Source organism: Monomorium pharaonis, chromosome 10 (genome assembly GCF_013373865.1).
Source record: "Monomorium pharaonis isolate MP-MQ-018 chromosome 10, ASM1337386v2, whole genome shotgun sequence".
In the NCBI taxonomy this organism is placed as follows: domain Eukaryota; kingdom Metazoa; phylum Arthropoda; class Insecta; order Hymenoptera; family Formicidae; genus Monomorium; species Monomorium pharaonis.
In genome coordinates, this window is record NC_050476.1 from 15,311,326 (window position 1) to 15,383,414 (window position 72,089).

General features: G+C 38.2%; 3 protein-coding genes across 4 annotated transcripts; 1 reads left to right on the forward strand and 2 right to left on the reverse strand.

Moving 5' to 3' along the window:
• Positions 1–2,934: 2,934 nt before the first annotated feature.
• On the reverse strand, positions 2,935–3,916 carry LOC105840940. Its single transcript, XM_012688032.2, has 2 exons — positions 3,767–3,916; positions 2,935–3,702 (listed from the first exon to the last, which is right to left on the reverse strand). Exons 1-2 carry the CDS (start codon positions 3,914–3,916, stop codon positions 2,935–2,937), a joined length of 918 nt encoding a protein of 305 aa, XP_012543486.2.
• Positions 3,917–22,253: 18,337 nt separating this feature from the next.
• On the forward strand, positions 22,254–24,411 carry LOC118647731. 2 transcript variants are annotated; one of them, XR_004964906.1, is made up of 2 exons: positions 22,254–23,452; positions 23,664–24,410. XR_004964906.1 is itself a non-coding variant. In XM_036293169.1 (2 exons), the coding sequence occupies exons 1-2, from the start codon at positions 23,443–23,445 to the stop codon at positions 24,212–24,214; spliced, it is 561 nt and encodes a 186-aa protein (XP_036149062.1). In that variant the 5' UTR covers positions 23,174–23,442; the 3' UTR covers positions 24,215–24,411. The 2 variants fall into 2 exon arrangements, 1 of the variants encoding a protein (XP_036149062.1); XM_036293169.1 differs by having other exon boundaries at positions 23,174–23,452; positions 23,664–24,411.
• A 34,001-nt stretch (positions 24,412–58,412) lies between these two features.
• On the reverse strand, positions 58,413–59,840 carry LOC118647663 (protein I'm not dead yet-like). Its single transcript, XM_036292947.1, has 2 exons — positions 59,739–59,840; positions 58,413–59,567 (listed from the first exon to the last, which is right to left on the reverse strand). Exons 1-2 carry the CDS (start codon positions 59,830–59,832, stop codon positions 59,254–59,256), a joined length of 408 nt encoding a protein of 135 aa, XP_036148840.1. The 5' UTR covers positions 59,833–59,840; the 3' UTR covers positions 58,413–59,253.
• Positions 59,841–72,089: the final 12,249 nt, after the last annotated feature.

Below are 72,089 nucleotides of genomic sequence, written 5' to 3' on the forward strand. Positions count from 1 at the left end.
GGGTCCTGCTGAAAATTCACTCATTATTTCTGGCGTCCCAGCTGCAATGGCAATTTCTTCCTCGGCATGTGTTCGCAATGCGTTCGTGGCCCTTGGCATTTCGGATTTATCTTGTTATATCCTGGATGTCAGGCCTGTTCGTGGTTCGCAGCGGGAAACGGCGAGTGAGCATCCCTTGCCGGCTAATACTACTAACTCGCATATAATAACTCTGTCCTCTCGTGCCGTTCGTGATATAGTTATATCTAAAAAGCGAGCACGGCGTGTGCTTGTGCAGAGGGAGGTATGTGGTAATGATTCGGATCGCAACGTATATGTAAATGAGCTACTCCATAAAGAGATATATGAATTACTGAAACTGACTAAGCGTGTCGCCAAGGACAGATCATACAAGTATGTCTGGGTGCGTGGAGGTTGCATTAATGTAAAACACTCTGACGGCAAGCCTGTTATGCAAGTTAATTCTAAAGCTGATCTTGACAGGCTTGTTTGACATTCCGTTGATCCCTCAACTTCTGTCCTGTTGAATGTCTCGGGTTCAAGAACTGTTCAATTTCATGTGGCTCAATTCAATGCGAACTCCTTGCTTGGACACATTGATCTTATTAGACTAAAATTCAATTCTAATTATCACCATATAATTTCTGTATCTGAGACTTGGCTTCACGCGGGTGTTTCTGACGACCTTGTAGCTTTAAACGACTACTTTTTAATTTGTAACGATCGCATTGGACGAAAAGGTGGAGGTGTTGCCTGCTATATTCACAGCTCACTACGGGTTACGGTTATTGCAACTTTTCAGGGATCTGACATCGATGCTCCTGAGTATCTTATTATGGAGCTACGCTTGCCGAACAGTGAGACTGTACTATTCGCGTCTGTCTATAGGAGACCCATTCGTCAAGTCGCTTGCAATTTCCACATGCACGGCCTTCGTAGCCATACACACGAAAAGGCATCCGTATGCCTTGACTCGCGATCGATTCCGTGATTTCCTTTCTTTAATGAAAAGTGGTCCGAAGAAGTCAACACCGGTGTGTAGAAACGCGGGCGTCTTGTTTACTCGGGCTTCCGGCAGATCTGCCATTTGTCCGTGCAGTAACTTCGGACGATGTCGAATGCAATTGACACATTTTCGCACGATCTGTCGGACTTGGTCCTTTCCGTTGAAAAGCTAAAAGCGAGCTCGCAACGCGTAAAGTGTGCTTTGGATACCGGCGTGATACGTTCGTTCGTGTATTTCCTTTATAATGAGATCCGTGACTCGATTGTTGGATGGAAGTAAAATCGGATGTTTCGTACCGAAGGCGACTTTGCATTTCGTAACCGCCCCGCAACGCGTAGCAATCCGCGTTCGTCGATGAAGGCATTCAGTTCGTCAAATCTGGTGCTCTTTCGATAGGGCACTGTGATCTCGCCCGTTTTAGTCTCTCGCGACGTCGTGAGTCGTTTAATTTCGACCGAAAAATTCTCGCGCTGAATTATTCTCAAAATACGTAACTCCGCTTCGTTTCGTTCTTTAACGTTAAACAATTTTCCCGAATTCCCCGCCCCTTTATATTTAGCAGGGAGCCATCGTAGACCGCGCGCCACTCCGTTAATTAACGTGTTATATGATGACGAGCATCGATCGAACTCGCTGTACGTCGTTGCACTCGACTTGAGACAGACGTCCGGTTCGGAATCCAATGAGTCAGGAATGTTAATTTCTAGATTCGCGGGCCAGTCGGTTTCGGGTAATGATAGCCACGAAGGGCCATGGAACCACGTTTGATTCTTAACGAAATCATTTGGAAGTTGTCCTCTGGACAACGCGTCCGCGGGATTATCTTTCGACCCGACGTGTTTCCATTCTGCCGACGGTTTGAATTTCGGCTACGCGATTTGCTTCAAATACCTTTAAGTTCTGAGGATGCTTTTTGATCCAATGCAATACGATGGAGGAGTCAGACCAGAAGATTACTCTGTCGAATTCAAGACCGAAATTGGCGCAGGCTTCCTTGTATAGTCGAACGAGGGTTAATGCTCCGCAGAGCTCGAGACGAGAAATAGTTGAATTCTTTAAGGGCGCGACTCGCGACTTTGCACACACTAAGCAAGTTTTCACTTGTCGTGAGTTAGAGGAACGGATGTACAAGCAAGCTCCATAACCCCTTTGACTCGCGTCGCAGAAGCTGTGGAGTTCGATTTGAGTCAGGTTATCCATCAGCAATCCTCGGTCCACGGCTAAATCGCGGATACTTCCCAACTGAGTGGCGAATGACAACCAGGCCGTGTGCAATTTCTAAGGCGCTGACTCGTTCCATTCTAATCAATCTAACCAACATTTTTGCATTATGATTTTCGCGTATAATACTACCGGGCCGAGCAGACCGAGAGGATCAAATATCTTTGCAATTTCGGATAAGATGTTGCGTTTCGTTACCCTTGTGGACAAATCGAGTGGTTTCACGGTAAAAACCAATTTGTCTCGATTTGAATTTCACACGACACCTAATGTTTTTCATATACGGCGTTTTCAATACGGCGTTTCGATCGCGCAATCTAAGTTTAAAATCTTCTCGCTCATATTGTCGAGCGCGTGTTTGTGATTAGAAGCCCATTGTCGGATGTTAAACCCGCCCCGTTGTAAAAGCACGATGATTTCGTCGCGAATTTTGAGTACTTCATCTAGAGAATGCGCGCCGGTCAACAAATTGTCTACGTATAAATCGCGTTTCAAAACGTCGCGTGCCCGAGTGTACTTCGATCCTTCGTCGTCGGCGAGTTGTTGGATAGTTCGTATCGCGAGGAACGGCGCGGACGTAACGCCGAACGTTATCGTGTTGAGCTCTTAAGTTCGAATACCGTTTTCCGTTTCCCAGAAGATTCTCTGAAATTTTCGATTGTCCGGATGTATGAGTATTTGACGATACATTTTTTCGATGTCGGCCGTTACGACGTACTTATGCACGCGAAATCGCAATAAATGATCGAGAAGTTTATCATTGGCCCGACTAGCAACACGTCGTTAAGTGAAATGCCGCGATTGGTTTTCGCGGAGGCGTCGAATACGGTGCGAATCTTTGTGGTATTGCTTGATGCTTTAATAACCGCATGATGCGGTAAGAAATATCCGTCCTCCGGTTCACTCTTGATTAAAGACATGTGACCGAGTGTTATATATTCGTTCATGACTCTACTGTACTCCGCGTTGACGCGAGAATCTGCCCTGAGCCGTTTCTGAAGTGAATAGAAACGTCGAAGAGCTTGCGAATATCCTAGATCCGTGTTGTTCGTTCGGAAAGGCAGTCTCACGATATAACGCCCGTTCGCGTCACGAGTTGTATTCTTCACGTAATGCGCTTCGCACCTTTCATCGTCTGAAAGTTTATCAGACTTATCTCCTACGTTTTCTATTGTCCAAAATTTTTCTAACTGCGCGGATAACTCTGCTAGTGTGCAACAAGTCCGTTGACTCTTATTATTATCGCGAATACCCCTCGCAATTACCCATCCTAGCCGCGTTTTTTGCAAGATTAAATCGCTGTTGTTTTGCAATGGATTAATTTGTCCGACGCATAGCATCGAGAGTGTGGCTCCGGCGCCAATTAAAATGTCGACCGGACGCCGCATATGAAATTGCGGATCGGCCAGCTGAATGTTCGCCGGAAGCTGAACTAACTCGCGCGGAAACATTCGATCCGGTATCGAATTCGCGATCTTCGGAATGGTCAAAAACGTAAGGCTTCGCTCGTAATTGCCTTGTAATGACTTGAAAACTGACTTCGACTTGAAGTCGAGACATCATACTCATTTTGTCAATTGCGCCCACCGGAATTGCACACGCCCGCATAGGCAATCGTAAAAGGCTTGCGAGCCTTTCCGTGATGAAGTGTGCTGTTGAGCACGTGTCCAGCAACGCTTGCGCGGCCATCATCCTGCCCCCCGCGTCGCGAACCATTACCACTGCGCTCATCATGAGTTGAGAGTTTGGCAACGACGACACGGTATTTAGCGAGATACATTCTAGTCATGTTTGTTGGGTGTTTTCTGCCTTGGCGTTCGATGAAATTGGTTTCGAATCAGCATTCGTTGTAGGTTTTACGTCATTAGTCGCGTTTGAGGATTTTTTCTGCGAATGTAAAAGCGAATGGTGGAATTTTGGGCAAAACTTGCAATGCGTGCCGTTGCACGTGCCCTCGTGCGCGCGAAGACAATTTCGGCAAAGTTTGTTTTGTCGCGTAAAATCCCATCGTTGTTGTACAATTAATTTCCAGAACGCGGCGCATTTGTAGAGGGGATAATCTCCCTTGCATTTCACGCACGCACCCGATGTATTGAGAACAAGTGCGCGTGTACCCGACCCGACGCGCCGCGCCTTTGTTGTCGACGGCTGCAAATCGGCGCGACGTTTGCCACTCGTTTCCTCTCTACGCGCGTTATCATGTTCTAATGTACATAGTCGGAAAGTGGTCTCGTCGAAGAATTTGTAAAGTCGTTTCAAATCCGGTAATTCATCAAGGGCTAACGTGTCTTCCCATTTATTCCTAATTCCGACCGGCAACGATCTTTCTAGTACCCTGATAATTATTCGTTCGTCAATCCGTACTTGAAGTGTTTCTAACATTCTCAAATGTTGCCGCACGTTGTCAATTAATTTGGAAAGTTCCGTGGAAGTTGCTTTAGGCAACGGCTTGACGTCGAGAATCGCGTCAATGTGTGTCGACACCAACACACGTTTTCTTTTGTACGATTCGACAAGTAATTCCCATTTGGGCTGGTTTGTAATTAGCCGCGTCCGCGTCGTACATCAAAATTTTATTTAACGCGCTCACCTGTAGTGTGTCCCTTAAATAGAGAAATTTAACGAGGTCATCAATATCCGAGCGTGTGTCAGTTATTGTTAAAAACGTATTTTTAAATGAAAGCCATTTATCATAGCTTCTGTCAAATTTGGGAAGTTCGGCGACGGGCAGTTTCAAAAGCTTCTGCTTTTCTAGAAACGTCGATTGCCCCATGACCGGTTGAACCGACTCGTCAGCATTCGGTATGCCTTGGATGCGAGAGGCAATATCGTAATACGCGTCTTGTATTAGCGTGATTCTTCCGACGAGTTCGTTCTCCTCATCTAATTCGATCAATTTTTCATGCAAATTTTCGTATTCGTGAAAAAGAGTGGTGACTCGCTTTAGTCTTAATTTTGCATTAATTTTATTATATTTCCCGTCATTAAATCCGTTCTCTAAATTTGTTAACTGAGTCTCCACGGACTTAATTTTTCTCGCGATAAACGCAATTCTCCTTTTCGTCGCCGCGTCCATGTCGAGTCAAATGCCAAACCCTTACGCGCAAGAGAGAGAAAAATCGAGCCTCCTTTGAAGAAGGAAAGCGAAAGAAGAAAAGAAAACAAAGAAAACTAAGTCCCGGCTCAAAAGTCCTACGTTCGCAATTGTTTTGTTGTCGTTAGGTCGATGCGTGGTGCGCGCCCGAACAAGTAAAAACCGGTCGCGCGGTGGAAGGAAGTGTATGCGGCGCGTAGAAGAATGACGCAACGGTCGCGCGCAAGCTAGAACATGCTCGAACAGACAAAGATGAGTCGCACGTGGCGCGCGAAAAACGATGCAATGGCCGCGTAGACGAGAGATCGTAGAAATTATTATATTTTGTGACGTGGCGCGTCCGGTCGCGCTCGTCACAAGGGCGTAAGTCCGACCGAGGGGGTCGATCTGGGGCTCCTCCTCGCCGAGCCGAGGGGGACGCGACTTTGTTTTTTTTATTTTCTTTTTTTTGTTTTCGTGGTACCGTATTAGGATATTTAAGATTTAAGGCGCCGAGTGAGGGCTCATTTTTTATTGTACAAAGAACGGAGGAGGAGCAGCCGTCGGGGGAATAGTATCGCGAGCAAGCGACAGTAGGCGAGGTGCCCCGCCAAGAGTTTCCCTGCCGAGCCGTGCGTCGAGCTCCGCTGCTTGTTACCGCCCTAAGCCGCAAAGGATACCGTTGCCGCAAGTAAACCGTGGCAGCCAGGATACCGCATGGCGACATAAAAGATTCTTGGGAGGAATCACGCCGAGGGCACGCCACCGGGCTGCAGACCGGGGGAGCGACCGTCAAACTGTCAACCGCCCGCCACCCAGATCGGTTCGGCCACGGCATGGCCAGCCGGGCCAACCGAAAACGGCAGAGCTAGAACACTCTCATCGGCGGAAGTCGTCACGCGCGGACCACGAGGCATTTGGAGAGGCGATGCGGCGCGGCATGGGATCGAGGCGTGCGGATCGACCGAAAATCGAAGCACGCGCATGCGCGGCGGCTCGAGCCGGCCGGCGCGGGACCGGGGCTTCTCACTGTTCGGCAAGCCGTGTCAGCATACGTGTCGACTAGGACGAGCCCCAGGATACCGCCATAGTTACCGCTACGGACTTCTGAGACTAGGACACCGTTCGCTTTGTAAGGCCATCACTCGGCAGCCATCGATACGTAAGGTTCGGATAAGGCGGTCAACCCTCGTGCGGGACCGGATACCGGATACCGTTCTAGTTGTGATATCGGTCATCCGAAATCCGATACCGTTAGTGCTACTGTTGTGTAAAGTAACTCGAAACTGAAAGTAGAGTTTTGTGGCCGCACGAGGGCTTGGACCGACCGGCCCCGAATATTTGATAACGTGAGTACGTCCCTCTCGGACTACGCCGGTGCCGACAGTCATAGTTATATTAGAATCATTGTTACCGCGAATTGTTTCCGCCATTAGTAATTTTGTCTCTGTTCGAGCGGAGAGCCTCGTCGGCCTCTCGCCTCGTATTATCAATTCTATAGTTTCCGCATTTTTGTGTCTATAATTCGTTTCCGTCTCTATCAAAGTTATATCCGTATATATCCGTGAATTAATTGTGAAGACTCTTTGAGTAAAGCTCATTGTTGCATTGTCACCGTGTTCACTATCACTACCGAAATACAATATAACTCTTTAATTGTTTAACCAGTTAAGTACCGAATCTTTCTACGACCTGCCTCGATCCGACATCTCCACACTTTTCGTCTCAAAAGAACCACGCCACTCTACCGTCTAGAGTAAAAGAGCTACCGGCACTTGTAACGCTTCCTAGTTGGTTACCGCATTATCGCTAATTACTGTGTGGCGCGAGAAGTCGCGCCTGGCGCCCTAAAATTTAGAGTATTGGGAAGTTTCCGTTTTTGCACGTTACCGCTATCGTGTCGAGAGCAATTTCGCCCGATATATTTGGGGGATACCGTATACAAGTTACCGCTATCGCTTTGAGAGCAATCTTAATCGATATTGGGGGATACCGTATGTAAGTTACCGATACCGTATCGAGAGCTTTCTCGAGGAATATTGAAGATACCGTTCTTGTAAACTATCGCACCCAACTAAGAAGGCGTTACTCGTTACCGTCTATAGAGAGATTCCCGTTTAATTGGGCGTAGCCCCCTCGGACCTGACGTTCCCGGGGGAAAGCAACGTCGCAATTTTCAGAACGATTTGACTTATCTTGTTGCGATTCGCGGAGACTGCAGGCGTCGATGACCACTGAGAGGGAGGCGTCCTGGTGCGGGAGCGACGGCGATGATATCGATGTTGAGTCGTTGAAAAGGTGATGCAACACTGCTGACGGTCGTTGTATGTGGCACGACTACACTTGTATCGTTACGTTTGAGACCGTTCTACTTCGTTGCACTAGCTCGCACCTCACAGGAGGCACCAAAATGTACAACCGCGCGTGATCGTATTCCCGCCTTTCGAATCCCCTTCGATAGGCGAGATAGTTTGAGTGGGATGATAATGTGGGAAACTTTTTAATTTAAATTAAAAGACTGTAGTTAGGGCGAACCCAAGGAGGAAAATCCGAGGCCGCAAGTGCGAGCCCGGCAAAAACCCCCTTTAGAAGTTTATTCAAAGAATTATTACACTGAGCTCAGTACACAAAAAAACGACGAAGATATTATAAATCAGAGGTGCGAGCGTTACTTTCTTTAAGGGCGCGAAATCACGTCGAGAAATTCATGGCGCGAGGATCGTAACGCAAATGAGGAAGTTCGATCCCTGGAAGTCGGATCACAAGGATCGCGACGCAAATGGGAGGCTCGGCTCCCTCGCCGGCCGGCTGTCGACACGGCCGCACGTGAAGAATATATTGAGAAAGACTCGAATCTCGCGTGAAACGTAAAAGCACGGCTACGTAGCCCAAGTCCGCACAGACACGTTTTCTTAAAAACAAATTCGATCGTCGCACTCGAATCACTATCACTAAATGCTCAAAGAAAGCTGTTGCTTGATCGATGGCTCGGAAGAGAGTGAGAACTCGTGGCCGACCGGTCCAGAAGCCCCCCGTCTCCCCGCCGCAGCGCCGCCGGTGACGCTCGGGAAAAATCGGGTGCGCTACGAAGAAAGGACTCGTTCGCGACTGATTGCCGATCGACGTCTCTTCGATCGGCAAATCCCGGGCGAGTCCGCGCTCGCTCAATGTCATTGGTTTTGGCTGTGTTCCAACGGAACAGGCGTACTTCTCAACACCTACCCGTGGACGGTGTCCATTTGGCCCTCGTTTGGCGTATTTCTGTTTTGTCCTGCTGGACTTGTCAGCTGATTTTGGAGTGTTCTCTCAGTCTTTACTCCATTGGCCGTTTCTCTCCTGCGCATGTGCCGCCTCTGTCTGCCACCTCTCTGCGTGCTCGTCTGCTGCCAGGCCCTGCTTCATCTCCGTGGTGTGCGCTTTACGTGATCCTATATCCACTGGGTGTCCTGCTTGGAATTTCATTTCTATTATCTGTGAAGTGTCATCAGACTTTGATAGTGTGTGTTTTGCCTACGATTTCCGTGTCGAACATATTGAGTGTCGCCGTGTGATGGTTGTTGTGACCCATCTGGTCTCCTACGCTCTCACTTAGTACACTTTCTATAATAGTACTGTCTTGGCATACTGACTGCTGTCAGTCTTAGTTTTGCACTTGACTGTTAGTTTGCGGGCGTCCTACGTTGGTGCTATGCCCAACTCTGTAAAGCCATATCTTTCTTACAACATAGATTCCCTGCCACCCACATGTTCTAGATGTAAGAAATCCATTGCTACCGCGTCCGTCGAATGTGAGTGCAAACGCGCATTTCACCCGGGCTGCGTCAAGTCTTATTCAAGCTCTAAGTATACGGACTCTTGTTGCAGAGCTTTATCCGCGTTCTTGAGTGCGCCTCTGACGCCGACCGTAAGCTGTTGCGCCGTCATTCGAATTGACTGGTGCAGCTGCTTCTGGCAGTTCCGGCTTGCGCATGCAAGCACAGGCTGAGTCAGCGTCGCAATCCTTGATCGGTGGCGATACTTCAACAAACAAGCTTCTGCTTCGTCTGGTCGAGCAAATGGAAGTATCGGATGCGAAAATTTCCGCTTTTATGGAAGACCAAAAGCAAACTAACGGCGACATTAATGCGAAGCTTTCCGCACTAGCGGAAGACTATAATCAAACTAATAGGGAAATCACAGTGAAACTGAATCGGTTGAATTCTATCGCAAGCAGCGTCGAGCGCAATAGTCAGCGCATTGCCTCACTAGAGCAGCAGTGCGCTACCCTCACCAGCATGGTTAATGACTTAGCAAGTAATAAGTCGTCCTCTTCTTCTGTCCCTCGGACCCATTCCGACAACATGCTTTTGGTCTCGGGTGTGCCAGCTACTTTGTTCATCACTCCTTTAGCTTGTGTTAACAACGTATTTTCGACGCTTGGAATACCCGATTTGTCCTGTTACATCTTTGATGTGAGAACAATGGCTCGGAAATCTGGTCCGGGAACGTCTCATGATCTAGGTCCACCGGACGCTAGAACTTGCTCTTACGGTGACCTTGGCTTCAGCTGCTGTTAGAGACGTTGTTATTTCTAAAAAGCGTGCGCGACGTGTCCTAACGCAGAGGAGATTTGCGGTGTCGAGTCTGAACGGAGAATTCTTGTAAATGAACTGCTGCCTAAAAATATTTACGAGCTTTTGCAACTTACCAGGCGTGTAGCTAAAGAGCGATCTTATAAATACGTTTGGGCGAGGGATGGCTGCATAAATGTGAGACGCTCAGATGGTGAACCAGACATCCAGATCTCTTTCAACGCTGGTTTGGATAAACTTGTATGACATGCTCCTTCTGTCCGCCCGTCAACCTCTGGCTCACCTCCTATCTTATCTTCAGGATTGGCTTCTTTTCGCATTGCTCAATTTAATGCTAATTCCTGCGAGGGCATATTGACTTTATCCGACTTCACTTCTATTCCACCTTCTATCACGTAATTTCAGTATCCGAGACTTGGCTACACGCGGGCATTTCTGACGATCTTGTCGCCCTTGATGATTACTTTCTGAAGACCGCGTTGGTCGAATCGGTGGCGGTGTCGCTTGCTTTGTCCACAAATCATTGAAAGCCACAGTTGTAGCTGTATCTAGAGGAGTTCATGTCAATGACCCGGAATACCTGATCATCGACATTCGGATGCCATATAACGAGTCATTACTCTTTGGCTCTGTCTATAAAAGACCTAAGGGTTTACTCCTTCATAACTTCATCGATGAGCTATCTAGGTTATCCCACCTGTGTAAGAATGTAGTTATAGATGGTGATCTGAACGGCAACCTTTCCACCAACAACTTCGAAGCTAATCATCTCCGTGAACTTATGTCAAGTCTCTCACTCCATATACTATTCTCTGAGGCCACTTACCATACTGCCACATCCGATTCGGTTCTTGATGTCCTTATTGTAGATGATCAAGACAAGGTCTCATCTTTCTCGAAGTCTGATTGTCTATTCATCGCTGGGCATAATCTTTTGAGCCTCTCGCTTGCGTTGGATTTCGTCAGTAGCCCTAAACGCACTATGTTGCGTCGCAGTTATAAAGGTATTGTAGCGGCGGATTTTTGCGATTTTCTTACCACGAATATGACTAATGCTCAGTTTCAATTCGATCTCCTGCTTAATGACACAGATGCTCAATTACCCTGTGCCTTGTTGTCCAGCATTCTCCAGGGTGCTCTTAATGCTTTTGCGCCAGCTCGAACTTTCGCAATCAGGAGGCCTCCTGCAAGATGGCTTTCCGACGATCTCAAAACTCGTCTGCGCGATTGGAATTTAATATATAAACGGGCGAAGCGTTCGAACAGTCTACTTGGTTTTGCTAGGTATCGACTCTTGCGCAATCAACTTAATACTGATATCAAACGTGCCAAAAGTGAATTTCTTTTAGGCTTACTTGAAGGTGTCACCGATCCAGCTAAACTATGGAGGGAGCTTGCGCGTCTCAGGCTTGTTAAATCCACTTTTGCATCGCCTCTCCAGTTTTTCACACCTGAGCAGTTGAATTCATATTATGCTTCAGTGTTTTGCGCTTCGCTGCTGCGTTATGAAGACTTTTGTTCCTTGCTCTTCAACTTTACTTGTCTTCGTGATCCTCCTAAGTTTGTCTTTTCTCAAGTCCTGCCTCGTACTATCCTTAAGTTCATTAAGTCGGGACCCCTTCACTCTTATGCTTCGGGAATTGATGGCATTCCTCTCTATATTTTGCGTATGGCATGGCCTCACATCTCTCAGTGGAGCGTTGCATTATTCAACCACTCTTTGAAGTCTGGGTCGTTTCCATCTAGCTGGAAATGTGCGTTTATTCGTCCACTCGCAAAGATCCGTGCTCCTTCATCTCCAGCTGATACTTGACCTATTGCCAACTTACCTGAGCTTTCCAAAATTCTGGAGAGAATAGTTGCTGAACAGATTAATGAGTATGTATGTGTGCACAATCTGGTAGATCCTTATCAGTCTGCTTATAGATCAAATCATTGTACTCAGTCTGCTCTCCTACGTATTGGCGACGACATTAAGCGAGGGATAGAGAATGGACTTATTACAATTATGAACTTATTCGATTTCAGCAAGGCATTTGACACAGTCCCTCATCTTCGCTTGCTTATGAAACTTAGGAAGCTAGGCTTTTCTGATCGTGTGCTTACTTGGTTCTTCTCGTACTTAACGGGTCGCTCGCAGACTGTGATTGATGATGTTGGCAATAGTTCTGGATGGATTTCGACGGCCTTGGGTGTCCCGCAAGGCTCAGTGTTGGGACCGCTTTTGTTCACGCTCTTTTTAAATGACATAGGAAAAGTTTTATCATTTTCCAACTACATGCTTTTTGCAGATGACCTACAAATCTATTACTCTTGTTTGCCTGCCGTCATCCTTAGAGGTATTGAATCCATCTCCGTAGATGCATGTGCCATCTCTGACTATGCCAAACAAAATGGTCTAAAGCTCAATCTCACCAAAACTAAAGCTATTATCTTTGCCAGCCAATCCCACGTCATCAATATCGACTTCACTCTCTTACCACCAGTTATTGTTGACTCGATGCCATTACCTTATGTGAATGAAGTGAAAAACTTGGGCGTTATCTTTACGTCTAACCTTTCATGGAAGAAGCATGTCCTACATGTCTCGAGGTGCGTCCATCATGTTTTATGCAAGCTTAAATTTAACAAAAACTCACTCCCGACCAAACTTCGCATCAAATTAGTTAATACTCTCATCCAGCCACACATTGATTATTGTTGCTTAGTTTATCAAGGGTTGAATAATGAATTGAACACCAAGTTGCAGAGGCTTGTTAACTGTTGCATACGTTTTATTTTTAATCTCAAGCGTGACGATCATATTACTCCGTTCAGACATAGGCTTGGCTGGCTTTCTGTCAAAAACAGAAGGTTATACTTTCTCGGATGCCAAGTTTATCGTATTCTTCAATTGCGCTCCCCTCCTTACTTACATGAACTTTTTATTCCTCTTGATCCTTTAACGAGAAGATTAGAGCGGCTTGCTTCAACATTACATTGCTTTCACATCCCCTTACATAGAACAACTACCTTTAGAAACTCATTTCAGCTTTCTGCAATCTATTTTTGGCACTCTCTTTCCGACCACATTACATCTGCACCCTCTCTGAACATCTTTAAGAACCTTCTTCAGTCTTATCTTTCAGCATCCGAGCTTACCTAACTAAGCTTATCTAACCATGCGTCCTTCGCTTCTATTCTTTTCTTTCCTTTTTACTACTGCGATATTATATTTTCTTTGCATATAATTACTACTTGTAATATGTGATGTCTATAACCTTAACTCATGTTTGATTTTCATATTTTTGATACTGCTTGCGATTTGTTATTTTTGTTAATTTTTGCGATTTGTTATTTTTTGTTATTTTTCAGGCGATTGTTGTATGCGAATTGGTTTATGCACTTCTTTGAATTTTTCTGCTGCTGGTAATAACTATCTGTTGCTATTCGTCTGTATACCTGCTTGAACATTGATTAGGATACTATTATTTGCTTAATTTAGTTAAGGTCAACACTAATCCTGTTACATCGATATTGTTATTCTTGTTACTTAACGCTATGTTATATGCCATGTTTAGTACTACGCACCGCTTATTTCTTATTTCTTTTTATAGACTACTCGCTTTATGATGTATATTGCATCACCTGCACAGTGTATCTTTGCCCTGTAGCCTCGCTTAGGCATAATAAATAAATAAATAAATAAATCAATCAATCAATCAATCTCTCTCTCTCTCTCTCTCTCTCTCTCTTTTCCACAATTATGTGGAAATCATTAAAAGAAATTATTAGAGGAGGACCAATAGGCGCAAATGTTGTAGGAAAAATAGATTTTGAAATATTAGACAATAATATAGAGTGTGATATAGCTGATAAATTTAACTTGTATTATATACAAAGTATTAAAGACATAATAAAATCTATAGATAAGAATTATACAACAAGCACAAATAAGAGAACAATTTATTGTATTGAAAAAAAGGGAGAGCTAGAAAAATTTGAATCAATTACGACAGAACAAGTAAGAAAAATCATTAGGGAATTACCAAAAAAAAAAGGTACAGAAGAAGGAATAACTAGCGATATATTAAAAACGGTGTTTTGTGTCATAGAAGAGGAATATTGTGATATAATAAATAAGTCATTGAGTGAGGGTTGTTTTTTGAAAGAGTGGAAAACATCCACGATAATTCCAATACCAAAAGTAGAGAAACCTAAGAGGGCAAGTGATTATAGGCCTATTAATATATTACCAATATATGAAAAAGTATTAGAAATAATAGTTAAAAAGCAAATTTAGGTCTACCTAGAAAGTAATAATATCATAACGGAACATCAGTCGGGCTTCAGAAAAAATTATTCGTGTGAAACAGCAATTCAAACAGTTATAGATGAATGGAAATTGATTATTAGTGAGAGACAAATAGTAGGAGTTATTTTTGTAGATCTTAAACGAGCTTTCGAGACAATTGATAGAGAAAGATTATTAGAGAAATTATACCAGTATGGTATTACAGGAACAGTTCTAGAATGGTTTAGGTCGTACTTAAAAGATAGAATGCAACAAGTTCAATTTAATGATAGATGGTCTAAGATACTGACTACGGAATACGGAGTGCCACAGGGTTCGGTATTGGGCCCATTGTCGTTTATAATATATATAAATGATATTGTTAACGTTTGCTCGGATATGTGTAATATAAAAATGTTTGCGGACGATACCTTAATATATGTAACAGGTGAGAGTAGTGCGGAAGTAGAGAGGAAATTGAATATTGCATTTAACGTAGTGGAGGACTGGATGAATATTAATAAACTGAAGATGAATTCGGGGAAAACAAAATATATGTTAGTTAGAGGGATAAGAAAAGAATTGAGAGACAATACTACTGTGAGATGTTTGGATGGAAATGAGATTGAGCGTGTAGAAATAATAAAGTACTTGGGTATAATTATTGATGATAGACTTAGATTTAGCGGTCACTGTGATTACATGCTAAAGAAAATAGGGAAGAAAATAAGTTTTTTAAATAGAATAGGGAACTTTATCTCGGCTTACACTAGATGTACGATATACAAGACAATTATAGCACCTCGCTTTAAGTATTGTGCGACGCTACTAATAGATATGGGAGATACACAGTTAAGTAGGCTCCAAAAAGCGCAAAATAGAGCTATGAGAGTCATATTGCAATGTAACAGACGTACCAAAGTTAAATGTATGCACCAAACGTTGCAATTTATGACCATAAGACAAAGGCTGTATTACAACACGTGCATATTTATTTTTAAGATTTTAAATAATATGATGCCGGAGCAATTTAGTAATAGACTTAGAATAGTAGAGGGAGAACGCGAAACTAGGCAGACAGGGGATATTGTTATTGAATTTCGAAAAACAAGAAGCGCGCAAAAAAGTTTATTTTATGAGGCTGTGTTAATGTATAACGCATTACCACCCGAAGTTAAACATTGTAATCGTTTAGAAATGTTTAAACGAATGCTAAAAGAGTTTGTTTTTAATGATGTAGCATAAAATTGTATATATATGTATTGAAAATAGCTGAGAAAGCTAATAAAAGATCAATCAATCAATCAATCAATCCCTCTCCCTCTCCCTCTCCCTCTCCCCTCTCCCCTCTCCCTCTCCCTCTCCCTCTTCCTCTCCTCTCCCTCTCCCTCTCCCTCTCTCCCTGCTCTCCCTCCCTCCTACCCCCCTCTCCACGTCTCCTTCCCTCTCCCTCTCCCTCTCCCTCTCCCTCTCTCCCTCTCCCCCCCGCCTCTCTCTCTCTCCCTCTCTCTCTCTCTCTCTCTCTCCCTCTCTCCTCTCTCTCCCTCTCGCCTCGCCTCTCCCTCCCCCCCGCTCCCTCGCTCCACTCTCCCTCTCTCCCTCTCTCCCTCTCTCTCTCTCTCTCTCTCTCTCTCTCTCTCTCTCTCTCTCTCTCTCTCTCTCTCTCTCTCTCTCTCTCTCTGGCGCATTTGAGTATAGTTAGACTTGTGTTTACTGATGCTCCGTATTTCTCGGCTTTTTTCTGCTGTTTTCTGAGGGAATCATAAAGAGGAAAGTTCATTAGCTTCAGTGATAGGATTAGTTTCGCAAGTGCCATTTGAAAGTCTTCATATGATATATTTATGTAATGTTAAAAAAGTTTATTTGCTCATATTTATGGAAAATATGGATGTAAAAAGTTGAATGATAGAAAACTACAATTTTTAGATTTAAGAATGACAATTTTGGAAACATATTGCCCAACAGAATTTAATCACAGACCAAACAAATTAACAATGCTTAGTTATTTTAAAGGAACTGAATACAGACAATTTTTGCTTTACATTGCTCCAGCTGTTTTACTGGGTGTATTATCGAATAATTATTACCAACATTTTTTTTTTCTACATTGTGTCATACGTTTCTTTAATTTCGAACATTTAAAAGAGAATGTATTTGTTTTTTGCCGCAATAGAAACTTATGTCACTATGTGTAATAAACTTAACGGGGAGCAGTTTCTTACATATAATGTACACGCACTTTTACACACAATTCCTGATGTTGCAAAATTATGTAGTTCAGATTCTTTTAGCGCATTTTTTTATGAAAATAACATGCCTGAATTTCGCAAATTTAGAAGAAAACCGCATTTTCCGTCGCAATAATTTTACAAGAGAATATGTGAGTTTAATAATAACGTTATAGAACCTGTTGGTAATGACGTTCAAATTCTTTTAACCAAAAATGATATTGAAGGTCCTCTTACTTCTGAAATTCAGGCTTATAATTGTCAGCAATTTAAAATTAAAACACTTAAAATCGGTACTATCGTATTATCTACATCATTAAGAGACAACTGTATTTTTCAAAATAAAGAAATTGGCATAATTAAAAATATTATCCAGCACAGAGGGGATACGTATATAATTATTAACAAATTTCTAACATAAAGTCCTGTTTATGACATTGGCTGTATTTCTGATTCTGTCGGTCTATATTGGTGTAAACACTTATCTAATTTACTTGACGTATTTAATTTGCAAGATGTTAAAAGTAAGGAATGTTATAGAAGGCCGAAATGGAGTGTTGAAGGAGAGGAAGAAAGTATAATTGAAAGTATAATTGAAATGAATTTATTTGTGTCTCTCTTTTAACACGGTTAGAATTACCTCGAGTTTAAATATCTATCTTATATAATCTACAATCTTTACATTTAGTTGTTTTTATTTATTTATTTATTTTTATGTAGTTATGTAGTTAGGTATGTCTCAAGGTTGGGTAGGTGAGAGAGGAGGGTGTGGGTGAAACACGGTGTGCATTCACCTCTTTAAGTGATGTGTAACTAACATAACTTTGTATTCAAATTTGTTAACGTTAGCATTTTTTAAGATAATATCAACAAAAATGGATCTAATTGATATTTTAATTCCACAATTTTCTCATAAAACTGAAATTATTGGAAAATAAAACCAATATAATAGTAATATAGTTTTGTAATATATATAAATTTTTTATTCTACATTAACATAAACATCGAAAAGGCGTCTCAGATGGAGGTGAAAACCAACTGTGGCCGGCCGGTGAAAACGCCAAAACGTTTTTACCAATATCTTCCGATAAATCTCCGCCAAAGAAAAAAATTGTTAAAACATCGCTTTCCATGGTTGCTGAAACGGAGAGACTTCGATCGCTCGTCAAAAATTTACAAAAAATCCAACCAACTAAGAACAACGTTCTTGATTCGTAAGTAATTTTTTAAAATCAATATGTACACTTATGTCAAGAAGTTATTGTAATTGATAAATAATATTCAGAATACGCTATTTATAGAAAGCAAAAGCTTCAACCATTAAAGAACGTCCGCGTTGAAGACGACAGTCAAAAATCCGTCTTACGGTTGGAAAAATTAGACAAAAAATTAAAGTGAGTAGAAAAATAAAATTATGTTTGTTTCTGCATTGGTGCAGAATAAAGTATGTATATCTCAAGTGTATATTAACTACTGGACTAATATATCAATAATAATTAGGGTTAATAAACATTCTTTTAAAACAATGGAACAGCAATAGCAGCAGCTGCTGCAACAGTAACAACAAATCATAGAGAAAAGTGATCAATTAACTGCTGTTATTACTCAAATGGTAGCAAATGTCGAAGAACTGAAGAAGATAGGGAGAAGACAAATTATATTCATGAAGGCCTCTTGCAACCCTTAGAAGGACTTTCACTAGACTCTATAAAAGAATTCGAGGTGATGGAGGAAGAAAAGAATGATGGAAATCGCGAAAGGCTTGTAAGGGAAGTATCACAAGTGTCCGACGCCAATTTAATTTTCCTTGAAATATGTTGTCAAACACACAAATCTAAGAGACACGTATTTTTTTTATGAGCGGAGTTTCATGTTTAGAGGGTGAAACACCCCTTTAAAAAAAAAAACAATTTTTTTCTTTCGGAGCGAATATCATCGGAAGTATAAAAGATAGAAAAAAATTTTTTTAATAAAAGTTGTACGGTTTCAAGAGTATTTTAAATTTGTAAAGAAAAAAAATTTTTTTTTAATTTTTTTGTTTAACAAAACATCCCCCACCATTATTTTTTTTATATTAAAAAAAAATTTTTTGCTATATTAAAGGATTTCTTTTTTCTAAATTCAACCACGTATATTACAGTTATGTTACGAAATATCTTTTTTGAGAATTAATTTCAAAGATTTCCGTATATAAACTATCCGTGCTCATATGCGCTTTGTATTATAATTTAAAAACAATTTAACAAATTGCACACACATTTTAATTGAAAACACGTGATTTATACTTATCTTGAATATACATGTAAGTCTAATAAGAGATAAAGATTAATTAAATTTGATGAAAACATATTAATTGAAAACATTTAATTCATCACGTTCTTGATATGAGGGATACGTGACTTTTAATTCATTATATATATAAAAGAAAACGTACAAAAATTATTGCTATATATATATATATATATAATAAACTAAAAGTCACGTATCCCTCTGTTATGAGTGACACACTCATAACGATAAGGTGTCAGTAACACGATGACGTAAGTCGGTCAGCTGCAGTCAGCATCGAGCGCATCGCGCGAGGTTTTGCGCAATCCGCTCGACAATTAGCGCAATGCTTCTTAGACAGCACTTGCTGTCTAAGCAATAATTTGGAATACTGACCGATTTATGCCCTCACGCAATCCTCCCCTTCTTTCAATCCAACTACCGAATTATCGGATATATAAACCGGCGAAAGAAGGTGAGGATCGGGTCAATCCAAAGTAGACAAACTAAGACTACACACGACACTCTGCTTTGCGGGATCGTGTATCGCCGAGAGAACTTATTATAAATACACAACCACGACACTCTGCCTTGCGGGGTCGTGGACAACGAGCTAATAGACGCGACACTCTGCCTTGCGGGGTCGCGATCTACCCATTGTAACTGAATACAAGAATAAAAGTGTTCAAGACAAATAACGGTGTATGTGACGAAATACCTTCCTCGCGAGATCTCTGGCAGCGATCCCAAATCGTACTCACAACGAGGGGTACAACAGTGGTGGCAGCGGTGGGATTTGCACTGCCAAAAGGAAGATCCAAGAGGAACCAAGCGTCACCGAGCAATCAGCTGTACAGGCCAGGAAGCCAGCCACGCCGGAGCGTACATAGCGCGTCAGCGATAAGAGTGAAACTCGAGACGACGCCGAGACCTACCGCGACAAGGCTCAGCTGATCGCCGCACCATGCAGCTCATCGTACTTATGTGAGTCCGACAAACATTAAATTGTTACGCGAAACAAGCGTAGGACGACATAAAATTGTAACACGAATAGAGCAAAATATCGGTTGACCCCCGGTAACTGAAATTACCGTAAAAGAAATAGCTAGGATAGCTACTGTAATTCAAAGGCATACGAATGCAAACGCACTAGCGCAACGCGACATACGCGATATTACAAAATAAGTCGTAACGCGAACTCAGCACGCACGCTTATAACTAAACGTAAATGTCCACCGAGCAAAACATGGACAATATGGACACACGTTCACCAACGGGGACAGACGTAGCGGGACGGTCGACACGCTCTCCGCCACATGCGTCACCCCGCGTAATCCGGGAAGAACCCGAAGAAGAAGCACAAGAGCTTCAAGACTCACACGAGCAAAGTGGAAATACACCGGCAACGTCACAAATAAATAGGCGACCGATATACCCCATGGAGAACATACTCCATGAGCTATTAATTGAAATTGGCGAACTTCGTTCTCAACTTGCAAATCGAAACGAAGTCCACTCTCCGCCAAGGGAAATGGCCAGGAATACGCAACGCCTTACTAGCCACGCGCGAGATCCTTCACATAGGCGATCGCTCAGAGATTTACGGCACCAGCACGGATCTCACAACTAATATTCAAGCTTAAAAGAAGCACGAAATATAATCCCCGAGATGAATAAGACTTCGAGGGATTGGGCAACTCAATATTATGAAACAATCGCAAAAGCGAGCGCAGAAGGAAAGGTCAAGAGACCTAATCCACGAACCAATGGACACAAGAAAGAGGTCCAAACTGAATCTCAGCAGAATAATCATAAACTGACTCCCCAATGCGGAAAGTGCGGGAAAACTGGCCACAATGAACGAGAATGTCGAAACAGTCGACATGCCAAACAGTTTAAATTACCGAGACCGAAAGGACGCTCTCGCGTAAATACATTAAACGCATACTGCGATTACTGCAAAAAATCCGGACATGCCCGGAACAAATGCTGGAAATTACACGGGCACCCCAAAAAAGAATGTGACCCTTGGCTCAAAGAAAGAGCCAAAGACAATAAAAAGGCTGAAGCTAAAAATAGCAAAAATAAAAATAAAGAAATTAAAAAGTCAAAATGCTCGGAATCAGCGAATAGCAACAGCGATGAGAGCTCGAGCGATGACTTGAGTTCGGCGCACACAGCCGCAGCGTATCAAGTTACGCATGTAAAGCGAGACGCACACAAAGACAGCGGACTTGACTTACAATTAGTCACGCTTCCAATACGAGATTTTCCAAATCAGGAAAAATCGACGCGTTATTCGATTCCGGAGCCACACTCTCGTTGATAAAAGTAAAAAATTTAAAAGGCGAAATCAAAATACGCCATGAAAGAATAGCTCTCGTCGGGATAACAGGCCACAAGGTCTACACAATAGGAAAAATACAGGCGACCATCGAGCTAGGCAAGCATAAGATAAAGCATCCAATGTACGTCGTAAAGGATGATTTGCCATTAGAATATGATGAGACTCTCCGCCGCGGGAGATCTAAAAAACTAGACGCGAAATGGACGGGATCCTACGTAATCACTGAGAAACACTCAGACGCAAATTATACAATAAAAAAGGGCAGGACGTCAACACGTGTACACACAAATAGACTAAAACCGTTCATAGAAGCATAATGAAAAAGAAAGAAAGTAAAACCGAAACGAGGAGAATACCTCAAAAGAAGACAGAAACAAATTTTATAATAGGGCACTCAAAATTGAACATTCTATTTTGCGCATAATTCGTCATTTAAGTCAAAAGAAAATTTTTTTTACGAAAGATTGTATATACGACATCCGACACCTTGTAATGTAATTATTGTAATTATTATTGTAATTATATATAGTTTATAAGCGTCGAAAAAACGAAAATTGTAAACAATCTGACGACGCGATATAACTATAAGCGAAAAAGCAAAAATTCAGTACCCTCATTTTCTTTTTATCAGGGGGGAGGGATGTTATGAGTGACACACTCATAACGATAAGGTGTCAGTAACACGATGACGTAAGTCGGTCAGCTGCAGTCAGCATCGAGCGCATCGCGCGAGGTTTCGCGCAATCCGCTCGACAATTAGCGCAATGCTCCTTAGACAGCACTTGCTGTCTAAGCAATAATTTGGAATACTGACCGATTTACGCCCTCACGCAATCCTCCCCTTCTTTCGATCCAACTACCGAATTATCGGATATATAAACCGGCGAAAGAAGGTGAGGATCGGGTCAATCCGAAGTAGACAAACTAAGACTACACACGACACTCTGCTTTGCGGGATCGTGTATCGCCGAGATAACTTATTATAAATACACAACCACGACACTCTGCCTTGCGGGGTCGCGATCTACCCATTGTAACTGAATACAAGAATAAAAGTGTTCAAGACAAATAACGGTGTATGTGACGAAATACCTTCCTCGCGAGATCTCTGGCAGCGATCCCAAATCGTACTCACAACGAGAGGTACAACACCTCATATCAAGAACGTGATGAATTACATGTTTCAATTAAAATGTTTTCATCAAATATAATTAATCTTTATCTCTTATTAGGCTTACGTATACACTCAAGATAAGTATAAATTGACAGTATAAATATAGTCATGTAGCAGTCTTACTTCAATCAGTGCAATCGTTTTGTAATAATCATATGTGTGCAATTTGTTAAATTGATTTTAAATTATAATACAAAGCAAAGTTTAACATCTTTACAAATGATTCTCAATCCGCTTAATGTTGTTAGACTTTTATTGGCATCTGTAAGTTCAATATATCTAACAGAAACGCCAGTAACTGAAGCAGAAATACAATTAAAAGAAGACATACAAAAATTATTGCTAGATAGCATTTTTCACTATAATGGATTGGAAGTGATGGAAGAAACCTATCTCGATTATCAAGAACCTTATAAATTACACAGTTTCGAAATAATTGAAGATGACGAAGAAGCATGGAGTGAAGATAATTTAAATTCTCATCTACAGTGTTCAAACAGTGAAGTAAATTTTGACAGTACTTATAAAAGACGAGCTGTTGAATATTGGCGGAATTTAGACGATAATAAAGAAATTAACCACAGAAAAAGGCATCGTTCTCTAAAATCAGTACAAAGTAAATTTAAAAGAGTTTCATCTGAACGTCAGTTAAGACGATGGGAAGAACAACTACAATCAACTGGAAATCGTTTGGAAAAATTATCTTATATCTCCAAATTTACACATGATAAATTTACTGCAGCTATTGAATCAGGATTTATGGTTCATGATATCGATTTAAAAAGATGGGCTTTACAAGCTCAAGAAGAAATAGGAAATGTAATTCCTATATTTAAAGCATCTCACAGCTGGATATCAAGATTCAAGAAATCCCATCGAATTGTTTCAAGAAAAGTTACGAAGTTTGTAACTAAAAGAACAGTGGAAGATTCTATTGATTTACAAAACTCAGCAAATAATTTTTTTAAAACAGTGAAACCATTTATTGAACAGTTTGGAGCAGAAAATGTTTATAATTCTGATCAAAGTGGTTTTTAATTAGAAATACATTCTGGAAGATCATTGTCTCCTAAAGGAATAAAAAAAGTAGAGCGTATCGTACAATCTGTGTCATCAACAACCCATTCATACACGATACAACCAATAATATCATGTAATGGTAATTTGCTGTCACCTTTATTTATTGTTTTGAAAGAAGCTAACGGCGAATTTGGACCGAGAGTACAAGAAACTTTATTTAAACTAACAAATGTTATTGTAAAAGCATCGAAATCTGGTAAAATGACATCAGGTAATATAAATTTTCTTTTATAAGGTTTTAGATTTTTAAATATTGATAATTAAAAAAATATATAAATTTGGATAAACAATTACATAAAATTATATAATAAAATTAATCTCTGATACATAATCAATTATCATCTTTATAAAATTTTATATTTAATTTAACAATCTAATAACAATCATAAGAAAGTTATTAAATTAATCTATATTTGTTACAGATCATTTTAAAATGTGGTTAGAAAAAGCTTATTTTCCAAACATTGGTTCTAATAGCGTTCTTCTTATCGATTCATGGACCGGACATTGTCCCAATATCATTTCGGATTTAACACCTCTAGATAAACATATTACTACTATGATTATACCGAAAGGTACTACAGGAAAAATACAACCATTAGATGTTTACGGATTTAGAATTTGGAAAAATTTTGCTAAAAGATTTTCAGATATAGTTTTATTATTGGAATGTGATATAAATTTGCATGAACGAAATAATATAATAAAATTGCAATCTTTGATACATAATCAATTGTCATCCCCGCGATATCGTAACTTATTTAAATATTCGTGGTTTAAAAGTGGTTATACGAACGAAAGACTACAGAAATTTAAAAATCCAGTAGAATTTAGTTTGGATGATACTTCAACAACATGTGATATCGAAGGTTGCCATAATGTAGCTATAGTAAAATGTTCATGGTGCAAAAAATCATTATGTTTAAAACATTTCTTCGTTGAGTATCATTATTGCAATGAGTATAATGAGTAAATGATACAATACAAAATGTATAAATTTATTGTATAAATATTTAAAAATTATTTTATTAATAAATATTTAGAAATAATTGTGATGATGTAAATCACAATCTTATTATGTAAATAAACAAAATATAAAAGCATAAGACCAAAAATAGCTTTAAGAAAATAATCACAAGATATAAAGAAATAATGTACAGAAATTAGTAAAATAAAAAAATTTACTAATTTTAAAAAAAAGTAATAAAAACCATTATAATTATTAATATTATTTATAATTTATAATTTGTGATGCTAAAATCAATTATATAGATTTCTATTATATATCTTATCAAAATTGTGTATAATCTTGTTTAGACGATAATTATTTGCGTACATGAGCACGGATAGCTTATATACGGAAATCTTTATAATTAATTTTCAAAAATGATATTTCGTAACATAACTTTAATATACATGGTTGAATTTAGAAAAAAGAAATCTTTCAATATAGCAAAAAAATTTTTTTTATTTAAAAAAAATAATGGTAGGGGATGTTTTGTTAAACAAAAAAATTAAAAAAAAATTTTTTTTCTTTACAAATTTAAAGTACTCTTAAAACCGTACAACTTTTATTTAAAAAATTTTTTTCTATCTTTTATACTTCCGATGATATCCGAAAGAATAAAATTGTTTTTTTTCAAAGGGGTGTTTCACCCTCTAAACATAAAACTCCGCTCATAAAAAAAAATACGTGTCTCTTAGATTTGTGTGTTTGACAACATATTTCAAGGAAAATCAAATTGGCGTCGGACACTTGTGATACTTCCCTTGTAAGATTTCATGAAAAAAATATTTTAAGTATAAGCTGTTTAAATATTATAATTTTAATAAATTAATTTTTTAAAGTAATTTTATTAATACTATAAATATATGTATTTAATAGATAAAAAGAAAATAATGTGATTAAAAAATAAAAAACAAAAATTCTAAAAAGAACTATTAGTAAAAGTTGAAATGTATTAAATACATAATGTTTCACTTTTATTCATTATATGTAGTTTGAACATTTAATTACATTAGGAGCGTCAAAATTAAGACAATTTTTGAACATGGCAGTAAAACAAATTTTTACCGACCAATTAATTGCCACGGAATTTACTTGGAATGGCACAAATAAAACCAAAAGTTTAAACGATTCCAAAATTGCCGATATTATTTACTGTAATGAGCAATAAAGTATCTAAACATAAGCAAAAAATAAATAACCGTTTCCTCCATCTACAAACAATACCGTCACACGTCTAGCACGATAAAGAATTATTTATCTTCTAAACTCAAAGGGAAGATAACCTACGCGGTAGGTTAGGATAGATAGTCGGATCCCTTCAATAAAATTAAAAGAATGTGGGAGGAAACAGAGAAACTTTCGACAGAGTGCTCAACGTATGATTGGTCAAAAAGGAAAAATTATTTTTCCAATAAAAAAACGTAGAATTCACCCACCACACAATCCTGAAAAAGAGTCCTACCAATTAGAATATTTGAACCACCTACATCTGGATCCTCCCCTTGTAAGACTTTGTACATATATTACCAAATCTTGAAGAGAAACAGGCAGTTAACGTTAGTTTTTCACGCTAGTTAAGAGTAGTAAGTTAATTAAGAATTGTTGGTTAGTCAGTTAGTTAGTTCAGTTCAGTTAATAAGAGAATTAGTTAACAGTCAGTTTTTTGTTACGGTAATGAGAAAATGAAATAGCGAGTTAGTTAGTAATCAGTAACGAGAAAAATAGTAGTTATTTAGTTAGTTAATAATAGAAATAATCATGTAGAATCAGTGCGCGAATAAACTTTAGTTCCATAAAGTTCAGCCGTTCCATCCGGTCAAGAAATCCCTTCGATTCCAACAAATGGATTTATTTGGGAACCAGTAATGAGTAAGTCCCACAATCACAATTTCTTTCTTTTGTTTTTACGTTACACATCTACTTCCTTCCGTTTTAATTCTTTAGGACAAGCTTCTATTATTTATAAATAATTCCTTTTTAGAGTTTTTTGTCCCCCTTTTTTCCCCGGTTTGCGGATGCGAGCTTTGCCGTTCGAGTCCGACCGGCCGTTCCGGTGCGCGGATTCGGAGGCTGTCGCTCGAAAGTCCGACCGGCCGTTCCGGTACGCGGATTCCGCCCTTAGTGTTCGAGAGTCCAAACAACAATTCACGGTTTTAATTTTCAAGAGTCAGCACTTTCCTCACCTTCCTTCCCCGAATTACTTAAGATATAATGTCACTCACAAGCAAAAAGCTGCCCATTAGTTTTACACTTCCGAAATTTATATTAATAACCTTTGTGTATTTTTAAATTTTTATTAAAAACCTTTTGTTAAACTTTAAAACTTTTGTAAACTCAACCGAAATCTATGTTATAATCCTTTGTATTTGAAACTTTTAATAATAATTCTGGCGTATTCTTTAAAACCTTTGTAAACTCAACCGAAGATCTATTTTTATAACCCTTTGCGTAATTGAAAACTATAATAATAATCCCTTACGTATTTTTAAACTCTGTAAACTCTTGTGAAATTTATTTAGAACCATTCTTGTAATTCAATATTTATAAATTCATAGCCAACAAATTATGTTGAATCACGACTTCAGCGCCTATTTATATTCTTACAACATTTTGGAAAATTTAGAATAAATACTTCGTTATTTTTTTTGTTACATAAATTTCATCATTTATTTTAATCAATAACGACCTTCCCTCATCCTGAACAAAAACTGCACCTGGTCCGATCCCGAGTTAAAGCGATTCAATTTGTTGACTCGAAACTTGGACCGACGGACGTACGACTTGAAACGGGTTATAGCGGGCTTATCGGCACGTTGACCTATATTTTTGAGTCATAAAAAGTGCGTTCGACCTGAGGCACCTACCCTCTCTTAATCTGTGTGCCTACGGGAATTCTACACGTTTCGTTACGTTCTTCCCTGCCTTACCTGTTCTCCCTGAAATATCCTTCCTACCGAATAAAGAGTTAAATCCTATAAGGCTGGACGTAACAATTGCACACAAATCCAAATATTTAAATCTCACAAAGCTATTTAAAATGTCATAAATGTCTTTTTACACGAAGTTGCACGTACATTGGAACACTTTATGCATACTTTTTAATATTATATTTTCGGAATTTTATAATATTTCTGCAATATTACTGGATCATTTTGGCGTAATGTTGATATTGCATGTTTCTGAAACGTCTCTGCAATATTACATTGCAACTCGTAATATTGTAACGTTGCAGCAATGTTGCTGAAAGCTTCTGTACTGTATGGGAAATATAAAGAAAAATTTAAAAAAATTATAAAATACTTACGGTTTATCGTACGCCTCGTTCTGTTGGATCGGAACGTAATAGTTTATGTTGTACGTTTCTTTTCGGGAAGTTTTTAAAATCCGTCTTCCACTGATCAACTGAGGAGCAACGTTGTTAAGAAGTTTTGCTGTCCGTCTTGTGACGCGAGTGATGCGGTACCGTTGTCAGAACTTTTCTTATATTGTACACCTCTCCACAAATTTCTCAGTCTTTTGTCTGAATTGGAGCACTCATCGTCCGACAAAATTACAGCGTTGCCGGCGTTTCAGCCAAATCGATCATCTAGAGCCAATCATGTTAAACATGTTGCAACATGTTCAATGTATGAAACGCTTATTACAACGTTGCCAAATCTACAACAGCAGAAAATCCCGCCGCGACAAACACTTTTATCTTTTCTTCGTCTCACCATCTCGCGTAACCAAAACCGACGTAGTACATTTATAGGGAGAGGAGGGGTAAAGAACAGCATTTTTTTATATCAATACCCCTAATAAAAACATGTTGGGTTTTCAGAGGCATCACCGAAATAGTTTACAACCAATAAAGGGGATATTAATTTACTTTTAATAAGCGGTTCTTCCTGGGGCCCCGTGTGACATCATCCCTCCCCGCCGTGACAACCCCCCGCGCCAATAAGCCCCCCCCGCACACCCCCCCTCGGAGTTCCTGATAGAACCGGCCTTGTATTCCTACTACAGTGAGAAATAATGTCGAATCGACATCGACGTCTTTTTAATCATTATTTCTCACCGGGGTGGAGAGGGGAAAGGTAGCCGCTGCGAGTAGGCATAGTGTTTTCAATAATGCATTATTTCCAGTACATGAAAAATGATTGTACTAAAATTTGTTACAAAAAATTAAATGAGTTATGTAAATATAACTCAAACCTGATCAGGAAACCTATTGCATTACTTTATTATCTGTTAATTAATGAATATTAACATTTAATTAATATTTATTATATTATTTTATTAAATTAAATAAAGTTCATATTTATGGTAAATTAATATAAATATTAATTTATTATTTATTAATACATATTAATTTAAAAGCATATTAATTGTAGTTAGCAAGATAGCAAGCTCACGTCATTTTGACGTCCCAAAATGGTCATTTACTGACTATTCTTGACGTCACGAAATGACGCCCTTATGATGTTAAAATGACGGTCGAATGTCACAAATTCCTGACGTCATGAAATGTACCGTATTTTGACGCCATAGAATGACGTGAACAATATGTTGTCAAAAAGATCTCTAAAAGATATCCTGTTTCTGAAAATGATAACATAAAGAGACTTCTAAAAGATGTTGCGCCTTGCGGTGCGACAAAAGATCTTTCGGGATTCGTTGCTGCCCAAGGAGTAGGAACTCGCGGAAAGAGACGGATTTTGTAGGTAGGGTCCTCAAATCACTCACGCACTGATTCTAAGTTAAATTGATATAAAAGATTTATTTCTCTGTTGTTGTACACTGGTTGCGGTCGGCGAAGGTGCCGCGTCGTGTTACACTAGATTAGATACGGCGCGTGACTCGGAGTTAACGCGTCGTCCCGTTGCTCGCTCGAGATTTGCTAGCGGCTAAGTTCCGAACTCTTAATTCACTCGTGCGGGCCGTACGTATCGGCTTGATTTCTAATCACTGATCCCGCTGGCCGCTGTTCGGCAGCGGCTTAAATAGTGGCGCGGATTTAATTATTAGTGGGGGCATCGGGCCCTCCGCATGACCATATATGGTCATTCGGCGCGCGGGAAATATTTGCGAGTTTAGCAACAATTGCCAAAATGCAGGTATGCATTTCCGGTGGCATGATTGTTGCTAAGCTGGCTTCGCTACTTCTTTAAGGTGGCTGGTGCGTTGCCCAGTGCGATGACCGGCCGGCAGCGCACGAGGCATGTGTCACCTGACACCTTGTGATAGCGAGCCTTCCTCGGCGAGCTATCTTATAATTTTAATATTTTATTTCCTTTATTTTATAATATGAATTTATTGGTTGTGAGTGTTTCGCTCACAACAAAGATAACATATAATGTCAGAATGTTAACCAATGCGTCGTTTTTTGAGAACAGAAAGATATTATGAAACTAATATCTAAAAGATTTCTTAAATCGGATATCTTTAAACTGCAACTAGAGATAAAAAAATAAAATAAAAATTTCATTTTTTTTTATTATTCTTATCAACAGTACATACTAAATTTGGGACACATTTTTATTAATTAATTAAATTTAAATTATATTATTTTATTTTACTCTTACTTGCTGCTGGTTTTGAACCCGGGACCTTAGGATTACAAACCTTGTACTCTATCTGCTACGCCAGTTTGAATCATCGATATGGGTACTTATTATTGTCTACATATACCTATATATTATAAACTGTCGCAATTATATTATTTTTTATAAAAGCAATTAAATTTTGCAAAACATATTAAAAATAAATAGCATTAACTTATTTACTTATTAATTTCATTGTTAAATTTAACTTTTTCCATAACCTTTATAATTTGATGGAAATTGCGATCTATTTAGCATTAAGACTTTGAAGCGTTCAAATGGTTAATTTGACCATTTTGAAATTATTTCCAAGATATCTAAATGTTTTCTTAAAAAAGTTCTCTTAAAGTTGAATATAATATGCTTATATAATATGCTTATGCCTTACGCCTTAAATCTCATTGTATAGACACCGCTTTAGACCGTGTCTAAAATACGTCTTAATGATGTTTTTATGTCCCGATTTTGGATGTGTGCTGTCTGGGAAAATAATCGTCAGATCATGACTGAAATATGACTTCGAAATGACGTCATCATGACGTCAATTTTAGGTCATGGAAAAAAATGGTCATTTTGACGACATATGACCAGATATGACCATTTTGGGACGTGGGCTTGCTACCTGGGTATGTACTACACTTGTTTAAATATTAGTGTAAAGCGTTGTCATTTATAATAAATTATGAAAATCCTAATGCGCCACAGTAATAATATTATGAGTTAAATTGATAAGTTCAATAAATACATCTTTTAACATTATATAACAATTTTATTGGCAATGTAACGTACGCGGGAACATTAAAACTAAAATTGTAATAATTATTTTAAAATTGAACCTAAATATTGGAATGCATGAGTATTGATTTCTTATTTGGTTGCTGGTATTATCAGGTCGATATCGGAATCAAAATCGATCGAGCATAGGGTTACACCCTGAGACGAAACCTTTTTCCTTCACAAGAACATAAGTTTGCGTAGAGGAAAAATATGCGGCTTAAGTAGAGGGAAATTAAGTATAAATAAATGAGCCAAAAGCTCAGCGTCAGTCTTTAGTCGTCTTTTGTTGTCTTTAGTCTTTAATCAGAGTTTGAGTTTTAAAGCAAGAGTGCTTTAGAGCGAGTAAAACAGTCTATAGTCAATTGCGATACTTTGCTCGGGTTAGTCCGACAGTTAATCAGTTAGTCTGGGGTTGTTGTGACCCTTAAGCGAAGTCCTTAGCGGACTTATCCTAAAAATTCAGCCTCAGTTTCGGTTTGTTGTTTCAAAATCAGATTTTCGGAATAAAGGTAACTTGATTTCTCTTTTAAGATCATTTTAAATTCTCTTCTAATTCTGTCGCTGCCATTTGTGTGGCAACAGATCAAATCAAACTCTGTCGCTGCCGAGAGCATTGGGATCTTTCGGGCCCTGTCGCTGACGTTAGCGTGGCAACAGACCTGAACCCTGAATCTACCTCAGGTGTGGCAACTGAGTATTATTAATTTTAATCTAACTCTAAAATATTAAATGCCCAAAAAGAGTGGTAGACATGTATTAAAAGATTAAGATATCAAATAAATCAAGCAATAATCTCAAATTGTGTTCCTCTGAAATTAATAACTGAATTAGATAAACTCTTGAGTCAATCTTCTGAACCGAATAAATATAAACTCATCAGGATTGATTTTGAAATTAACTTTCCTCATTTAAAAAATATTAAGAAAACGGATCCTCGTTATCAAATTTATAAAATTCGTTATCTCTTTGGTAAAGATTAATTTTTTCTCACAAACTTGTCCATCCCCGGGTAAATTACTTAAATGTATTGATCCAAAATAGACATTAAAATCAGAACGTGACAGGCAACATTTTTTATAGAACTTATTATTTTGTAAAATTTATATTTTTCAAATATTTTGAAAGTCCGATCTATGTATAGAGATAAAAAGATAAAGTTTTTAATCAAATTAACCAAGTTAAAATGATTAAACTTAAATCATAATATCGTTTATTTACGGATATCATTTTTCCTACACAAATTTATTTTTCCTACGCAAATAATGCATCGATATACCAGATATAATGGAAGTAAATAAAAAAGTGTCAAAATAGAATCAAGTTAAAGTCATTTTGTATCAATGACGAATTTCGAGTCAATTTGATTTCTTTTTGACATCAAATTGACTAATATGTGTTGCTTGGGCTCTATGTATTTTGAGCCGCTAAACACAAATCCGGTGTCAGAATTGCCCCACCATTTTCCGCGTGCAAAGCAATTATTGCAATTTTTAAGGTTTTTAAGCAACCTTTTTTATTTAAAGATATCATGATCTGGTCCGTGATACAGACTTTTTTTGTGGATGGCTGCACTGCCGCACCAAAAAAACGGACCTGTGTCACGAGACTATGATATCTTGACGTATTTTGAGCCGCTGAACACAAATCCGGTGTCAGAATTGCTCCATCACCCACTATTTTCCGCGTGCAGCGAAATTATTACGATTTTCAAAGTTTTTTAGACCATTTTTTTATTTAAAAAAAAGATGTGTGATGGAGCAATTTTGATAGCAGATTCGTGTTCACAACGTCAAAATACATAGAGATTAACTAGTGGGGTCCCAGAGAAAGATTACTTTCTTTTTTTTGTGTGCCTGTGTTAGTGTTGCAGAATGCAAACTTTGACCTCTCATATCTTGAAGATAAAGAATGGGCTCAAATTTCTAGGGGATTAATGTCTTATATATAACTATTGTTTAGCACCAAATTTAAGTCGGAATTTAAGGGTGGCAAAAGAAGCGATTTTTGGATTGCCTTACTCTTTACCTTTTAATAAAATGTGTGTATTGTTGTAGATTAGATTTTGAATTAATTTTAACAATTAAATTGAGTTATGATTTATTCAAAATAACTAATACTATTTTATTTACTATTTTATATATAAATAATTAATTCTATTTTTACAAAATTTTATTCTCATAAATATATAAAATGACAAATAAAGATACACTTTACAATTAGTTACTATTCGAAATAATAAGTACATTGGTAACATAACATTATGGTTTTCACATTATGGATTCAATTCCATGTTGTTCTGCCCAAGCTGGAAACTCATCAATGCCATAAATGAAGGCTCCCCAAGTAGGAAACAGAATAACTTGCACTATTAAACTATACATTGCCGGGAAACATCCGACGGCTATTAATATTCGAGTTTGTAGATGACCCGCGACGGTTATAATTGCATTCGGCGGCGTAGAAACTGGCATTCTGAATGCGTACGAACACGTCAGAGTCACTGGCATCATCAGATATAATGGATGTATCTTCATTGCTACACACTTTAAAAAGGAATATAAGAATGTATAATAATCGAAACTCTTTAGTAAAAAACATTTGAAATAAATAAAGTAATAATTATAAAAAATACATTTAAAAAAATATTTTGTTGATTGCTAAATAGTGTCAAAACCAGGAAGTGCAAACTCCTACCTTAAACAAGGGGACCGATGTATTGTGGTGCCGTCTACGCTTGCTCGAAAATAAGGAAATTAAAATGCGTCACGTAATAAAGAGAGGGGATAGTCTCAAATTGAAATAATCTGAAAAGCGCAGCAAGAGCAGCAAGAGAGGACTAACGGAAGACCAGGAATAATCAAGCCGATTAAGAAGATTGGGAAATTGAACGACTTAGTGTAAAAGCGATTAAACAGGTATTACGAATTATATTGTGTACTATTTAATTAAATTTGTATTATTAGCAGTGTCAACATAGTTTAACCCATTTAGGACCAAATGTCCACTATTTTTTCTCCACGTTCAACGCTCAAACATAGACGTCGTAGAAAAAAAACTCAGCATAGCGTTCTTGATAATCTGAAATCTTCTCTTTCGAATGCCGGCGTCAAAATTAACGTACAAAGCAAGTAAAAAAAGTTATGGTTCCAAAAAGAGCAACATTTTTTGACATTTTTTTCTAAAATTTCCATATTTTGGATGCAAAAATGTTTTGCAGGATCATTTCAATAGGGATAAATCATGGAATAGATATCTGCTCTTTCAAATCCTATTGCGATTTTTCAAAAATTCAACATGGCGGATTTAATATAAAGGTTAAAAAATGGAAAAACCGTATATAACCGAAATATTTTCGATCTTCTCGTTTTTTTCGTAATATCTCTTCAAATTATTTTAAAAATACATAAGCTTGTTATTTTATGTGAGTCGAGGTTATAATAATACATAATCAATACAAATAATGGCGGTTCCTTTCAAGAAATGCGAGAAAAACATGATTTATCGCCAAATAATGGAGAAAAGCCATAAGCAAGTGTTCATATCTGGTATTTTATCATGCTAACATCTATACATACACCTGTGTACATCAAATAAGTAAATATATATATATATATATATATATATATATATATATGTTGTAACCGCGCTTGCAAGCGACGGCCAACTTTGCCTCGTCCTTGATCGCGGTCCTGCGCCGCCCGGGTGTCGGGGCGACTGTTTCTCGTAAGGTTTTCCACAAAGATATTTGGTTGGGCGCCAGGTACGTTAAGCGTACCACTCTACTCGTAATCTACGGGAGATTGCGCTCAAATTAACTAAGTCGCAAAAAGAACAAGCCTCGTAGGCGACCGGGGCGTTAGCGGCTCCGATAGCCAGCTACTCAACCCTAAAATGGCAGAGGCGGAGGTTCGACGCGGGCGGATGGAATCGGGAAGGCGAGAGAATTATTGAGACAACGTCGTAAATTTAACAATAAGATTAACAAATATATTTGACAACAAGTGATATAAAATGACAAGGTTTCGTTAAGCGGCAATGGTAATTCGCGCGTGGCACAAGCGGATGACCGCTCGGAATTAAATTTGATAAACGCGGGACAGATCTGAAACGAGTTATTTTGCGTATGCGGGAATTCTCCGACTTGTCTACGCTTTATCCTGCGCCGTTAGTGGACACCAAACTCCCGATAGGATAACAGTGTCGCCAAGGACGATCGGGACGAACAGTAACTCCGAGTCCGCGCGACACGCGACGGATCCGTGCTCTTCCACACGTTACAAGATCTTGCGAATGATATGCGCGATAATTCTTATGAGCTAGCCAACGAGGCGGTACAGAACAATGAAAGGAAATTCGACGAGAGCGCAATTAATAGAGTTTCACGATGCCGGTGCGACAGATTAAATCAAATTTTAATAACAATAAATTAGAAATGCGCGACAATTCACAGCGCGGCTAATAACTCGCGACACGACAACAGAACGAAATTACAATTGACTCGACTGCGGATGGGGACGCACACGCAACGTAATTGTAATACGGAAAGAACAGCACAGAGCGAACTCACGCGGGCGCGATCAGGCGAAGTAACGATACTCTAATAAATGTGTGATTCTAATCTAATGACCACAAGATCGTAACAGATTCGTGACTCTCTCGTGAGTCGCCCAATCGCGAAATCGGTGGCTTTACAATTCCAATACGACGCTCGTCTCACCAAGCCGGCTCCTTCGTCTCGGCCTCATCCGGATCGGAAGGTTTCCGGCTCCTGCGTCCTCTTACACGATATCTCAGCTCGGGATCTGGATCGCACACACAATACAAGACAACGTCCGCAGCTCGAGTGCGGGATCCTAGATCCTGCGAGGACCGTTCGGCGACGCGCCCCACCTTGTCTCCGATACGCCGGGCCCTTATTGGCCGCGGTTTTCCGAAATTGATTTTCGCGCAACGCGCGGCGTACACGCCGTCGCTGGCTGATCGATCCAAGCGCGATGGTCGATACTGTTGGGCCCCGTGCACGAGAATTTTGGCGCTTTCCTCTGCGGCAGATTCTTCTCTCCTTGCCGGGCGTATTCTCCGCCATCTGGACGTTATTTTCTCCTCGACGAGGGCGCATCATTGATTGCAGCTGTCGCCATCCCTGTCGGAACTCGTGCAGAATCGGATTTGAAGTTGCTTTGTCGGGATGCCGGTCCTGCGCGCCTTCGCTGGATCCTGAAAGCGCGATTCGGCAGCAGTATCGGTATTCTTTCACGATAAAATTGTGGGCAAGATAAGGGCGGTATTACCTGCGGACCCCCACTCGAAAAGGGTCTTCTGCAAATCTCTCATTGTTAGTGCTCTCTCCAAGGATGTCCACCATTGAGACGAGACGCCAGATTACACAAAATAAGTTTGTTTTGACCACCGAATTCCGCCACACTCGCGAAATAGCGCTCGCAAAAATCTTACAATTAGTGAACGAACAGCACACGGGACGACACACACAGAAAATATAACAGCACGTTTTCGCGTCCACTCCCGAGCGGGAGGACGCAGGATCCGTGTGATGTTAACGCGTGAGGACCATTAAGGCCCTTGTGACGGACAGCAGCCTGCGGCTGTCACGTCACAATATATATATACACACACATACTACTGTGTCCAAAAAGTAAGGTAACATAGCATTTATTTTGAAAAATTTTTATTTATGCTTCCAAATCAATTTCATCGCCTTTAAAGTAAATCCCCCCCCCCCACGATACAATGCACTTATGCCAACACATTTTCCAATTTTCAAAACAGTTGTTAAAGTCGATTTCCGGGATGGCCTTCAGCTCTCTCTTCGATGCGGCTTGTATCTCCTCTATTGATTCAAAACGGTGTCCCCGGAGCGGTCTTTTGAGTTTGCTGAATAGCCAGAAGTCGCACGGTGCCAAATCAGGTAAATACGGTGGTTGTGGAATGATATGGATCGAATTTTTGGCGAAATGGTCACAAAGAATCAATGCAGTGTGAGGTGCATTATCGTGGTGTAAAAACCAAGAATTGTCTCGCCACAATTTCGGCCTCTTTAGGCGAATAGTCTCACGCAAACGACGCATAACGCTCAAATAATATTCTTTCTTGACTGTTTGACTCGGCGGAAGAAACTCAAAATGCACAACACTACGATAATCAAAGAAAATAGTCAACATGACCTTAATTTTTTGCGACTTTGGCGCGGTATTTTTGGTCTTGCCTCACCTTTAGCACGATATTCACTTGATAGATTGGTTGTTTCCGGGTCGTAAGCATAAATCCATGTCTCATCTCCCGTAATAATGCGTTTCATCTTGTCCTGATACTCAGAAAGCATTGTTTTACACACTTCAACGCGACGATGTTTTTCCCAAAAATTCAGTGTTTTCGGTACCAATCGAGATTTGACGCGTTTGAGGCCCAAAACATTCTTTAAAATGGTATTGACTAAAACTTTTGAAATGCCAATATCATCAACAAGATCTCTAATTGTTAGTAGATGGTTTGCAAGCACCAAATCTTTGATTTTTTGGACGTGAGCTTTGTCGCTTGAGGCTGATAGTCGTCCGGGACACTCTTCGTCTTCGACGCGTTCTCGGCCTTCTTGGAAATCTTTATACCACTTGTAAACATTTTTTTTCGACAAAGCCTCATCACCAAAGGCTTTCTGCACCATCCTCAACAAATCAGCAGCAGAAAATTCATTCCGCAAACAAAATTTAATGCAAATTCTTTGCTCAACATATTTAGACATTATAAAAATCGAAAAATTCACTTTTAGCAGCTCACAAAACGTATCTCAAACACTAATGAATATTTTGATGTGAAACTTGGCACGGATGTGAAAGGCAGCCCTACCAACCTAAAAATAAAAGCAATTCCCCAAATCCATTTTCGCGCGCAGTTTAAATTTAAATGTCACCTTACTTTTTGGACACAGTAGTACATATTAAGACGCTGCGGTTTCGCTGCGGCGTCGCAGCGTCCCTCCGCTGTCACAAGGCCCGAGCTTGCGCTAGCGAGAACGGCCGGGAGGTGCAGGAAGCGTATCGCGATCCTCGGCGGGCCACATTAGCGATATTATTTACGAATTCTAATTATATTCCTTTTTGTATTTTGCGTATCGGGCGCTTCACTCGGCGAAAACACCGAGGAACACCGCACAGGACAAGGAATTTGGCATGGGCGGAGCAGCGGAAAATAGAGGACAGGGCCGAGGCATAGGACGATTACCGCAAGGGCATGGGACCCTCAGCGGGAGCCGCGAGGCAAGCGGCACGGCAGAAAACTAGACGAGGCGCCACATTGGAAAAGCCGACGAGGCTAGCAGCAGCGGAGGAACCTTCAGTTTTAATTAGCCTCTCGTATCGGCCCCGGGGAGATTATACTAACCGGAAAGTCGCCTGGAAGGGAGGATGATCAAAGGCTCCGCGATCGAAGGACGCCTCACGGAAATTGGGTCGCGTACGTCGTTAAGTGCGAGCTGTCGCAAGGCGCGTACTGCATACCCCTTATTGGCTGACGCCACGTAGCGCACCTCTGCGTGGGGAACACATTGACTTGTGATCGAGCACCTCGCGTCTCGATCGCGCTCTTCCGCACCAGCTGTTCGTGATAGCGTATCGGTAGCCCGGCCGTCCTCGAATTCCTCTCGTAACGAGCGAAAGACGAGCGTTATCTGTGGAGCGAGGGCCTTAAAGAGGACTCAGAGGGACAAGGAAGTCGGTAAGGTTGCCCGAGACGCGTGTACAATCTTGTAAAGCTACTCGCGAGTCGGCGGATCGCGCTAGCGTTCTCGGAGCAAGCGCTTTAGTGCAGTGCACGAGGGCGTACTTCTTAGTGTTAGAACGATCGATCGACTCCCATGCGCAGCGGGCCGTCAAGGACTCGTGGAGGCTAAAATTCGCGTATCGTACAGTTACGTTTGTCAAGCGCGCTCGCCGAGGATCGTGGCCCCGGATCGTAGCGTTAGTGAAGAGCATTAATTCGCGGGAGAAGACGGGTAGCGCGACCGCCATAACGTTACACGCGCGAAATGCGTGTTATCCGGATCGTATTACGTGCGTCGAGAATTTGCGCCGCGGTATCCGCGATTATGCGTGAGGCTCCGGCTCCTCCCGAGCTTTGTGTCAGTATCATTTCCATCAATTTCGTTTTGTGAATGTCGCGCCGTGGTCTCATTGTCATTTCATTTGCGTTGTGATCGCCGCATCCGCGTTCTCGCGTTACTTGTTGTCTCGCAGCTTGTCGTTGTCTTTAGACTTCGCGTCTTTGTCTAATTGGTTGTTATTTTCGCGCCTTTTTCTATGGTAATTATTTCATTCGCGCTTACCAGCTAATTCGGTTATTTTAGCGGTGATTTCTATTGTCAAGCATTTCGATTATTCCTTCGCGAGTTCCGTCATTCGCGCGCTAAGCGAAACTTCTGCTGTACTTCTTTATTTTCTCATTATTATTTTTCTTGTTAATTTTTTTCGTTACAATAAACGCGCTGTTAATGTGTTTTACTCTAAGTCTACGTTAATTCTTATGCCGTTTTGTGTCGTCCTAATTAAACAAACGTTCGCCTGTGGCCTACCGCCCCGCCCCTCTATCGAAATTGTCGCGGCCGATTAAATACTTCACACGAGCGTGAAGCGGGTGTTACTTTCGCGTTTGGATTTGACACGACAAAGGTGCGTGTCTGGCGTCCAACATTTGTGATAAGTCCCACAGATCGCTCAGCGATAAATTAGGAGGCATTCGAGGAAACGTCTATCCTGCCTCCCCCTTTCGTACCGTTTTTGATCCGCGTCGCGATTCCGCACAGCGGAGCGCAAGGAAAACGCGTGACAATATATATATATATATATTTTTTTATGTACATAGATGTATGCGTAGATGCGAGCATGATGAAATACCAGATATGAACACTTACTTATGACTTTTCTTTATTATTTGGCGATAAGTGTTTTTCTCGCATTTCTTGAAAGAAACCGCCATTATTTGTATTGATTATGTATTATTATAATCTCGACTCAAATAAAATAACAAACTTGCGTATTTTTAAAGTATTTTGAAGGGATATTACGAAATAAAAGCGAGAAAATCGAAAATATTTCGGTTTTATACGGTTTTTCCATTTTTTGACCGCTATATTTATTTATTTATTTATTTATTTATTTATTTGAACAAACGGGAAAATGAATCCCTTTTTTACAGAATTTCAATTGGACATTTACAGTAGAGAATTCATTAATAATTTAAATAGGGGTAAACATAGACGGTCGATGGGGCAAGGCAAACAGTGATCGTTTAAAAGTAATTATAGATCCATGATAAAAATCAACTCTAGATGAAATGGTATTTGCCTGTATACAAATCCTATTTATTGGTTTATATTTCCCATATAACGTGCAGTGCGATTTCACGTAAAATAATTCGCAGCTTCTAAGGGGCCTAGCTGGGACATGCCATTTAATTTTTTCTAACAGTTTCGAACAAACAATATGCCCACAAATCAGTCCAAAAAGAAGCGTAAGATCCGAAACCGTTTTTCTATTCTCTAGTGACTGTAGTTTGAGCTTTTTTAGTATAAAATTATAATTATGACTATAATAAAGCATTGGGTTATCTGTATAAAAGCGGTGCTGGACGAGGCAAACTCTAGATGAGGTCTTACCAGGGCACAATAAAGCAGTTTTTGCGTGTTAGACTTACGAAAGTATTTACAAGATCGCAGTACAAATCCAAGTTTCTTGTACGCAAGGGTAGTGAGAAGCAAAAAATGTTTCTTAAAGGACAAATCGGTGCAAAAAGTCACTCCTAGATCACGGACAGAGTCCACGCTCGATAGCAGAGCTCCGGTTAGGTAATAATCGGATAGTATTATGTTCGATGTCCGGACAAACCGAATAATATAGCACTTCTGAATATTTAATCGCAACTTGTTCGAGTCACACCACGAACTTAAACGGTGGAGATTGAGCTGTAGAAAGGCCGCGTCTTCAATGTTATTAATCTGGCGAAACACTTTAAGGTCATCCACAAATAGTAAAAAGTTTGAGTGTTTAAAAACTGTACTTATATCGTTTATGAATAGGTTAAATAATATCGGTCCTAAGTGCGAGTCCTGAGGAACTCTCGAGGTCGCACAAATACTTTTCGAGAGGCAGTACCTGTGATCTACCTTTGATCCAGCTCGACATCCACCCCAATAATTGTCCATCGATTTCTAAAGCGCACAACTTCGATATCAGAAGATCATGGTCAACACTATTGAAAGCTTTTTCGAAGTCGGTGTACATTACGTCGATCTGCGATCCTTCCTCAAGCACTGAATTTATAGTATCGTAATAGAGAACAAGGTTAATTGAGACTGAGCGACCAGCAATAAAACCGTGTTGCTCCTCGATAATTATATTTTTAAACAATAACGTAATCTTATTCGCAATAATGTTATCGAGTATTTTTGCCATGACATTTTGTTTACTTATGGGTCTATAATTTCTTGGCCCTATTACCATTTTTAAATATGGGGGTCACTATGGATAGTTTCCAGGATTCAGGAAAAGTGCCGCTCGATAAAGACTTCCTGTACACCAGCCATAGCACTCTTGCCATTATAAAATTGCACGCCTTAAGAAAAACAGGAGGTATGCTATCCGGGTCCGATCCAGAATTTGTTTGCAGAGTATTAATGCTATCGAATACTTCTCCGCTAGTGATATCAGTACCTTGTATACGTTGATCACACTCTAAATGTGTCGGAGTATCTCGTCCATCAGAAACAAGATACACCGATTCGAAGAAATCTGCAAAGCAATTAGCAATTTCCGGGGCATCCTCTAAGTTAGCACCATTATGGTATATATACGGTGGCAATGTACAAGAAGACTTCATGGAATTTATAAAATTCCAAAATGATTTTACGTTATATGATATCGCTTTCTCAGAATGCTTTACATAGTTTTTTAAGCACAGTTTAGAGAGAAATCTGCATTGAGTTCTTAACCGCACAAAAACCAGATAGTCAGCATGACAACATGAGATTTTATATTGATAAAGAGCGGCCTTCTTCGCTTTCGTCAATGCTTTTAATGATTTAATCTGCCATGTTGAATTTTTGAAAAATCGCAATAGAATTTGAGCAAATATCTATTCCACGTTCAATCTCTATTGCAATGATCTTGAAAAATATTTTCGCATCCAAAATATGGAATTTTTAGAAAAAAAAATGTCGAAAAATGTTGCTCTTTTTAAAAAAATGGGTCATAACTTTTTTTACTCGTTTTGTACGTCAATTTTGATGATGGCATTCGAAAGAGGAGGTTACAGACTATGGAAAACGCTAAACAGATCTTTTTTTACAACGTCTATGTAAAAAGTTTTGTAGGAGATGAATATTATACAAACCGATTGTTCAGTTTAAATTTACCGCGCTATGAGTGCACATGTATTGTTGTGGCGATTAGCATGGACATGCGCAATTGCCCTTTTTCTTTTCGTTTGTGCAGTCAGTCCAATCACAGCCACCGTCTTCTGAAGACGCATTAATTATCTTATCTAAATACATATATATATTTTTTGCCGGCTTATCCACACCATCTCTTCTTTTATCCTCAACAAGTTTTAGCGTTGAACGTAAACAAAAAATGGTGGACATTTGGTCTTAAATAGGTTAATGTAATACTTTTTTCTAAACTAATTAAAAAAACTTTTTTTTACTTTGTCTCTCTTTTAAATTATACGTATTAACTAAATGTGATTCTAAGAAAACTTTAGGGAATTGTAATAAACATGTACTTTGTTGCGGGAACGTGTTAAAAAGAGCTCTCACGGTCCTGAAAGTGCGAGCGGCGGCAGTTCGGTCGGGTATAGGCGCCGTGCGAGCGGGGTCGCAGGCGTTGGGTGAGCGCGCGTGGAAGTTGTTGATTTGCTTGACGACAGCTTTGGTGCGACTTACGGTAGGTTCCTGTTGTGTGTGCATGTTGAAGATCGTTTTTCAGCTGGAGTTCGAGAGAGGAGTTCCTGGAAATCGAGCTTCTCGTCTGTGTTCTTCGGAATTCTCCAAAGTTCGGGGGTTGAGTCAAAGGATTTCTCTACTATTGATTCGTCGAGATCTCAGGGCGCCCGGACACAATCCCTTCCCCCTCCCGAATAACACAAGTCATTTAACTTGCCTCGCGGTCTAGAGAGTCACCACCTCCTATCCCTTCACTCTAATCAATTACACAAGGTCACGTCGGGCAAATGCGGGTACGATCGCGAGGCGCGTTAAGACTGTTGGACGGCCATTTTTACGCACGTCTCGGTACGCTCCTTGAGAGCTGTAGCATGAGCACGAATAGATGCGCCCGGAATTCAATTCGAGTCTTTTGTTACGTTCTTTCGAGATAACATTAATTACAATCTCACCGAAGATGTTAATAAACGCAATAATAAGATACTAGCTCGGGTTGATCCTCGCATCACTCTCGAGGTTACAGTATCGATAATTCTCTTTGTTGAAGTATATTAGCTCGGGTTGACGTCTCTGTCACTCTCGAGGTAACAGTATACATGCATACTCTTCAGATACTAGTTCGGGTCGACTGTTGTTACCCTCGAGGATACAGTATCATTTTCCACATTTTTGAGGTATACTAACTCAGGTCGATCACTCAATCATCTTCGAGGTTACAGTATACACTCCTTAGTAGTTATTACCTTCCCCTTTTTTTTGTTTTCTAATTTTGACAGCCAATGCTGATAACTTCCGAGAAGGCAACAATCAACACCCCAAGGAGGATCCCTGCAACAAATAACAGAATTATCTCAACCAAGGTGTATCCCGTTCAAAATCCTTTTTATTTTTAACATCGACACGCCTTTTCCCCATTTGTCAAGATGAACGTCACCTGCATTCCCTGAACGACGAGCGCAGCCTGCGAAGAGAGTGTCTACAATTCTTTGACCTACCACAGTGGTATCGTGCCGGAGAGGATTCTGATTGATTCATTATTTTCTTTATTGCAAGTTGTGTTACTTCTTGATTGGATCCTTGCGTTTCCATGCAAGGTTTTATTGTACAGTTGAGCTAAGACCACAAACAATACATACTTCAACCTTTAATTCGAAGAAGTCATATTTTTTCAACCGAAAGATATGCCTTCGAGATTCCATATGGTTATCCATATGGAATTTATACAAAACCATCTAAAATCGATGGGAATCTACATACATGTGGATAATCATCTGGATTTCTATATCATTTCAACGGGGTTGTGTGAAGATTTGATAGTTTTATGATATTATATATGTTTTATATATATTTATATAATGTAAAATGTTTATATGTATGGATGTATGAATGTATATCTTACATTACTACATTAATGTAGTATATAAATGGTATACATCATGATGCGTTGTGCTATGCATCACATTTTTTTAACCACACCGGGTATAAAACCTGTTGTTCTGCTATACGCACTAGTTCACACTATTTTTTTCTTCTAATGTCAAAAAAAGGTAAATGGTAAATTAAAGGTATGTGTGTGTGTGTGTGTGTATAGTTATAAAAAAACAGACTTATATCTGACAGTCCGCAGTCTGTTTATGAGTGGGATGGGAAAATTTTGTTGCATTGCATTCTAATCAATATTATTTTTACTTAATATTTAATTTAAAAAAAACAAAATTTTTAGATGTACGTAAACATTAATTATTAATAAATAAATTTGATTTAATACATACTTATTAATTTATTTTATTTTAAAATTAAAATATTTTGTAGCATTTACTAACAAATACTATATATATGCATGGACATATGTGTGTAGAGTGGTTATGTATGAGTATTCTCACGTGACCTTCGTTATGTAAACAATTTAATTCCTGGCTTCCGAATCCAAGGATAAGCGGCGGTGAAAATCGTATCCTTCTCTTTCAGGTATGAGTTTGCACCCCCTGGTCAAAACTTACTAATAAATAGGAAAAACGTAATGTATAAAAATGTTAAATTATAGGACAAAACGTATATTTAAAGATAGAAACGTAATTTATACTAATTTTAATTACATGATAAAATTAACGAAAATAATGTCTTCTGATCGTTGATATTGACAATCGATATGTTTTATTTTGAGTGGCCTTCACTTGGACACCGTTCATTTGGACATGTTGCAAGTGGACACGGTTCAAATGGACACGAAATTTTGGACACGGTTCAATTGGACACCGTTTATTTGGACACGAAAAAATGCCCACCGTTCACTTGCACACCGTTCACTTGCATACCGTTTACTTGCACACCGTTCACTTGGGCACTGTTCATTTGGACACCGTTTATTTGAACACCGTTTATTCGAACACCGTTTAATCGAACACCATTTATTTGGACACGAAAAGATGTTCCCTGTTCACTTGGACGTTCAGTTCGACACGAAAAGAAACAGCCACCCTCTCGCACCCCCTCTCGCCGGTATGGGTGCTTTAGACATAGTTATTTCTTACTGTGTCTAAGTGAACGGTGTCCAAATGAACGGTGTCCAAATGAACAGGGCGCATCTTTTCGTGTCCAAATAAATGGTGTCCAAATAAACAGTGTCCAATTAAACGGTATCTGAATAAACGGTGTCCAAATAAACGGTGTCCAAGTAAATGGTGTTCAAGTGAACAGTGTCCAAGTGAACGGTGTCCAAGTGAACAGCGCGTATTTTTTTTTCGTGTTCAAGTAAACGGTGTCCAATTGAACCGCGTCCAAAATTTCATATCCATTTAAATCATGTCCACTTGCAACGTGTCCAAATGAACGGTGTCCAAGTGCAACGCTCTCTTTATTTTTGCACAAACTCGCTGTACAGCTAAAAACATTAAAAGAACATTGCTGAGATTGTTGAAAGTTAATGTATAAATATTTTATTATTTTGTATCAATGTTTTTTCATTGATTATAAATATTGTTAAAAATTGAAACATTTTGCGCGCGCGCGCGTGTGTGTGTGTGTGCGTGCGTACACGAATAAATTATTTTTTGACAATTGAAAAAAACAGTATAAATATATAATACATACAAGTATATAATATTGTGTGTCCAATAATAATTTCATCAACTTTCGTATATAGATATACTTTACTCAACTACCAAGAGGATCCTCAGTCATGTGTATAATAGATAAATGTTGTTTATAATATAAACTTTATATTGTACAAAAGGGATTTCCTCTTGTATGTACTGTGACGTGACGCGTTTGGCCGCGTTCGTCACAAGGGCGTAAGTCCGACCGAGGGAGGTGGTCCGGAGTTGCTCTTTGTTGAGGCGAAGGGGAAGCAACTCTGTTACTCTCAAATTCTCGCGTTACTGTCGTTTTATCCTTTTGTTAGTTCTTTTATTAGAAATTAGGCGCCGAGTGAGGATTCCGCCAATACCATCAGAGTATTGACAGTTCATAGTCCCGGAAAATTCTCGAAAAATAGAGCGGCGCTGCAAGGATCAAGGGCTACGCAAGGCGAATCGATCTAAGCGCTGGAGATCGAAGCGCACGCACCTGCGCAGAGATTCGAGCCGGCCGCGGTGAGACCGGGATTCGGCACTGTTCGGCGAGCCACGTACCGGAAAAGAGCTACTGCAGCAGGACCAACCCTGATGATTCAGCAGATTCTGTAAAGCCATCACTCGGCAGCCACTACGGATTTTCGTAAGATTCGGGTAAGGCGGTCGGCTCTCGTGCGGATTCGGATGAAGAATACTGTGTTTTGCGTTACCGGTAATTCGGTAGTCTGTTACCGTTCTTGTTGTGTTACCTTTGGATATTAGTGTTAGAAATTAGAGTTATGCGCCGCACGGGACGTCGCACAATGGGCCGAACTACGTAAAAACGCGGACATGAGATGAAAAAAATTTTTTTTCGTATCCAGTTTTTGATTGCAAATTCGGTTACTTGAAACATAATAGAAATTGTAGATAACCCTCATTTTGAAATGTATTGTTTCAATCGGTGCGTAAAATGACCATAAATATTACAAATTAGACAATTCTGAATTTTCATCGATTTAGTTATTTACTTTCAAGGCAGTATAGTTTTTCCCACTTACTATATTAACAAACCAACTTTTATACATTAAATAGACTATTCTTTTACTTGAAAAATATCCACATTCGAATCATAGAATAATATAATTTAAGCTTTGACAACCAATTTTATAATGTTTCGAAGAAAATCTCGATAACTAAATTATAAAATAACTTTTATAAAAAATCTTATGATATCTTAAAATTTGGTTTTTAATATTTGATTAAAGGGATGTTCTGCTTCGTGAAAAAACGTGTTTTAGCTGCTACTATCTGCTACTTTGAAAGATACATTTATTTATCGCAAAAAGGATCCCGAAGAAATCTCTATATGTATATGTCTTACACTGTTAATATTAATATGTGCCACTAAAAATATTAAATATTACTTTACAATATTGTCGTTGTAGATATATTAATTAATTATATATTATAAATCGCAATATTTACGGTTATTTTATATTAAACGTTTATATTAAAAGAAAATTTTGAATCATCGTGTAACCATAGTAGAAAGATGGGAAACAGCGAACATTGCACTTGTAAAGATTAAATACAATAGTTAAAGCGAAATAATTATGCATACATAATCATGAAGTGTGTATCTTACCAATAAATAATTATATGCAAAATTGTATTAACCAACAATTTTTATAAGCACGCTGCGCGCTGCTACTGCCGGCATTAGTATTAACCAATATGCACCACGAGGAGGTTGCACGGTCAGATTTTGCACATCTCGAGCGAGTACTTATAGAAATTGTTGTTTATTGCAATATTGCAAACATTAATTATTTACATTAATAAGGTACACACTTCATAATTATGTATGCATAATTATTTCGCTTTAGTTGTTATATTGTTCCTGTAAGTGCAATGTCCGTTCTTTCCTATGTTCAATTCACTGTGTCATTTTGAGTTTGTTTAAATAAACAAAAAAATAAAATTAGGAACCAAAAACTCTTAATTACAGGTTTTTTAAACAAATATGATGTAAAACTGCAATTTTCGACCGCCATATTGGATCCGCCATTTTTAATTTTGTTTAAATAAACAAAAAAATAAAATTAGTGACCAAAAACTCTTAATTACATGTTTTTTTTAAACAAATATGATGAAAACTGTGATTTTCGATCGCCATATTAGATCCGCCATTTTAAATTTGTTTAAATAAACAAAAAAAATAAAATTAGTGATAAAAAAACTCTTAATTACAGGTTTTTTAAACAAATATAATGTAAAACTGTGATTTTCAACCGCCATATTGGATCCGCCATTTTGAATTTGTTTAAATAAACAAAAAAATTGGAATCAGCCATCTCAAAAACCCCTTGTATACTAATTTATAAATTATTTTTTTAAAAAAACTAATGGTTATTAAACCATGTCCGCTAATTTGGCGTTTCGTCCCACTGTGCGTCGTACCGATTGGCCCCGAACTTTCATTAATTATTACGTTCCCCTCGAATTGCTAGTCCCAACAGTCAAAACTAATTGTAATTTATCTCGTTTGCCGTTACCGTAAAATTAATTTAGTACTGTTGCGAGAAGAATCGTTGGCCTTCTGCCATTTACCGTTGTAACAACCGTTCTTCGCACGGCCTAGCTCGGAAAGAATCTAGGGCGAAAAAGGGTTCAGAGACAGCAAATGTGATGGTTCGGTGATAACGAGATATATTTGAGAATCTTACGTCTACATGAATTCGCGATATTTACAAAGTTGGTATGTACATATGCGTCCAAGTGTGTTTTCGCGTCGGTTGCCCGGCCGGATCAGCTGTTCCGGCGGAACGGTAACGGCGCGCGGTAAGGCGGGCGGTAATCGTCCTGAGCGCGGAGCTCGGAGTTTCGGGGCCGGCGGGCGCGCGGCGCGGGCCGGGGTGTTTATCCGACGGTTTTGACGGGTGCGATGTGTTTCTTGGAATCTCGGCAAAGATTCCGCGTATTTTTGGCGGTTTTCCAGGAGGGGCGTCGGCTCCGAGAACGCTCGGATAGAGGCGGAGAACACTCCGTTCCGTTTTACCGGGCCCCGTAGATATGCGATTGCGTTGGTGTAGCGACCGAGAGCTCTCGGTGAAGGCGGAGAATATTCCACGGTTGTTTCTGGCTCACAGGGTCTAGGCTTTTCGTCGGAACGAGTCAGACGGGATAACGAGAAGTGAACTCGTCGCTGTCAAGGCGGCCTTATATACCGCTCTCGACAGCGCTTCGGGGACCTCCGGTGATCCTCGGTCTCCTCCGTACCCAGCATCCCGTCGGACGGGATGCTGGCTTGGGAAGGGAGTACGCAGGCCGCCAAAATGAATGCTATCTCGATGGTGCGGCGGTCTTTGGCGGGCACGCTGCCCTTTATGTCGGTCCGGCGGCTGGTCGGTCGGGCCGCGCGGTCGGTGTTGGCCGGTCGGGGCATGGTCCGTTACACCGTGGTTTATAGTCTGTACATTTCTCGGGGATAATTGTTGTCTCGATTGTACGAATAAAAAAGAGAACACATCTTTATATGAATTCATCGCATCCCGGATATCGGCAAAATTATTATTGTTTCCGTCTGTGGATTACTACTTTGCTCATTTCAAGTATATTGTTACATTATTAACGTACCGTGTTTCGAACACTCGAATAATGTCGGTTGTTTCCGTCTGTTACCTCAATCATTAACTACTTAAAATATATTTGCATTATTGTTAAACTCTTGAAATATTGTGTACGACTTTTATTCTGCAACCTACCCCAAAATCTTCACACATATGATTTATTTGAGAACCACGCTTTTCTACCGCCTCGAGTCAAGAGTTACCGGTATCTGTAACGCTTCTCTGTTACCGAACTATTGTGTGGCGCGGAATTCCGTACCTGGCGCCCAAAATATATAAGATTTCGTAGATACTGTTTTCACGAGTTACCGATATCGTTGAGAAAGCGTTACCAGTTAATATTAGTAGTCGTTACCAATTAATTGGACGTAGTCTTTTTGGACCTGGCGGTTCCCGAAGAAAAACGCGTCGCAGTACAAAAGATTTTTATCAATAAACTTTAGTTTTCGAAAAAATAAAGTCTAAATTATAGAGCGCACTGTATCTTCTTAAAAACCTAAACCACTTTTCAAAGAATCGGGTATGGGGTATATCATACACTCGTTAACATTACATTGCCGATCCGCGTTTGCGTTTCGCGGTTTCTTTTTTTACTAGAACTGTTCAAGAAGTAATTTTTTAATTGAAAGCTATTTAATAAATATAAATATAATTTATTTAGTAAAGATACCGTTTACATAGTAAAAGTTATTCACTTTAATAGTGATATTATTCGAATATTTTTTACAGTGCATTTTTTGATGTCGCTATCTTGTCTGCAGTAAATTTCAAATTTTTTAACTTTATTGATTTGTCACGATTTTCATTATGGAACAAAGAGCTACAATAAAGTTTTGGAAACATTAATAATGATGCAAAATGCATACGAAGAAAAATCTGTTGCAGGATGTCCATATCCATCCGGAATACTAAAGGACCCAGGTTCTAGTTTAGCTGAAGTAATTTTCATAATAAATTTTCTTTAATATTTTAGAGTTTGGAGTTATATATCTTATAAGGGAAATGTTACAAGTGTCCGACGCCAAATTAATTCTCCTTGAAATATGTTATCAAACACACAAATCTAATATACACATATTTTTTAAAAAAATAATTCTTTTCTTTTGAAGCGAATATCGTCGGAAGTATAAAAAATAGAAAAAAAAAATTTAATTAAAGTTGTACAGTTTCAAGAGTACTTTGAAGTTGTAAAAAAAAGTTTTTTAAATTTTTGTTTAACAAAATACTACCATTTTAATTTTTTCCAAATTAAAAGGGTTTTTTTCTAAATTCGACCATGCATATTAAACCTGTTACAAAATCATTTTTGAGAATTGATAAATATTTCAGTATATACGTTATCCGTGCTCATATGCGCAAATAATTATTGTCTAAACAAGAAGATATAAAATATAAATCAATATAATTGTTTCTAACATCACAAATTATTAATAATATTAAGAATTATAATGGTTTTTATTACTTTTCTTTAAAACTAATACAACTTTTTATTTTACTTATTTCTATACATTATTTCTTTATAATATCTTATAAATATTTTCTTAAAACTATTTTCGTTTTTATGCTTTTACATTTTGTTTATTTACATAATAAGGTTGTAATTTACATAATAATTTATTAATAAAATTATATTAATAAAAAAAAATAAACATTTATTAATAAAATAATTTTTATATATCTGTACAATAAATTTGTATATTTTTTATCGTTTACTCATTATCCTCATTACAATAATAATACTCAATGAAGAAATGTTTTAAATATAATGACTTTTTGCACCACAAACATTTACTACAGCTACATTATTGCAACTTCACATTCCAATAAGACAATACATTAATTTAATAATTTTTATGATTATTATTACATTGTTAAATTAAATATAAGATTTTATGAGGATGGTAATTGATTGTGTATCAGAAATTAATTTTATTATATAATTTTATTACGTAATTGTTTATGCAAATTTATTTTTTTTAATCAATATTTAAAAATCTGGAATCTTATATAAAAGAAAATTTATTTAATTAACTGATGTTATTTTATCAGATTTCGATGCCTTTGCAATAACATTTGTTAGCTTAAATAAAGTTTATTTTATACATATATATATATAATTTTATATATAACTATGTATTATATATATAAAAAATAAACTTCTAAAAGTCACGTATCTCTCATATCAAGAACGTGATGAATTACATGTTTTCAATTAAAATGTTTGTGCAATTGTTGATAATACAAAGTGCATATGAGTACGGATAGCTTATATACGGAAAAATTATAATTAATTCTTGAAAATGAGAGATATTTGGTAACATAACTTTAATATACATAGTTGAATTTACAAAAAAGAAACTTTTTAATTTGGCGAAAAAAAAGTTTTTTATTTCAAAGAAGTAAAAGTGGAGGATGTTTTGTTAAATAAAACAATTTAAAAAAATTTTTTTTTCTTTTTAATTTTAAAGTACTCTTTTAAATGTACAACTTTTATTAAAAATTTTTTTTTACCTTTTATACATTGGCAAAAAAAAAACGTGACAAAAATTTTTGATCGAATTTTTAGGCAATATTCAAAGTGATGCAACTTTGCGGAAAATCCTCCAAATTACATGTACTTTTTTTTAAACTAAAGGGCAAAGATTCTACTTTAAGAATCCCTACACGAAAGTTTGATTTGTTAAGTGTGAACCTTTTGTATCGTATGAAAACCAAACATGTTTTTTTTAATTGAAAAAAGTAAAAGTTTGTTATCATTTTTCACAAGTTTTTCGTTAAAATTTTGCTAATATTAATCCAGATTCTTAAAGTTTATTCTTTTCTAAGCAATAAAAAACATATCGATACGATGTTTTTTGTTGATTGCACACGAGTTTGAAATTTGCACCGCATTTTAGGGTATTTTAGCAAATAAATATGGTATTTTTTTTAATATCATGAATTTTGATTATTAATATTATATTGCACATTGATTTTATTCGTGTTTAACTCAATCATATCGCCATCATCAGAGTGACCCGATGTGCACTACGTGGAAGTTGACGATCGAATTTTACACATCATATGAAAAGGCCGATTTAAAAAAAAATTCGAATTTTCATTTTTTATGTATCAGTATGTGTATATTTATGTGTGATCCGAGCAGGTTGCTAAAATGGCGAACCTTCTGTTGACTTTAGTGAAATTGGCGCGTCAGTTATCCATTATATTAAATCAGTAAGTGCAAATTTCCACCGATGAGTTTCAGAGCCGCATGATGTGCAAAATCCAACCGTTAATGTCCATGTGGTGCACATTGGGTCATTCTGATGACGGCGACATGATTGAGTTAAATACGAATAAAATCAATGTGCAATATCATATTGAGACTTAAAATTCATGATATTAAAAAAATACCTTATTTATTTTGTAAAATAGCTTAAAATGTAGTGCAAATTTCAAATTCGTGCAATCGACAAAAAATATCGTATCGACATGTTAAATATATCTGTTAAATTGATCTGTAACAAATATATATTTATAAGCTTTAGTATTCATGGATCATCACAAAGTATCAGGAATGCTATTCTGTAACCACTTAACGACAACTATCGATGTCGTTAAGTGTCTTTGCGCACGTTTTTTGACATATGAAAAAATATGCGCAACGGAATAGCACCTGTTCACATACGATCTTCGTAGTTAAACAACATTGCAAGTTGCTGACAAAAGTATAGGTGATCGATTTTTCGAAAGAAAAACATTTTTTAAATAAAAGTTGTACGGTTTCAAGAGTGTTTCGAAGTTGTAAAGGAAAATTTTTTTAATTTTTTTGTTTTACAAAATACTCCTTCCTTTCAAAAGGGTGTTTTACCATATAAACATGAAATTCCGTACATAAAAAAATACGTGTCTCTTTGATTTTTATGTTTTACAGCAGTGCTCGACGTTAGTTGCCCTTTTCGGGCCACAATTTCAAATCTGAAGTCGCAAATCCTTGTGGAAAAGTACAAGCATGGACATTGTTCCACTTTGTAAGCAGGGGGAAGGGTTGTAGGTAGATCGCTACGTGGAAAGTCACAAACCCATGTGACGTATTCCTATACTGAATAATTATCATGTGTCGTATTTATGAAACTTTTTTTGTTAGTGACCTTGATAACATATGTCAAAGTTGAAGTCATCGGTTGCCTTCCCTAAACTGAATAATTACCAAAAACGTTTTTCTTTTAGCGATAAAACATTATCTTCGCTGATGCAAGTTAGTTCTTTTAAAATCTCTACAAATATATCATCTTTAGTAAAATCGTACAAATGACTTTAGAAAATCGCATTAAACTTTTTTATATTACATTAATTAAATTATATTAAATTAATTTATATTAAATTAATTTATATTAAATTATACACAAATGGCTTCAGTTTTTTCAAATTACTTTTTCCATTTTATAAAAAAGTTGTTTTCTTATTTGTTATGTTTTAACGTTTTATTATTATTATTAGTGGAATAGGCTTACTGGGAAAATTACTATTTAAAAAAACGTATTGAACAATAATACCTGAGAGGTGATGTGGAAAGCTATTGTCAAAATTATAATTATATTTTATCAAAAATATATTATGATAACATATTTTATACATGTAAAATAGTTTTATATACATAATAAAAATATATTAATAATAAAATTATTAATATTCAATTATTTAATAAAAATAAAAGGTATTTAACAGGAGAAACATTTTAGAGAAAGGAAGAAAAATAAGGAAGGTCTTCTCTATGGCTCCTGTGCCGCAGAAAAAACTGCTGTAAGTTTAAATAAAACGATTTTTTGCGATTTCTTATTTTAAACGTTAAATTTAACGTAAACTAAACAAAATATTAAAAAATGTTTCATACAAAAGTTTTACAGCATACATACCTCCTTTTAACTACGCTATTAATTTTTTGGGAAAAAAAATTTTTTTTTTAATAGCATAGTTAAATAAAGGTATTTATACTGTAAAACTTTTGTATGAAACATTTTTTTATATTTTGTTTAATTTACGAGATATATCGAAAAACCGCAAAAATCGTCTCAACTTTAAAGGGTCGTTTCACCCCTTCAAACCGTTTTTAGGCACCAACTAAAAATTTCTAAATTCATGTATTCACTCCCTCTACATTTACGCCAAGTTTCATTAAAATCTGAATTTTCGAGTTCGCGAGGTTCCCTTGTCAGTGTATAATGAAGTGTTGTATGAGGCAATGAGGAAGAGAGAGATAAAGAAAGATCTGGTTAGGAGGGTGAAAAAGTTAACGAGAGAGACGAAAAATAAATTAAAAATGAAGGGAAAAGTTTGGAAAGACGTTTGATCTGCGAGGGGAGATCAGACAATGATATCCTCTAAGCTTGTTGCTGTTTAGTCTCCTGATAGCGGATCTGAAGGAAGAGATGGGTAAGATGAAATGGGGAGGAGTAAGGTTGGGTGATGAAAGAATATACTCGTTTGCATATGCGGACGACATTGTGATTATGGCGGAGAAAAGGGAAAAAAATGAAGAGTATGATAGAGAGGCTGAGGAATTATTTGGATAAGAAGAGTTCGTATTAAACTTAAGTAAAACAAAATCGTGGCAAACACTGAATCGGATGACATATGAACAAGCCATCCGTTCCGCTGAGACAAGAACACGGAAACAAAACAGTAAGTATAATAAGATCAGTCTTCAGGTCCAAATTCCAGTTTCCACACGTACAGTAATAAATCTTGACAGTCAAGCTTTATCTCCATCTGAAGCTTCTGTCCTTTCCAAGAGACTTAATTTTGCAGTTACTATTAGCATCCCTACTAGCATCCCTAGAAATGAAATCACCAGCCAAATAGAAAAGGCTATTTTTCACCTTTTTCCTGAAAAAAGTAACGACATTAGAAAATGGACGACCAAAATCCTCCACAAGGCAAAAGTCCCCAGCCAAAATGTCAGCAGAGAAAAACGCTTAGCATTCAGAAATCTGAAACAAAATAATATGTGGTTATGGAAGACTACTGCAAAAAAATCGAAACTATGCTGTCGGATAATAAAGTTTATAAAAAACTTAAACGCAACTCGACTATAGAGAAGAAAACGACTTCTCCTTTCAGATATGCAAATTTTCCTCCTCAAATTTTTAGAAATCTAATCCCCAGAAAATCTTCGGCTCCTAGTCTCTACGGTCTTCTTAAAGATTTATAAAGAATTAGTGCCATTACGCCCCATTGTTAGCAACAGAGGTGGACCCATTTATAATTTAGGCTATTTCACCAGACCTCTCCAAGAACTTACTCGACTCAATGATTCTAATACTAAGAATTTAAGATTTTGTGAACAAAATTACTAAAATTAAAACAAAAACTAATGATATCCTTGTAAGCTTTTATATAGTCTCATTGTTCACAAATGTTTCAATACAGGACAATTTGAACATTATCAGAAAATCCGACAGAATTGCTAAGAACCTCCTTCTATTAATAGAACATTGTTTAGCATAAACTTAGTTTTAGTTCTAAAGAGAATTCTTTAAACAAACTACTGGAGCAGCAATGAGCTCTCCCATCTTACCCATTATCGCAAATATCTTTATGTAACATTTTGAAAATCGAATTCTAAAAAACTCTCAAACCATCTATATGGTTCCGATATGTTGATGACACTTTTGTGATCTGGAGCCATGGCAGAGATGCCCTTTCTCAATTTCTTGCCCTTCTCAACTCTCAGTATCCTAACAAGTTCACAATAAAAGTAGAATAAAACAACCAAATCTCTTTTTTAGATGTGTTGGTTAGAAGAAACAGAGATGATACTTTAAGCCATCAGGTCTATCGAAAATCAACACACACAGATCAATATCTTTACCTCACACCATCACACTTTGCAAAAGAATTCAGTCATTAATTTACTGATATATAGAGCCCTCATAATTTCCAAATCAACTTCTTTGATTGGAGAATTAGAACATCTTAATCAAGTTCTAACAAAAAATAAATATAGCAGCAAAAACATTAATCGAACAGTCCAAAGAATAAAGAACAAAATTTCAAGTCTCAACAACATCGGAACGCTGGATGAAGAGAAAGAAAAAAAGAGAAGGGAACAAGACGACTTTTCTTCCGTATCTTCAAGATACGACAGAACACATTAGCAAAATTGTTGCGTAGACCCAAAAGTGATCTTCAAACCACAAAGAAAGATTTTCCAATTACTTCTTAATGCAAAGGATCAGAGACCACGTTTAGAATCAGCAAGGGTATAGGAAATCCCCTGCCCCTGCGGAAAACTGTAGGGTGGCCTTTACTTGGACACAGTGCAGATAGACACGTTGCAAATGGACACAAAACGCAAAGTTGTACACCGTACATTTCTGCACCGTAACCGTGACCACACACACACACACACGCGCGCGCGCACAAACGAGGATACAACGGGGACGTTCGGCTCTTCTTTCGCACCCATTTTACCGGTAAGGGTGCCCTAAACAAAAGGGTATAGAAATGTATGGTGTACAACTTTGCGGTGCAACTTTGCGATGTACAACTCTGCGGTGTACAAAATTTGTGTGTCTAAATAAGCCGTATCCATTTAAACAGTGTACATTATTTTGTGTCCATTTCCAACATGTCCATCTACACTGTGTCCAATTGTACTACGTCGAATTAAGCCACTCCCAAAGTGTACATAAGAGAAAGGGAGAAAAATCAGTACACGAATAAAAAAATATCAACGGTGTACCAAATACGGCCACTTTTCTTAATCAGCCTTAGCCGAACACTGGATGGAGACTGGACACTCCGTGCAATACGAAAAAGCTACAATGCCAGCCCCTTCTCAAAGTTACTTCGCCAGTAAACATCGTGAAAGTATAGAAATTTTGAAACATCTCGATAGTTTTAATTGTGATAAAGATTATCAGATAAGTTCGATTTGGCACACTGTCCACCGATTTTTTAATTAATTAATTAAAATATTTTCGAGTAACACATATTAATTGACAAATAATTAGCCATATTTTATTCAGATTGGCCAACAATTAACCAATAGTAGGCCAATGAACTGTGCTACTATTGGACAAATAGCTCCGTCCCCTCTCTTCACCCCAACTCTACCACCAGGACAAAGGGTACATAAGAACGGTCACAATCCAAGAGAGCTCAGTATCGGAGCTCCTAGCCTTGATATGAAAACTACAACGTTTGCGAAATGTCGGCGCAACGCTGTATCAGGACGCGACATGTATCCGGAAGCCCTTTCTATTGGAAGCAACCTTAATAGCCGTGAAAGCTTTAAGTCTAAAAGTAAAACAAAAGTTATAAGATTTAAGAGAGGGAGGAAAGTTAAAGAGGATTATTTGGAAATGGAAAGGAGATAAGATTAAGGAAATTAAGAAATTTACTTGTCTAGCGTATGTGATAAAAAAATAAAGATCAAAAGATACATGCTAAGGAGAGGGCAAAAAAGGCGACAGCGATTATGGAACAGATATGGGGAATAGGAAAGCGGAGATTTGGGGGAGACTGAGAAAGAAGGTTATGGTTATTCGCCAGATTAGCCAGTGGCGAGTTATGAAGTGGAGATCTGAGAATGGAAGGAGAGAGAGAGAGAAAGTAGAGTGTTTGAAGGAAAGATATTTGAGGTGAGTGCTGAGAATAGAGGTTCAGATAGAGTGTCCAATTGTGCGGTGTCCAATCGTGCGGTGTCCAATTGTGCGTGTCCAATTGCGCGTATCCAACCGAACCGTGTCCAATCATTACATGTCCAAATGAGATACTTCTATTGAAATACAGTCGGGAAAGAATTAAAAAAAGAAGAACTGTAGATAAGAGCAGGGAAAAGAGCATAAAGTTTTGAAGAGAGATTAAAGAGGAAAGAGGGATTAGAATAGCCAAAAAGTGTTTAGAGAAACTGAAGGAGAGGGCGGGCAAAGAAAGAATAATAAAGGAAAGGGAGGAGAAAAGGAAATAATTTTTTTAATGTAGAGGTTGGAAAATAGAAGAGATGGAGAAGAAAAGAGGGGAAGAGAATGGATGATTTAAAACCATGGAAGAGGCAGAAGAGGAGAGGCCGGGAAGAGAGAGAGGTGGAAGAGAATAAGAGAGTCGAAATATAATAGATGGTGTAGAGTGTGGTAAAAGCGATGGGGATATCAGAATATAGAGAAAAGGGAGGTGGGAGAGAGTAGGTGGGAAAGGATCGCAAGATTTAGGTTAGAAAATCAGATGATGGAAAAGAAATATTGAGAGCGAGAGAAGGAAAAATTATGTAGGCTATGTAAGGGAGAGATGGAAATGTGGAAGCACGTGTAGGAGAGGCGTAGGGAGTGGGGAATTGGGAACTGGCAGAATATGATGGGAAGGGTATTGAGAGGAGGAGAGAGAATGAGGAAGGAGGACTGGGAGGATTGGGAGGTGGAGAATGGAAGACAAAGCAGGAGAGAATGAATGTGGAATAGTAAAGGAAAATGTTAAATATAAAATGTTATAATATGAAACAAAAGTTGATTAAAGTTGAAACGAAAAGGCAATAAGAAACAAAAGTCCTAGCAGGAAGCGTGTGTGTAGGTGTCGAAAGAGGGAGAGTATGGACGTCGTAGCGTGCGAATGTTACACCCTCAGTAGATTAAGTTCTTAAGTGTAAGTAGGTTAAGTGTTTCACGTTAAGTTTAGATAAAGCTATTGTGTTTGTATTTTTGTATATTATTGTATTTGTAAAAATTTGTAACCCTAAGGGGAACAATAACATATATCTATCTATCTATCGATCTATTTATCTATCTATCTAGGTCGCTATCTCGTTAAACATAGTAGCTCGATATAACGATATTGGATTGGATTTGAAATTCGACTTCAAATTTAAATTCAGTGACCAAATAATATTATTATACACACCCCTAGATGTGAGGTATTGTAAAATTTCGATCCCTTTTTTTCTCTTGTGCACAGGGATATAAACTGGAAAATTCTATGCGTAGTCGGAAAGTGTAATTCAATATTTGTTATAATTCAACATTTTTGAGTTATTGATTCAACATTGTTTTGCTATATGGATTCTTACCATGTGAGCGACGACAGGTAGAAGTATATTAGCTGTGCCAACGTTCGAAGTAAACTCTGTCAGAGTATTAACAAACAGAAGGACAACAGACAGCATTAACAGAGGAGGCAATTCCTTCAAAGGCACCAAAGCTAATCCTACTTTCATGGCAAGTCCAGAAACACTGCTACCTTTAGAAACAGCGAAACCGCTGCCTAACAGAAATACTAGTCTCCATGGCATTTTTTTTTGAATAATTTCCCAAGTGATCAGACCCTCGGACGATCTAGTCGGTCGTCTGAATGCTGCAATAAAAATTTTATGATTACTAAGGTTTTCATAAAATTAAGAAGACAAATTAAGTAGCAAATCACTTCTCGCCAATCTCGTTAATTTTTCTTTTCTACAAAAAAGATCTAGAACTATCTACTCGAAGCGTAAAACCATATTTGACTTCGTGGCTTAAAAATTCTTACAATCTTTACTGTAAAAGTGTATAAAGATCGGCTCCTTCGGGATGAAAAACATTAGCAGGCATACGAAAACTGCAGGCATCGAATCCGCTATCATTCTATACAATAATTTTTTGTTAAAAATAAAATAACAAGTTTATTATAAAAAATATACATTTTTGAATTTTTGCTAATATCTTTTGCAAAAAAATGCTTTTTAATAATAATTTTAAATTAATTCATATGTGAATTAATCTGTTTTAACATTTAATTCTTTTTATTAATAAATATTAATTTACAAATAAAAATTTTTATGCTTACACATTTGTCAGAACTTCCGACCATCCGCGAACAAATCCAGGAGCTCGAAATACCCATAGAAATATGCACCCCATAAAAAGAATTGCAATGGAGATTTCATGAAACGTCATAGGTCCCAAATTTTTAAGATTTTGACTTATCACCTATAAGAATCAACGTTTTCTTATTAAGGCTACGTTCTAAAACATTCTTTTTGAGAAAAATTTACCAAAAAGTTATAGTTCATGTTACGGATATTATCTCACAAATTTCTTAACTTTTAACATTCACACTTCAAAATCTCATCACGTCCATAGTCGTTTAGATCACATAAATACTCAATATATTAAAGATATTGATTGTTTTAAGTTAAAAAAATTTAATGGATAATCTTTGAACATCTTTTTTTAAGATGTGATTAGTTTTTTTATGAAATTTGATATAAAATACGAAGAATAAATTCGAAAAACAAAAAAATCGAGAAAATGACTTTTTATTAAAAAGTTCACAATTTTTACAATTTTTTATATTTTAAGCTGAAAGTTTAATGAGATTCTTCAAATGCTAAATTTTGAGAACAAAAATAGTTTAATTGTAATTGTATAAATCAAAATATTTATTTTGAGAATCAAAGAGGTGAATTTTGGGATAAAAAATTGGAGTAAAAAACAAATAACTTTTACAAAGTATACTTATTTATTTATGAAAGTAAAAGTTTTTTACATCAGTATGTACAAAAATGTTCAGGATTCTTAATTTAATGCTATTTAATAATAAAAATAGCTGTATATAAAGTTTCTTGAAACTAAATCTTTTTGAGTCTTTTAGACCCCAGTGAACGTTAAGGGGATCTTAAAGCCGTCTGTTATATCGACACTTTTCTAATAAACTAATTTTTTAATCGGCTTAAAGAATTACAAAATTCTTTTTACAGAATTAAAATACGCACAAAAATCTAAAGGAAAACGGTCGAGTTAATAAAAAAATTTAAAAAAATTTATTTTTTGCATGTAAAACTGTCATTTGATGACAATATTTGTTTAATATACAAAATCTATGATACATAAATATAAAATAAAACCATATTTTTCTAGGAATAACATAATACGAACAATATCATGCATTTCAAACTAAGATAAAGAGCTAAAAAAAGATTAGCTAACTTAATTTTTCATAATTGCAGATCTAGATACAGTATAATACAAAGGATCATCTAAAAATAATTTTTTTTATTCTCGGATTAATTCACAAACTGATATTAATACAAGTACTTTTAGTCTGGAAAAGGATTTCCAAATTTATAAAAGAAATACGTACGAGAGCTTGTTAATGATGTACACAAATGACTCTACATCATCGACCTCGATCAAATTTGACGAGTACTTTAGCATTCCCTTAAAGGTTAAATAACAGCTAAAAAATTATTTTAAAAGCATGAATACAAATTAGAACCACGCGTGCGTGCGCGTGCGTGCGCGCGCGCGTGTGTGTGTGTGTGTGTGTGCGTGTGTGTGCAAAGGATTCTCTGCACCACATGGATTTGCGACTTGTCCGTTTGGTCTGTGCGCATTTGCTCTGTGTCCGTTTCACTCAGCCTGCTGTCCGTTTATTACTGTGCACATCTAGGACTCACTCGGACAACATCAAGCGGAACATACTGAAAATTACAATCGAATAAAAAATGATCAAAGCACTTAAAGATAGTGTTTTACGTAACTTGGATTCAAATGTACCTTTTCAATTTAAGGAATATATATTTTGGCCAAAAAGAGCATTTTAAAAAGAAGAAAAGAGCACCCAAAATAAAAATGCCGTCCGTACTGTCATCTAAAGAAGGTTTGAGATGGTATAACGAACAAGAAGAAAGAAAAAGGAAAATTGAAGAAGAGAGTAGTTAATACTAAGAGCGTTTTAACTATGGAATTCAGAGGGGGAAGCGGGGTGCGGGGGAACTTGTAGGCGCGGGGGTATGACGTCACGCGGGAAGGGGGGATCTCGCGGTGCGGAAATTGCTGACGCAGGATTTTTGAGTCCGCGACCCAGGAGCGGGAGAGGGGGAATCGGAGTCCGCGACCGCCGCCGCCCGCCGTTCGTCGTCTGCTGCCCGCCGTCCGCCGCCGCCGCCGCCGAGCGAACAAGGATATGTACGTGATGTATTAGAATGTTCATGCGACCAATTTGGTGAGGTGAATGTTTGGGACCTGTGAGTCGTTTATTTAATATGTCGCCATGATAGATGAAAATCATGAATATTGGATATAAAAAATTATATTATAAAAAATTATATTATAAAAATATTAAATAAATGCATATTAAATATATGAATATCGGGTGGGAGCGAGAAAACGTGATGGGTAGTATGTGATGGGTAGTTTGCGAATTGCAGGAGCGAAAACGTGTGATGAGTGTGAGTGAGAGAGCGTGCGAGAATATGTATGTAAAGCGTGCGATGAGTGCAAGTGAGAGCTTGCGGGAATATGTAATGGGTAGGAGCGAGAGCGTGCGAATGAAAGCGCGCGAGAGATGGGAGTGAGAACGAGAACGCATATTTTATATATTTATATATTCATATATTTAATATGCATTTATTTAATATTTTTATAATATAATTTTTTATAATATAATTTTTTATATCCAATATTCATGATTTTCATCTACCATGGCGACATATTAAATAGACGACACACAGGTCCCAAACATTCGCCTCACCAAATTGGTCGCATGAACATTCTAATACATCATCGTTCTGCGCTCTACGGATATTTCTATGATATCGTTTCCAAAATTTTTTCCTTATATTAATAAAGCCTCGTATTCTGATGTCATCCCGATAGATCCATGGCTAGAAAAAATTAATATTTTTTAATCTTACAATTTAACAACTTATTTTTTTTTTAATATAAATGTCTAAAAACTTACTTGCTCGTCAATAGGCCGAACTGATACTAATCCTCCTAGGGGAATGTCCATTGGAGGACCAGGAAGCGGTATCCCCACGCGTAATTCGTTGTGAATAATGACAAGCTGGATCGGCGTCTCATCCACACACACGTACTAAAAGACCAGAAGAATACAATTAAAAACTTGTACAATTATTATTTAATTTTGTACACTGCACATGAAAATTACACTACTTACACCGGTAACGGATATTCAATACGGATGGTTTGCATTTTCACAAAGGTCTTCCAGAAAGTCTTCACTAATGTATGCACGATCTGTCTGCGTCGTTGAGAAACAGTAGACTAAAGGTGTGAACCGCCATTAAACTATTATCAAACTGCATCATACAGCTATCGAACTGCATCATACAGCCATCGAACCAATATCGAACTATCACTTGTGAAATGAATTGAAAAAAGTCATGTTAGTTTCAAAGAATTTTTTATCTACACATTATCGTACGTGATTTATCAACGAGATCGTCTTATATAAGTTATCTCGGTCAACGTCTCAATCAAATAGCATATTAAACGTATCATATTCCATTTCATACATTTATATATCTTATATCATATATTTTATATGGGGATAGGATAGAAAACATTTTATTGCATTTTATTTTTTTTTATTTTGAAAAAATTTCACAATTATTTTGGTGTTGCGACCACCAGTTATATATTTTAAATACATATTGTAATGCACAATTCTTAATATGTTTTTTACATCGTATAGTATTACTAACATCCAGATTATTTAAAGATTCAATGTCTTTGTAATCCGCATCCAATGTCTTGATATATATCCCATTATCGTTATCGAGTATATCCGACAACCATTCTCGTTTCTGAAGTTCCTTAACGTATATGATAGTATTGCTGTCATCCGTGTTACACACAGCACATGTAATCAGACGTTTCGCCATGCTGTACGGGATCATCCCGTCCTTCCATTGCAATCCATGATGATAGACAATCAACCAAGAAGCGCAAGACATGTCGGATTTTGTAAGAACACGCCATGGCATGGGGCTAGCAAAAATGTAATGCGTGAGAACGAATCCTTTTCTCAGTACCGCCACTTCCTTTACGACAAATTTTTTATCGACAATGAATCCTTGCAGATCCACAAATGTCGGTACGATCATGACGAGTAATTTTTCAAAACTGTACTTTAACGCCAAATATCTCAATTTTTATCAGTTTGATGTTACATGATTTTGCGCACTACGTTGGACAACAGACAATATTCAATCACAAGATCATGTAAAATGAGACAATAAGCGGTAGTATTCGCGGGAACATTTTCTTTGCAATCAAATTCTATGCGCACATCTACAGTAGCACTCTTGATGGATTCGTTTTGTCGCGAACAGTCAATGACCGCAAAAGGTCTTTTTCCAGGAATGTGATTACATTCAGCAGCGTTTCACACTCATATCCATAATAAGATTTACCAAAACGTCAATACATGTCATACAGAATAGCATATCTAAATTTATGAAAGTCTAAATTCATATCGTCATACGGATAAAATTCAGAGTTTAGATAAAGTTTTACATTGGTTAAATTACAGTCGTCAAAGATTGTAACATCTTGAGACATGATATTTTTTTGACCAATCTGCAGTCAAAGATATCGAAGCGTGGTTTCTCGAGTTGAATTGCAGTTTTAATAGTTCATGAATGTTTCATCGTACTCTGCAGCAAAGAATATTCGTACAGATCCCAGGAGCGAAAACTCATACTTAGACATTGTCCACTCTCCAAAGCTCGCAGCAAAGATAATTTGTTGACTTTGTTTAACGTAACATGCGGCATTCGCCACTGCACTTTAAATAATTCAATTTCCGGTTGGGCCGTAGAATTTCCAACGATAGAATTGTTATCGTTGTGCGCTCGTATCAAAATCAATTCATGACGAGCGTTAACAATCACGCGTTTGTAATCTTCGCAAAAGCCCAATAATACACTAAGAGGTACGCAAAAGTTGAAGTGTCCTTTCGATAGGTTATACGAAAATTCCCATCCTACATTCTGCATAATTACTGCTTTGTCATATGATAACAATACATAGTTCTTGAGAGTGCTGGTTATTCCAACGTTTCTGTTGCGATCAATTTTCACACCGTTGAGTTCATATCGAATTTCATCAAACATGAATGCCACACAATTATTTCTGAGATTTATCTCATTCTTATCCTTATCCGTATCGTCTTTCTTCTTCATCACCAATCTTCCTTCAACGTAGAGAAAACTTTCATATGGTAACGTGTATAAATCCTGCTATTGTATGGGTATCCTTATTTCATCGCTGTATCCAAAAGTGGTGTTGGCGTACGGATTGTACGTATGAGTCTCAATCTTGACGATACTGTCGTCAAAGATCGGCTCGCCTCCAATGTTCAAGATGTTAGACATCTGAGATATTTCGTACGATGAATCCCAATGATTTTAAAAATTCAACGTTTGACGCGGTGAGTTTCTTTTTATCAGACGATCGAATATTTTTAACTGTCGTACAATTTATTTCACACGGCCGAATATTTTTGATTGGCGTAAAAATTGTGTCCTTCACTTGCTCATTCAATACGAGCATCTCACGTTATCGTCTTCGTACGTGTAATCTAACGGTAATCTCCTCTCCACGAAAATCGAGTAATTGACAGTCCTGATTCACAATGCGAATCGTCAAATCAGTAATGCTCCGTGCGACGATTGGAAGGTAAATGATCTGTGCAGGCGTTTCTGATATCTTATATCCTGGTGGTACCCTCGACAAAAATTCGTGTATCGTGTGTACGCACTTGTCGTTGCTGTACGCACCCGCAGTCACGTAACATTCTATGCAAATAATGTTTACGTTTATGTTATTTATAGGTGCATCAGGTTCATGCCACATTCGCGATTCAAGAATACGACGCGATGAAAATCCCAACAGCGATCCAACGTTGTTAGGTTTAAAGAAATTTATCCGATAAGCACACATAATCTCGCTCTTCATTGTATTATTGTTAGCACGAATCACCAGCGGATATTCGCTCTCTTCTTCATCTTCTTTGCGAAACGTCCTCTTTTCCGCAACATCGGGATGAGATTGGAAAATTGCGCGTTTCAAATATCTATCTATATCACGCAATTCATACGATTCTTCGTGAATTGTAATTTCCTTGTTGTCTTTGTCGTAATAAAATTTGTTATTCGACGAATTTACATTAGGTATGGTATAGTATGTTTTGAAATCTGTGAGGTCGAGCTCGTAATCGCTATCGCTCAAATCTATGGCTGGAAAATAGCTTACCGCGAGAATGCTACTCTTGCCGGTTAGCGTAAACGTCAGTGACATGTTGAAACGAATACTGAGTTAAATTGCACAATGTTAGCAAATGGTAGAATCCCCGGCACTTGAAACATCTCTTTATGCTGAAATGATTGAACACAGGACATTTTCTCCAGCCTATATTCAACTTTTCTTTTTTTAACATCAATTCATGTGTTACTTCATCTACTTCAATTATTAAAGATCTACCTTCTTTTCCTTTCCTTCTAGATTGACTATCATCCATTTTTTTCCTTTTCGGGATTTTCTTAACTATGCTTATACGAGATTCACCAATACTATTCTGTTTCTTTATTGTATCTATTAGCTCATCGTCATCCAACTCTATTTCTTCCTCGCTAATATTAACAATTTTTATTTTCGGCTTCTTTTGTAGTGATTCTGTAACATTATAATTGTCACCTAGTTTAGACTGTACTACATCTTTTAATTTATCTATTTCTTCTCCGGTCTCACATCCTAGAATTACTGTTCCTTCTCTTCCTTTTCGTACCTTTGTTATCCCCATTGGCATATTCTTAATATCAACCTTTTCTTTTATTATTTTTTTAGTGGTCTCACTTTCTTGCTGAGTCTTTGGTTTGATGATTATGATGTTTTCCTTCTTTTTCTTCGTTGCCTCACTGTAACTGTCGCGCACATTTTCCGCTGACGCCTGCATTCCTCCTCGTATTATTTTTCGTAGGTCTTCCATTTCTTGTTTAATAGCTTTTATTTCCTCTTGCACTGTTTCCTTAATCAGCATTTTTATTTCTCGTTTGCATGCCATTTCATCTTTCATCTCTCTCATAGTTCTTACTAGCTAATCAATTTTCGTATCCATGCCCACGTTGACTCCTATCGCTCTGCTTCCGCCACTTCCTGTCGATCCTGTAGAACTTAGTCTTTCTCTTCCGCTTCCCGTCTGTATTGGTGTTTTTTTCACATCTATCTTTTTCACTGTCTACTGTGAACTTCTCATATGGGCCAGGACAAGACACATATTCTCGATTTTTGTCATACACCTTATGTTTACTTGCACATCCTGGATGAAAAAAAGTTTGACACATGACTTACATGTTACGACCTAACTTTTTATTTCCTTCTTACATGCGGCACTATATTCCGCATATTCATCGACCATATTAGTAAGTATCGGCTGATGCCGATCCTATCGATACGGGCGCCCACTCACGTACGTAACTTTAATTAATATACACGTCACTATAAATGTCTACCTGTCGCGACATGTATGACCCGCATGGAAAATACACTGATTTTCCACATAGATAGACGCACTTTCGCTAGAAAACTTTGGTCCTATTTGGTCCTTACGCGTATTCTTACAGTCACGACACCTTTTTATAATTTTCTTTTACTTCTTCATCACTTTAAATTAACTGCATTTGCGGAGCGATCTTTGACACGTCCATCACGCAGCGGTGAGACCGGAATGGGGAGGGAGGGAGAGAGAGAGAGAGAGAGAGAGAGAGAGAGAGAGAGAGAGAGAGAGAGAGAGAGAGAAAGTTCGCGCGAGAACACTCGATCACGGTGTTTTCGGATATCGCGCGCGAGCGAGGATACGGGCGGCTCGTTCGCTCGTGGTATCCGCGTGGTCTCGCCTTCTGCATCTACCCTGAAACGTTCGTGTACGCCGAGTGTCCTGGACCGAGCAGGAGCATGATGTAGTCAGTCGGCCTGAGATATTTGTGGTGTACAGATCGCCGTCTCCGCGTACTGCAAGTCAAGGCGGAAGCGCGTATCCTTCAGCTTTCGAGTGCGTTTCTCGCATAATCTAATCTCAATTATTTATTTCGATAAAGAATCCGCGGTGTGTGACTGCGGGCAACAATTATGAACATCAGTTAATTACACAGTCACACAAAAAAAAAGTGGTTGGTCCGGCGGACTAGACTAGTCAATCCTTATTTTTTCGAATCCGAATCTAAAGTCAGAATTGCAAAGTTAGCTCGCATTTTCTAACCTCAAAAAAAAATTTTTTTTTAATATTGGTCCGTTGGGCCAGATTAGTCAATTCTTATGTATTTTGACCCGCTGAATCCGAATCCAAGGTCAGAATTGCAAAGTTAGCTCGCATTTTTTAACCTTAAAAAAAAAAAATTTTTTTTTAAATGTTGGTCCTGCAAACCAGACTAGTTTGTTCTTATGTATTTTGACTCGCTAAATCCAAATCCAAGGTCAGAATTGCTGAATCGGCTCATTTTTTCCTAACCTCAAAAAAAAAATTTTTTTTAAATGTTGGTCCGGCGGACCAGACTAGTCTATCTTTATGTATTTTGACCCGCTGAATCCGAATCCAAAGTCAGAATTGCTGAATTAGCTCATTTTTTCTTAACCTCAAAAAAATTTTTTTTAGGTTAGGAAATGCGAGCTAACTTTGCAATTCTGACCTTGGATTCGGATTCAGCGGGTTAAAATACATAAGGATTAACTAGTCTGGCCCACCGGACCAATATTTAAAAAAAAAATTTTTTTGAGGTTAGAAAATGCGAGCTAACTTTGCAATTCTGATCTTAGATTCGGATTCAGCGGATCGAAATACATAAGGATTGACTAGTCTAGTCCGCCGGACCAACCACTTTTTTTTGTGTGCCTGTGTAATTAAAAAAGAATTTTTTTTGTGGTTAGAAAATGCGAGCTAACTTTGCAATTCTGACCTTAGATTCGGATTCAGCGGGTCGAAATACATAAGGATTGACTAGTCTAGTCCGCCGGACCAACCACTTTTTTTTTGTGTGCCTGTGTTATTTGAGTAAAAAGGCGAAATGGTTGGAAGATTTATTTAATCCAGTGGAACGCTTACTCTGGATAGACGGAAACCCGTCATTGTGTGCGACGATTGGAATAAAGTGGCGTCTCATTGAAATATCCATTGCTTATTTCATCACCTGCCTAAATCCGCTTGTAATCATCAGGTTCATGAGATCCACGCACTTCGGACTCGACAGCGCTGAGTCGTTCCGGTGAATCTAATCACGGGCGCAATTAAGTTCGAATCGCCGCTTGCGCGCTTGCACAGAGAGAGAGAGAGAGAGAGAGAGAGAGAGAGAGAGAGAGGGGGGGGGGAGCGGTGGTGGCGGGGGAGATAGTTACTCCCCTGCCCCCGCAAGATGGGCCGTGCAGTCCAACCAAAAGGACTGGCCGGGGGGATGGGACTCTCGTGATTCGAGCGCACCCGTCCCTTCCCCCCCGGCGCAAAGCGCGCCGCCTGTTACAAGGCGCGCAAGCGTGGTGGGGCCCACCGAAAGTTATGCTGGACAGCGATTCCCGGGGGGCCCCCCACAGCACGCAATCTAGGCCATCCGTGGTAGGTTTAGCGGATAAGACGGGTATTGCACGTGAGTGGAAAGGACTAGCCTTCCACTCACCAACCCGTGAGTCCCACATAATCCTCGCCGGCGAAAGTTACGTGCGGCGAGGGTATGCGTAAATGTATTTCCACCTCGTAAAAAAAAGTGGTCTGCCGGACCAACATTAAAAAAACTTTTTTTTGAGGTTAGGAAATATGAGGTAACTTTGCAATTCTGTCCTTGGATTCGGATTTAGAGGATCAAAATATATAAGGATTGACTAGTCTGGTCCGCCGGACCAACCACTTTTTTTGAGTGAGTCCCAGATGCGCACAGTAACAAACGGACACAGCAAGCTGAGTGAAACGGACACAGTAACAAACGGACACAGACCAAACGGACACAGTAATCAACGGACACAGTGCGAAACGGACACAGTAACAAACGGACACAGACCAAATGCGCACAGAGCGAAACGGACACAGTGCGAAACGGACACAGACCAAATGCGCACAGAGCGAAACGGACACAGACCAAATTCGTACACTGCACATGCGCACAGACCAAATGCATATACGGAAAATCGCAAACCCATGTGATGCAGTGAATGCTTTGCACGCGCGCGCGCGCGCGCGCGCACATACACACACACACACACACACACACACACATGGGGGGTGCAAGGGAGGTCTTCAGCCCCCCTCCCGCACCCAACCCGTCCAAGTCGCTAACCTATGTGGACTTTACTCTGCTTGCAATGTACATGGATTGCATTTGGTCCGTGCGCACGTGCAGTGTGCGCATGTGCAGTGTGCGCATTTTGTCCGTGTGCATTTGGTCCGTGCGCATTTGGTTTGTGTCCGTTTCGCTCTGTGCACATTTGGTCTGTGTCCGTTTGTTACTGTATCCGTTTCGCACTGTGTCCGTTTCGCTCTGTGCGCATTTGGTTTGTGTCCGTTTGTTACTGTGTCCGTTTATTACTGTGTCCGTTTGTTACTGTGTCTGTTTCACTCAGCCTGCTGTGTCCGTTTATTACTGTGCGCATCTGGGACGCTCCCCTTTTTTTGTGTGCCTGTAAAATCAATGAAACTTTAAATTTTTAAGTATATAAATATATGATTATATATATATATATGTGTGTGAATATATAAACATATACAAAAATTAATATTGAACAATGTAATATTAATTGCGTTCAACAGAAAAAGCAGCTTTGTAACCATTTATTTGTAAAATTCTTTTGTATGATTGATTTATGCATTTAGATCCGACAAAAAATAGGAGCAAGAACCAATCGTATTAAAGAATTTTGCAACAGTTATAAAGCTGCTTTTTTGCTCAACTTAGTTATTCTTAACATTTGTAAGCTGCGATTTACAATTTATTACTGAACACATTATTTTATTTATCATGCATACCAGGTATGTAAATATGAAACCGGAATTTTTGTATAGAAAATGCACGTTTATTGTATGAAAATGATAAAAAATATTTTATTCTAAGTATTACCCATCGCTTGCTATATATTTTTCCCATCTCTCTGACAATTTGTGGATGCCACGCTAAAAAAACTGTTTCTCTTTTGAGACAAACCAATCATCGATCCATTTTCGTACATTTTCGTAAAATGTGAAGCGCTGTTCAGCAAATGCGTGTCGATGCGAATAAGTAATAATCGGATGGAGCCAAGTTTAGTGAGTAAGCCTGCGAAAATATTTTTCAACCAAACGCCTCAATCGTTTCCTTGACCGGTTTTGCTGTGTGTGATGGTGCATTATCATGAAGCAAAATCACTTTGTGTTACCTTTTTTGATGTTCTGGTCATTTTTTACGCAAAGCTTGATTCAAATCGATTATTTGTTGTCGGTATCGTTCAGTATTAACGCTAGGTTTTAGTAACTCATAATAGATCACACCCTTCTAATCCCATCAAACACAGAGCATTGTCTTCCATCCATAGCGATTTGGCCTTGGAGTCGGTGTCGATGGTTTGCCTGAAGTTACCCATGATCTTCTACGCTTAAGATTTTCAAAGTATCCACTTTTCATCGCCAGTCACAATTCGATGGTGAAATGACTTTCTTTTGTACTTCGCGAGCAGCATTTCGCAAATGGTTTTTCGGTTTTCTTGCTGTTTTTCATTCAATTCATGTGGAACCCATTTTCCCATCTTCTGGGTCTTTCCCATGGCTTTCAAATGTATGGGAACGTGTCATATTTAATTGATCCGCGAGTTGTTGTGTTTGAGCGTCATCTTCATCTAACAATGCTTGCAATTCGCTGTCTTCAAACTTTTTCGGTAGTCTTCCACGTTCTTCGTTTCTCACGTCAAAATCGCCACTTTTGACATTTTTTAACCACTCAAAGCACTGTGATTTACCACGAGCATGCTCACCGTAAGCTTCGACAAGTATTCGATGCGAATCTGCAGCAGTTTTTTTTAAATGGTAACAGAAAATCAATGCTATCCGTAAATCGTAGTTTCCAGGTATGATGTATCGAGATCA

Coding starts and splice junctions, on each gene's coding strand:
- LOC105840940 (XM_012688032.2), bottom strand. CDS start 3,916: ATGGCCGCGCAAGCGTTGCTGGACACGTGCTCAACAGCACACTTCATC. Junction 3,703..3,766: donor TGTCTCGACTTCAAGTCGAA/GTCAGTTTTCAA, acceptor ACCATTCCGAAG/ATCGCGAATTCGATACCGGA.
- LOC118647663 (XM_036292947.1), bottom strand. CDS start 59,832: ATGATAGCGGATTCGATGCCTGCAGTTTTCGTATGCCTGCTAATGTTT. Junction 59,568..59,738: donor ACACTTTTACAGTAAAGATT/GTAAGAATTTTT, acceptor TTTTTATTGCAG/CATTCAGACGACCGACTAGA.